Source organism: Acanthopagrus latus, unplaced genomic scaffold (genome assembly GCF_904848185.1).
Source record: "Acanthopagrus latus isolate v.2019 unplaced genomic scaffold, fAcaLat1.1, whole genome shotgun sequence".
In the NCBI taxonomy this organism is placed as follows: Eukaryota; Metazoa; Chordata; class Actinopteri; order Spariformes; family Sparidae; genus Acanthopagrus; species Acanthopagrus latus.
In genome coordinates, this window is record NW_023504081.1 from 133,589 (window position 1) to 193,953 (window position 60,365).

Sequence of the window (60,365 nt, forward strand, 5' to 3'; positions counted from 1 at the left end):
TGTCGTCAATATTAAACTACAATGTTGAAGATAATAAAAATAAAGAAAAAAACACTGAAGGAGAAGGTGTGTCCAGACTTTTGACTGGTACTGTGTGTTCAGCTGGAATGAACGTAAAATGTCTAGAATATTCATCTATTCCCTTGAAACATATTCCATCTGAACACATCAGCAATATAATAAGGGCTGTTTATCAAAAGTTTTATCCAGTGGAGGTATCGCTGCAGCTTGTACAAGACGTTACTGTTACTCTGAAATCAAGTACTCTGTGTGTGCGGTGACGAGCTTAAGGGTGTGAATGGGTGGTAGCAGATAGCTGATTGACACCAGTCAATCAGCTATCTAAACCACATGGAGGGCCCTGAGGTGACACAGAGTCGGAGCACAGTGGCACAGATCTGAGGTGGAGGCCTCAGTAGAGTTCTGTCTTCCAGGCTGTTTGTGGTGCAGAATCACTGGGCCTCCTACTCCACCTGTGTCTGCCTCTTGCTCAACATGTGGCAGCTGAGGTTCTGGTTTGGGCTTAGGCAGCTGTGCGATGTGAATCACGAGGCCGATGTGCAGATAAAACTCTCTTCGAACAGCCCGGCGCTCAGGGATCAGGTGGAACTGCATGATCTCACACGGCAGAGGGTAGCATCTGGACACGTCAGCCTTGACCTGAGAGTAGAGGTGGGATGAGACAGTCGCCTTGTTTATAGAGAGACAGCAAGCTCAATTTGTGGCAGCGGCACCTAGTTGCAGCATCTCTGGTGGCACCGCCAGATGCCGCAGCTAGGTGCCGCCAGCAGTCACGGCAGATGACGCTGTTTGCCTGGAGGTGCCACTGCTTGTGCCGCTTCCTGTGACATTTGCTGCGGCATCTAGGAGTACCAGGAGGGATGTCGCGGCAGATGCTGCTGTTGGGGGGGAGATGTCAAGTTTATTTTTATTTTTTTTCATTAATTTCATTAATTGACTAAAACTATAGGCTACTTTGCAACTTATTTTGTTGTCTGTGTACTTTCTTGTATGATTATCACAGCCTTTACCAGTAGTGGGGTACAGCTGCCAGAGATGCCTGATGACGCTGTTTGGGAAGGCTGCTATTGAGATGCCCAGGTTTAGTTTATGAATGTTAACAACTGTCAAAGTTGAATGAGACTAGCCACAGGTACTATGGTGTACATTTAAGAACATCCTCAGGATCTGGCTTCAGCGTCAGACCTCAGATGAAAAGGTATAAGTTCTCAGGAAAAGTTCTGTCACACTCGCACCAAACACATGGAAAATAGTCATCGGACCAAAAGGCCTGAGAAAAAAACTTGTAACACTGAACACATCAGTAACTAAGTTGTTACACTGAACAACATCAGGAATAAATTGTCAGACTGAACGGTATCAGTACAAAAGTCGTCACACTGAACAGTATCGGGAAAATCAGTTTCATACAGAGGTCGTGTAGTACGGTGGCCGGTAAGGGCAAACGTGCAGCAACGGCCAAACGTTGCAAATAGGCCTACATACATAAACGATGCAGAGCCAACGACACGCAAAACACATGCAACAACAAAATGCTGCATCGAGTTATCAAAACGGAAGTGTCAACACAACGTAAGGATTAATCTTTTTGAGCTGTTATTGTTATATTATTTTAAAAGATTATAACCAGATATTTAAACCACGTAGCTTTTTATGTCGCCTCTCTAAAAGTTTTACTCCACTCTCGTCAGGTACAATGTTCAGACTGTAACGCCCGCCAATGTAATAATGTCCACAAATGTAATACATTTTCCACAGACGGAATAGTCGCTCCCTACTACAAAACATGCTAATTCCCACAAATGTAATAACTGTTACATTTGCAGGGATTTATTATATTTGTTGGGAAGTGAAAATCTTTATTGTAATAACTTCCCACAAATGTAATAACACAATGATTGTGGTTGTTGTTTGTTTGTCAACACCTACTAATACTGACCGTGGATGCAAAATCCAGCTGCTGACTCTCTGCTCCACTCACATAATGGACCCCCCCCCCCCCCCTTTTTAAAAAAAATTTATATAAGGACTTTGTTAAATTAAAAAAATGCAATACTGCTGTTACACGACTTTTCCAAAAGTGTCTGTATTTTAATTTTGAACAGTTTTTTATATAGAATATATAAATTAGACAAAAGACAAAGAAAATATATATTTGATCTATTTTGGCCATAAGCGGTCTTATTGACCGCACATCATTTTGCAGGGTCTCATTTACAACGAGACTCCGCATTTATTGTGCTTCTTTGTGAATTTACGTGCAAGTTAATTAATCTATAGTTGTATCATAAAGCCTGGTTGGCACCATGCGCAAACATAAACGGGAGTTCTCCCTCCGTGAAAAAGCAGCGGAGCTGTTCGGTGCTGAAGTGACGCGACTCTGACTGTGTACCAGGTAAAGCTGAGGAAGAATGTCTGCATCCTGAGCACCTGCACAGGTGTGGACACCTTTAGTGGGGCCGTGTAATGCCCGCCAGTGTAATAATGTCCGCAAACGTAATAAACCGCAAAGGTAATAAAAATCTGCAGCATTTAATGTAATAAACCCACAAATGCAATACATTTTCCACAAACGGAATAGCCGCTGCCTACTAGAAACGTAACACGCGATTTCCCACAAATGTAACAACTATTACGTTTGCAGGGATTTATTACGTTTGCAGGGACGTAAACATCTTTATTGTGATAACTTCCCACAGATGTAGGCTAATAAGACAATGAATAACTTTGCTGCCAAAATATGTGTCTTGAAGAGGCATCAGATCCAGAGACATAGGCTATCCTACTGCTCACAATGTCAGTACATCGAAACAACTTGGAACCCACCTTCTGTGTTTTTGTGGACTCAAACTGTTTGATACAGGATAATCTCTCTGGATCTGGAGACAGAAATATATGAAGCTTTCAATCACTGGTTTGCTACTCAACAGATTAAGACTTTTAACCTATATTTTATTTCATTTTATGAATCTAGTTCTATAATGTACATGGATTTAATTTGACTGTGAAAGACCCACTTATTTTTGGTAATGTTTCTGTATGCATGTCAACCAGCATCCATCTTGCTGATGTTGGTGTGTTCTCTGATATTGTTTATTTTCAGAGAGGATTGTATATTGCACAAAATCTTCATGACATATCTGTTATTCCCATTCTTTTGATTGAATTTTCATGATTCATGTTCTGTATGATTTTATTTTGTTTAATGCATAAGTGCTTTGTGTTGCCCTGTTGTGCCACATAGGTCTACATCAATTTTCAGTTGTGTTACAATAAATCATCTAAATACAGTCTGGACATAAGACTGCATTTAAAATCATTTGTATATCATGAATGTGAAGTGGTTTCAGACTTAAGATGGCAAGTACTTACAGACATGTCAACAGATGGCTGATGGTCTGTGAGGTAGAAAAAAATCAAATATTTTGATGACACACATTTTAAATTTACAGAATAAATATGTAAACGGTTGCCATGTTTGGGTTTTTCCTGTAACTTCGGGTATTTGAATTATCATCAGTGACTAAAACATAGGCTACATTGTTTTGTGTTGTTTGAAAGGTGATGTTTTTTTTCTTCTTACTTTGTCCATTACAACCTATCATAAGTGTGCAGAGGCAATACTTATGATAGGGTTTATGACACTTTATGATACAAGGGGACTGTGGAAATTGGTCATTCTAAAGGTCACATTTTGATAGTCTGTTTTAAATTAGGCAATAATTACTCATAACCACATTGGAATAGTGCTACAGAGGAAAATATGCAGATTTTTCTTTAACCTGGTATATTTTGTTATTGCTTGAGATTGAGAGAGATGTGGCAGGAAAGTTGATAAAAGGAAAGGTAGCCTATTAAATCAGCCCACTCAATCTTTGTCAGAGATGTTTTCAAATTATGGGAAATAGTTACCACATCACAATGTAGGTTAAATAACATAACCCACTTTTGGATTGAAGCTGCAATGCTTAAAGTTACTTTTCACACCTGGCAGCCCGACAGGGCATCAAATCAGAGAGATGACCGCCCGCTTATCTGTCACATCAACTTACAACACTTGGTGTCTCACTAGTCCTGTGGATTTTGTAAGCCCAAAGACATCCTGACGACCGGAGAAACATTGGTAGGTATCAAATTTATTCAAATGTATGCCTTGATTTTATTTATATATTTTGTGTTTTGTTTTGTTTTTTCCAATTGAATCGACAGTTAGGCTACAACTTACAACTAAGCCTCCAGCATAGCCCCAGGTATACTTAGGCTGTTACAGGCCTATTACAGTGTTGACTCAGGTTTTCAAATGGAAGACAGTCATTTTCATTTATAACAACTCTTGAATACAAACAGCTGTATATAACCTAAGTATCAGTATGTTATGTTTACTATGACAAAGCTGAACAGCGGGCTAATAGGGACTGTCAATATGCAACAAGGACGCCATTACTACTCAATGTCCTACTGTTCCTGCAGAGTTTCTAAAAAAATATAGCCGTGTTAGAATTTAACAAAAGTACAGCAGTTTGTCCAGAGAAATGTAATGGAAAAGTTAAACCCCTTTTCTTGTTTTTCACTAATCCTAATGTTTAAAATTCAAATTGAACATACACTGACAAGCATTTGATATACATAATGAATAATGCATTTGCTGTAGCCTATTTATAATTCGTCATTTGAAAAATATCACTTGTACAAATGACAAGTGACAGGCTATTCATTCATTTATTGCCATTTCTTGTTGACCATTCACTTTAATATATCCACAGACTTAAGTTGCTGCTCCGTCTGTTTTCTGCCCCTCACAATTAGCCGACTGAAAATGGAAGGTGAGAAACAAATAGTAGCTATTTCATTCTGATGCAGAATAAACCAGCATTTTACAAGAAGGCTATACATGAAAGAACATAGTGCTATTTGATACAGTGAGTAAATATTCCAGCTGATTTATCAGCAATATAAACTTTAAATGGTAATTGTAACGTTGTAAAGCTGAAGTGATGGGGGAGGGGTGGGTTAGTAACCGACACTGTTACTGTTCTTCACAGGTTCACATGAGACGTTCTCTGACGTTCCCTCATTGTTGGGCTGCGCTGAAAAGGAACTGGCAAATAAGGAACACCTCCTGAAAAAGCATCTGAAAGATGCAGTTGATTTTGTTTTAAACAATGAAGGTATGGAATATAGATGAGGTATTGAAGGGCAGATTGTGTAATTAATTTGTTTTAATTTGCAGAAAGTAAAGCATTTTACCAATGTCTTGAATTTGTTTTTCAGAGAAATGTGTGGTGGCCTGTGGTGGAATGTCTATCTCCTGCAGGTATTGAATCACAGAAGAGAAAAGGTAATACATGGCCCTAATTATTAGCGTTTCAATTTTGCTTTTTGTTTTTTGATTCTCAAGAACGGTCAAAAAAGGTCTTGAATGTTAAGTAAGAATAGTGTTGTGCTTTCACCTGCAATGTCATAAATTGCAGTTCCCATTGTGTGGCAAACATGAACTCTAGAGAGTCGTGTCAGTCCAGCCCATAACCCACACCTACAGAGCCACCCATATGCCATCTGTGCAGGGCAAAGGTACTGTATTTTGAGTATGGCTGTAACTCTTATCAGTGTTTTACTGTAACAGCTGTTTTTGCTTTTGCAGAGAAGGGAAGCACCACTACCAAATAAAAGCAGAGAACATGACAGATGAGTCAACAGAGGAACACTTTGTGAAGTCCAAGCCTGGACATTTTGCATGTCCACACTGTACAGCTGTTTAAGTGCCCAGAAAAACCTCAAGCGTCACATTAGAGTTGTTCATGACATTGACTGCACACCCATGGTGTGGAATTTATGTCTCCCCCAAATACGACCATAGTCCCCTGGTCCCCATTCATGTTATAAAATCCACAAGTTTACAAAAAATAGACTGTGAAGTACCAAACTGCAGAAAATGTATGCAAATAGCATGGTCCTCTTGAAACCCAGGAAAGGAGTGCTGACATCTTGAAAGGACATCTAAGGCAAAACCATACATCAAGTCTGCAGTCCTCACAAGTACGTCACTACAGGACATGCTGAGCAGAGGGCTGTTGTCCTCTGAGTGGGGTGACAAATGTGCAGAACTGAACACTGCTGCAATAAAGTGTGGAGTTGACAGTGTTTTCCCGGTGGAAAATGGTGAACACTCCCAACATTGGCACTTTTTTCAGTATCCACCAATGAAACCGACAACTGGTGTCAGTTTGGGCGGACCAGGGTCACATTTGATTCAGTGGCCGGGCAGTGGAACTGTCTATGTCAAGGAACCGGAAGATCTCATCGTTGCATCCATCGTATGATGGGAATGTGGTGGATTTTCCAGGAGTCCCCAGGCACCCTAGCAGCCACCTCTGACATCCAAGTGGATGACACTGATGACTTGGAAAGTCACATGCTGGAAAGCAGCATCACCTGTGACACACACAACATAAATGCACAAAAAATCTGTGTAATGACAGATTTCCTAACAGCACAAAAGTGCATCCCATGCCTGCAGGACCTACCGGTGAAGCTGAGGACTCAGGAGGAACAACCACCACCATGTTTTGTACCCTCTGAGAACACCTGCCCCTACTGTCCAGGGCCCACCCCTCCAGCACTTAATCCCTCTAAAGTAGTGACCACCCAACCTATGGTGTATGGGATGAATTATGTAAAAAAAGGTAAGTCAATGAAAAAGTAACTCTATAGTTTAGCATGTTTAACTTCATCATTATATTATATTCATATCTGTCATCAATTGAAGGTTTTTGTTTTTGTAATACCGTTTCACTGATTTCTTACAATTCTTTCAACCAAAAGGTGTCTCTGTTTCTATAAAAGCGTGCCGAGTATGTTCAAACGTTGTGAGGTTCCAAGAATATTCATCTGAATTCCACAACTTTAACAATCGTGTGTTCCTAACACTGCCACTGTGTGAGCTTCTGCTGTCAGGTTTGGTGGTAAGGCAGACATAAAAACCTTTGTATAATAAAGTTTAAGAAAAATGAAGTGATTAGTTATGTGTGTAGATATATATATATATATATATATATATATATATATATATATATATATATATATATATATATATATATATATATATATATATATATATATATACACACACACACACACACACACACACACACGTCTTTTCTTGCCAAATCAAGCAATTTAGAGCGCTGGGAGCTTGTTTGACGGAGTTAGAGCAGATTCATCTGTATTCAAGCCAAAAATGGCTAATATTTGAAACACTGTCATTGGGATTGATGTCATCCACAACATTACCATTTTCATTTGCATTACTTTCATCACATGCTACCCACTTTTTTGCTCAAAATGTATGAATTTGACCTAAACAAAGTGTGGAAACATGGTTTCACTTGTTTCATCATTCATTTCAGTCAGACGTCTTTTCTTGCCAAATCAAGCGATTTAGAGCGCTGGGAGCTTGTTTTAGGCAGTTAGAGCAGATGAAGCTGTATTCAAGCCAAAAATGGCTAATATTTGAAACACTGTCTTTGGGATTGATGTCATCCACAACATTACCATTTTCATTTGCATTACTTTCATCACATGCTACCCACTTTTTTGTGTTAGCAATTCAGTCATTATTAGGCAACATTTTTGCCATAACCCATATTTCCTGTTTTTCCTTTTCCTCATATGGCAAAAACGCAACAAACTGTTATGCATGTTTTTTTACTTCACAACAGACTTCAAACAATTCCTCAACAGCACCCTGTACCTTTGTTTTATCATGCTTTAGCATCAAACCTTGTATTGATGTTCTTATGATGGCTGCTTGGTTTAACTTAGCTTTTCTGCCAGACTGCAACCTGTCTAATTCATTAGCGAGCGCCTTTGCAGTGAGTTTAACCACTCGATTCTGAGTTTGTGTTTCAACACCGCCAGCCACACTACTGGACTTATTCACCGTTTGCACATTAATCCCAGCAGTTTTACTTAAGTCCGACATAGTCCCCCCTTCGATGACTAATGCACTGGGTTTATGCCCGGCTGTGTGTGCACACAATTTGAATGGCCATTTACCAGTGTAGCGCTACACATACCTCCGTGCGTTGGTCCGGTGGTCCGGTGGTCCGATGGTCCGATGGTCTGGTGGTCCCATGGTCCCATGGTCCGGTGGTCCCATGGTCTGGTGGTCCCATGGTCCGGTGGTCCGATGGTCTGGTGGTCCCATGGTCCCATGGTCCGGTGGTCCCATGGTCTGGTGGTCCCATGGTCCGGTGGTCCCATGGTCTGGTGGTCCGGTGGTCCGGTGGTCCGGTGGTCCCATGGTCCGGTGGTCCCATGGTCCGGTGGTCCCGTGGTCTGGTGGTCCGGTGGTCCGGTGGTCCGGTGGTCGGGTGGTCCCATGGTCCGGTGGTCCGGTGGTCCAGTGGTCCCGTGGTCCCGTGGTCCGGTGGTCCCATGGTCCGGTGGTCCGGTGGTCCAGTGGTCCAGTGGTCCCATGGTCCGGTGGTCCCATGGTCCGGTGGTCCAGTGGTCCAGTGGTCCAGTGGTCCAGTGGTCCCATGGTCCGGTGGTCCCGTGGTCTGGTGGTCCCATGGTCCGGTGGTCCCATGGTCTGGTGGTCCGGTGGTCCCATGGTCCGGTGGTCCCATGGTCTGGTGGTCCGGTGGTCCCATGGTCTGGTGGTCCGGTGGTCCGGTGGTCCCATGGTCCAGTGGTCCAGTGGTCCCGTGGTCTGGTGGTCCCATGGTCCGGTGGTCCCATGGTCTGGTGGTCCGGTGGTCCCATGGTCCAGTGGTCCGGTGGTCCCATGGTCCGGTGGTCCCATGGTCCGGTGGTCCCATGGTCCGGTGGTCCGGTGGTCCCATGGTCTGGTGGTCCGGTGGTCCCATGGTCCACAGCCAGGTTTCTCGATGTCCACGTCCAGACGCTCTCCAAACTCCAAACCGCTTCCAGCTGCTCCACTCACGCTCTCCGTTCCGTACCAAACGTGCCGGAGTGTCCCACGAAGTTCCAGTTGGTGCTGGCTTTCGACTAATATCAAAGGAGCTCAGTCTGATACTAGAGCTACTGAGGTTTCTAACTCCGGATTAACCTGGTTGACACGCCTCGCCTTGGCCAACGCTCTCATACCGCATTGAATCAATGTCCACGCTGGTCCTTGAGTTGCGACACGGCGGGTTTATTACTGTGCATTGTCCATAAACAAAGAAGAACAAACAAACAAACAAACAAAACAGCGTCATGAAGAGCGCCTCCGCGACACAGCAGTCGAAGACCATTTTCCCTTCGGGGTCAAAACCTGACAAAGAGAGTGAACAATGCCACCTGTATGCACCTGAGATTCCCTTCTGACAGCACAGCGACCCCACACACACACTGAGTGAATTACACCAGAACCCTCAGAGCACAACCAAACACATTCAGCTCCTATATGCATTACACTCTCAAAGCTCAGGGCTCCTGATGGTTCCCAGGGTGAAGAAGAAGTCAGCTGGCTGCAGGACTTTTTCCTACCGGGCTCCTTTCCTCTGGAATAACCTCCCAGCTGACATCAGACAATCTGGCTCTACTGACACCTTTAAATCTAAACTCAAAACTCACTTCTTTGATTTAGCCTCTAATTAGCCCTTGAGCTCCACTGTAAGCTTCTTCAGTGGCTAGATGTCAGTCTCACTGAGTTCCTATAGCACTAGATTTACAGTGTGCTGCAGATGAGAAACAATCTGTTTATTCTGATCAATGTCGCTTTTTTCTAACCTTAGTTTGTTTTCTGTTCTCACAAGCTGCCAGCTGTGTCACTCTCTGCACTCTCTATAGCTTCCTGCTCCCCCTCCTCTTCTTCTCTCTCCTCCTTCTCTTTCTCCACCTCCTCTCTTTCATTCAGCCTCCCTTCTGATGGACCTCGGCCCCCTGGGACCATCTACCATTTCCGGGCTCCGGCTGCCTTGAAATACTGACAGATCTGGATCGTCACACCCTGGGCTCTGCTGGATCACTGCTCTCGTCTGCTTCACTACCTCCTCATATCTATATTTCTGTAACTCTTGATGCTTCTCTCTGTCTATTACTAATCATCCTGTGTGTCCTGCCCTCCTCCAGGTCACCATGGTGGACAGGAGGTGGTGTGGCTCGGACACCACGTGGTGATGCTTCGTCCAGCTCAGTCGTCTCCTGGATCCACTCACTTTACATATAAGTTGTATCAGACTTTCTGTTAATGTAAGTTGTAAACTGTGATTTGTTGCACTTTTTTGTGCACGCGACATCTATTGCATGTCTGTCCATCCTGGAAGAGGGATCCCTCCTCTGTGGCTCTTCCTGAGTTTGGACTGTGCATTAGATTGTTGTCGGGGACAACTAATACAAAGGTGGACACAGTGATTTCAGAAATCAAAACAGTCTTTGGGGAAGGTAACATCTACCTCTATAAAGCCTGAATAAGGTACAGTTTGACCATTGGCAGCCTCTACTTCCAGCAGCTCTGTCAGGGGGTGAATGTTCAAGTTGGAGAGGTTGTTCTTAAAGAATGACTGCGATACTGTGGTTACTTGTGATCCTGCATCAAGAAGGCAATTGCATGTCTGTCCATCAATGAGTACGCGAGCGGTGTACTTGGCTCTCATCAGACCTTTGGGTATTTGCACAAAGGTGGATTTGGTGCGAGAAAATCTTTTCTTGGGTTTGTGCTCAGTATCAGGGGTGGGACTGTTACTGTGTTTAGCTCTCATTTGTCCCGCATTGAAGGCTGAATCCAGTTTAAAGGCTGAGTATGAACTGAACTGTTTTGACTGTCCCACAGGGACTGTTTCTCTTTAAGCTGCTTTCTCTTCGCAGCTGTTAGAGTTGGGTTTCGATCATTAGGACATGAGGGTACAGTATGGCCATCTTCCCCACACTGAAAGCAGTAGCATGGCTTTGGTCTGCTGCTGGGTCTTTGGTCTGCAGTGGGATGAGGTTCAGCTGTGTCGTGTTTAGTTGGACGCTCTGTGTTCATTTTAGTCACACTGGCCTTTGTTTTAGGATGATGTTGTGCCTTTATGCTTGTGAGCTGCTCAGAAGCTCAGTAACCTGTCTTTTTAATTCAACAACAACATTGTCTTGAGAAGGCACAACTGACTCTGCTGTCTTTGTCTTCAGGTGGGTGAGTTGATTTTCAGGCTGCTCTCATTCAGCTTTGGTACTAAAAACTACCAGAAGTACAGCAGGATCTTTTCCTATGCGTTCCTATGTTTGCCACAGAGCCGTAGTCACGTGACCGGTGCGCTGTATGCTGGTTATTAGAGCATCAGAATGTCCTCTACATTGCATTCATTATGACTTGGAAAAACGATCACTAAAGCTGGGTTAAGGTAAAGATTTATAAGCAATTAAATTAATTACATTTTTTGCCAAAAGAAATACTAGCTTCATTACAGCCCAATTTAATTAGTTGATAGTTAACATAACACATTCATGAGATAGTGTTGATATTGTAAGCCTCAGTATGACGATATTATAATGTCAGCGTGTACGAAATAAATGAGTTTAATTTTCAAGATTTCTCCGTCGATCATTATTGATTATTATTATTAGGTTTGCGGTGCTGCGTCACAGGGGGGAAACATTACCTCTATTTTAATGTCTTATCCATTTTTATTATGTGTTACATTAACAGTAATCATCACTATTTATTAAGCTCAACAAACAAAGTGAAACACAGATGTGAGTGGAAATTGGTTTGGTTAGTTTCATGGTTGTTTCGTCCAAAAGTCACAAGGTGGCGCTGTTGAGTTGATGATGCGTGGATCTACGCTGCCGGCTGAAAACACGTCATCCATCTTAGAGGTGAGCACACCTTCATCTTTTGACATTAAGTACAGTTCAAACTAAACTCTGACATTAACCAGTCTTGACTAGTCTGGACTGGTTCTGCCTGCAACAGTAGTACGAAACCAACGTTAGCAGCACAGCGCTGACTGTTAGCTAAGAGCTAAAGCTAACAGCACAGACAAGCTTACCTTTAACTAGCATTAGCAATGAAGCTAAATAAAGTTAGCACATGGTTAAAGTTTGCCTTTGTATGCTCAGTTGTCGCTCTCAGCAAGTTAGGTTTAACCATCAACTATAATATTTACTGTAGGCAAATGATATTTTATCATAACATTACAAGAATCTCCTACATTTTCTATGATATCTTATTGTGTTTTTATTTATCGTAGCTGTTTCTCACACATTTGTAGAACATAAAACATCCAGGATATCAAAAAGTCAGTAATGTTGCCAACTGCTAATGTCAGGAATAATTTGATATTTTTGGTGAAATACAATATCTATAGGAACCTGACATGTCTCACTATGAGGCCGATATGATCCTACTCAATATTTGCAATCAGTGTTTATTATTGCGTATTTTTCTGTCTGTCTCTCTTTAAATCATATTAATTGAAACAGTAGATTCGTTTTTTCTTGAGAGTAATAAACTGACCCTGTATGCATGGTCTAGTGATGAAGGCTAATGTTGTTTGTTTTCCATTTCAGCAGAATGCCAGGATCCACAATGAAAACTTGCATATCTTGCAAGCAACACGTCTGTCTTTGTGGGGCACAGCAGCCCATGAAAAAAAAAATCATCAAGGCAAAGAACAAGGCTACGAAGGAATGGGGAGAGGAGCTGAAGAAAGGGGGCAATATTGCCAAACTTTTTGATGCTGCACGGATTCTGGTAAGCTGTAGTTCTTCTGGTTCAGTATTGATGCACCAACCAACTTGCACACGAATGATACCAGCTCGACATCACAGCCAGTCAATTTAATGTATCGAGAAATTTGACAGTATGAACACCATATAGAATTTGAGGAAAACATATGGTAAATAGGAAGTAACTTGTTACTTGTGAACGCCCCAATTCTCCAGATTTGCACCAAACTAAACATGTCTTTGAACAACAATAGCTGTGAGGTCTGTGAAGTTTTGAGTCATTTGGCTTCATTTGGCTACTCTTACAAAATCTGGATTTCTCAAGAACACATATTTTCTTGCACCTCGTAAGTTATTCATTTGATTCCCAGCAAAGTGTTATGCAGTGTCTGTTTTGGCACTTATGAATAGGCAGTAATGCAAAAAATGTTGTTGAATGACTCAGTATCTGTTGATTATTCTCTTTTGCCCCACTGCACACTAGACCCTGCACCTGCACCCTCTCCCTCCTCCTCACTTGGACTTCCACGACCCTCTGCTTCATCCCAGCCCCCCATGACCAAGCCTCTACCCCTAAGCTGTGCTCGACACGAAAGCAAACAGGTAAGACTTCATGAGAAACACCTGCAAGAGACAAGATACTTTATGGACTGGAATGTGTGCCCAGTAGTTTCTTTTCCAATATGGATGTTGCACCCTGATGATAGAACAAAGAATAATCCATTTTGCCAGGTTTCATACAAGATTCATGGAAGTTTGAGTTCGTAATAAAGAGGGCATTATAATTATTTTGGATCTTGTTTTTGTGAATATTTTCGCCATAACAACTTGAGATACTTGGTCACCTACAAAATGCTACCACTTCTTGTTTTTTAAGTTTCTGTCACCTTTACATGATACAGTAAAGTGTCTTAACTGTTTTATTTATTGTTTATTTTCTCTATCCCCACCATACACTAGACCCTGTGCCTGCACCCAGTATTGTGTCCCAGACCCCTCCTGAACCAACTCCCCTGCCCTCTGCTTCGCCCCATCCCCCTAAGCTGTGCTCTGCACTCAAGCAAATAGGTAAGACTTCCAGGTCTGAGCCTTCCTCTGCCCTCTGCATAATTCTCCAAATACTAAAACAGATGGCAAGATGCTGAGGAGGGATTGCACTGGACATCCACAGTAGCGGGCTTGGTGCTGTGTGATGTGGGAGGAAAGAAGACACTGACCAGACAGTGTGACCCACTGATCAGTGCTCACTGTAGGCAAACAGAGCAGGTAGTCAGAACTGACCAGCAATGAACAGCTGCTGTCAGTCTGCACTGGAAACACGAGAGTCTGCTGGAGCTTTACCAGAGTCTCGAGTTCACATCAAGAGGCTGTGTGTCTCTACTACAATCACAAAACTTAATTCACAGTGCTATTTTCACACACATTTTGCCTTTAACAAATACTGCTCCTCCTGCTATTTGGATCTTGCACTAGTCCATGTTATAATTTTGTTTTGTTCTGATGAATTGGTCAGCTATATTTGAAAGTATAGTTTGCCACTGACTAGGGGAAACAAATTCAGTAGATCAAAAACTGCAGCAAAAGTGATCATTTGACTTCTGAATTAAACCATTTTACACCAATTGATGTAAAGTAGCCTTGGGAGAGTTAAATAGTATAACCTTGAATAAACATTTAATAACCTCCTTTTATAGGCTGTGTCCTAGGCATCTTCTTTATTTGCCCCTCACCTCCCCAGGTCGTAGTAACAGACCCAATCCAGTCAACCTAGCAGGTAATATTGCATCTGTATTACGTATATTTAACCCTTTTTTCTGATATCCATCACTTTTTCACTCAAGTTAAGCCAAATGTAGATATGGTATTTTGCCTTGATGTGATCAATTGCAGTCCCAATATGTCTGTCCTTTTGACCAGTTAATGATATGCTGGCAACATTATCCATTATTGATAAGGTTTGTTATTATACGTGTCCTGACTATTACAGTTTGTTGTAGTGCAGATACAAGCTGAGAGAGGTCATCTGGAAAGACTGTTGTGACAAACACAAATCATCACAGTGGTACCTCACCCCCCCATGTCTTTGCCACAGTGAAATGAAATTCATATTCATGACAATCTGACAATATTCCAGAATCGTGTCACAAAGGACTCGAAATGCAAGTTGTTTTTGTTTTTAATTGAATACTGTACATTTTTGTCTAGCAGTACAGGGAGGAGCAACATGTATCATGAATACAGTATGTGTTACAGTAAATATGGGAAAACATTGAACTGGGTACATCTGTGGACTCCATGCTTACAGTGCAACAACCACTGTGCTGAAAGAATAGAGAATGGCAGAATATTTTGTACTAAAATGTCAAGACATGGAGCTGAATCAAGACTGCAAGATACCCATATAAACTGGTTTGACTTAACCTGAAAAAAGTTACACTTTAATGTTTAATTCAGCTGATTGATGTTCACATTCCTGAACCAGACTGGAAATACATGGAATGCAGTCTATAATGTCAGCTGTTAGGATTGTTATAATACCTGTTAAAAGTGCTTATGAATGTTTTGTCTGATGCATTTTGGCTATTGGCTATTTTTCAGGGAATGCTGGAGGTCAAAGTGAAGTGGGTGCCATGCCCTCAGTGGTATGTATGTAGCTTCATCATACACATCATTTTGTGCTTGCCTGTTCGATGCAGGGTAGCTGTGAAAGTATACAGGGTCCAAGTATAGTTCAGTTACAGTTCAGTGCAACATTCATAAACACCAGACCTATAATGACATTCCTCTGACAATCTGATGCATGGATGGTTAAATGCACTGCATTTACTGCATGTCGCTCTTTTTTAGTCTTTGTAATTACTCAAAGCAGCATTCACCCATTTACTCATATTATCATACACTGGTGGCAGAGGATACCATGCAAGGTGCCACTAGACTGATGACCATCCACATACACACAGACACAATTTAGGGTGTCCTGCCCAAGATACTTCAACATGCAGCCTGCAGGGGTCTGGGATCATTCCCTCAACCTTCTTATTAGCTCTAACTCACACTCCTGTGTCCCAACACATCTTCACACACACACACACACACACATAGACATCAGCCTGTAAGAGAGGCTCTTGGAGCTATTTATTTGTCCTTACCATGACATTCAGTCCCGCAGGCACCCCTGACCTACTGGCAAGACAACCACATTGAATAATACTGATTTTAGTGGTTTTGCTTTCTTTGCTTGATTACCAGTTCATTCTCTGATTACTGAGTGAAAGCGGGACATCCAAATAACCCAATGAATGCCACTCATGTTTCTGTGCATATGTCAATACATGGAAGTCATTTATGATCTCTTGACACTGAATCAACTCGTACTAAAAAGAATTCTCCTGTTTTCCATCGTTTCTTTCTTGTAGCCACCTGAGATGGGCCGATTGGTGGGTGACACAAGATGACCTCACTTAGATGTCAAAGACTTTCCTTTAATGTGTTCTTCATTTTGTAATGTTCTGGTTTGTTCTTGCCATTAAAGTTGTGCTGCTGCAGGCTCATCTCTCTGCTTGAGTTCTTACCCTAGTATGTCTTAAGTGAAGAACATGGTTTAAAAAAATGAAGCTGACACATCACTTAGTTTCCTAATGAACAAGTTTGCCTTATTTCAGAAATCGGATGATTTAATGAGCATTTGTGTCTAAGCCCATCCTGGTTGGTAGGAGGGGACGAGAAGCAGGGGCTGAACTCACTCGATTGTATGCAGGAGTGTGATTGACTGTTTCCTGGCGAAAGGCAGGTCGGAGGAACCATCAACACTGATCAGACCTCACCAACACAGCCACAGCAACATTCACACAACCAGACAAGACGAAAGTCAAACCCAGTCGTAATACAAAAAGAAGGTTCGTATTAGTGGACGTGATGATTATCTGCAATTCAGTTCTCTAAGAGTGAAAGGAGTCCCTCATCCTTCATTGATTTGTGCTATGTCCTGTTAAGATTCAGTCATTTTTGAACAAGCTTCAACTCTCATATCAAGTTCATCTGTAGACCTACAGGAGATGTCTAAAGCTGACAGTGTGCACACAGGATACTAGGTACAATAATACCAACGCAATCCTGACCATAGAGGACCATTAAGTAGGATTGGGAAATGGACTAAATGTACTCAAAACGGCAGTCAATGTCAAGTCAATGTGCTTTTATAACTTCAAAGTTATGATATTTTATTGGGGCACAAGGTCAAATTAGGAGATATGTGTACAAAAGTGTGTACTGAGAGATATAGGTACCACAATCTAGAATAATCTTGATCATCTCAGATCATCCTGTCAGTCGGGGGATGGGAATACAGTGGCTCTAAACGTCCATACTGACTTAATGGGAAAACATTCATATAAAAAATGAGTTTGTTAATGGGGGAAAAATGGGTTTAAAATGATTCGGCAACGTGTGAATTCAGAACTTTCGGGGCTCATGACTTGGATCCATTTTTGTTGCTGTGGAGTGATAATGTGGTTTAAAGTTGGTTTAAATATGATGTGGCTTCCTAACGAGACGATGCACCGTACAGCTCAATCTATCAGATCGATTAATAACAAACGTGTGTTAGCTAAACGTTCCAGCTAGTGAACATACCCCAAGAGCGGCGGACAGCAGCATTGAATAGTATGAATATGGCGCTGACGGTACACAGCAATGACACAACAGAAATTAATAGAGCCTGTGTCCCCATTTTTCATGTAGCCTGTGAGCTTCTTTTTCCTTTTTAACATGCAAATAAACTCAAACTTTAGATGTTTTTAAATTAAACAACAATATTTCTATCTTTCTAAATTAAGTGTCCTCAGTGCAGGAATGATGAGGCATGAATGGCTATTAATATTAGTTATTTATTTTTTATGTGAACCATGAAGAGACAATGAATAAACATTGAAAAAAGAGGTGGACAAAGTAGACAAGTCCATTTAATTGAGTCAGTGCATAGATACATACTACATACTGTACATCTGGTCAAACTTTGTGTTCCAAGTGCTTGTTTTTAAGTCTTCAAGCATTCTTTAATGTGTTGTTGCCACAATGCATTTGCACAAACTAATGACTCAGACAATCCAGTGAATGCACTGACTTCCCTGTAGAACCTATAGAATAAAACTGAGGACTTTGTAGCACATGCTACAAAGTTTGTGTGCTGTAAACAGAGCAAACATTTCAAACAATGTGAATCTTTCTTCATTTCAGAAACCTCAGCTGTGAAGAGATAAAGCCACACAGACATGCTTTGGTGAGGAATCTTCATCCAAGTTTGAATCAAACTTTTCAAATAAATAAATAACTAAAGAAATAAATGCAAGCACTTTAAACTTGACTGCTAGTGTAGGCATAGTTGACATGATTGGTAATTCTCTTGTGACAAACAGTTTATTGCCTATTCTTAGAAAAGAAAAGAAAATTCATCCACTGATTTCAAAACAGGCTCAAAGTACCATGAACCTTCATAGACAAGTCATGGGGTCAAAAGTACACTCAGGGTCTACAGTAAGTATTCAAGTGAATATACAGAGTTATGGTCCATCCCTGACTGGGATATACAGGGTGCTGGGATTGAACCAGCAAACCAAAACAAATAAACAATAAACATTCGACAAGATCACAGGCAGTGGCGCTACAGCATTACGCAGAATATCAAATATTTGCTGTAAATACTGGAATGTGATTTTTTGGAGTGATTTGATCTCAAGATGCATTAAAGACACATTAGGTGTATTCACAGCTGTCTGTACTTAGACCTGCCCACTAATAATAGTAATAATAATAACAATAATAGTAATAATAATAGTAATAATAAGTGCCAGACTCAGTTTCAATGGGCATGTCATTAGGAGTGTGTTGTCCTCTGGATTCTATTCCCCAACAGCACTGTCCAGTCCCTTTTTTATTTGGGAGAAAAAGAGAAGATAAACAGGAATTAGTTAAACACAAACCTGGAGCACTGCATTTGTCACAGAATAATCAAACAATGTCAATATCAATATCATGGCCTTAATTACCTGCATGTCCATGTCCTCCTCATCTGAGTAGCTCTCCACATCATTTGCTAGATCTTGCTCCTCAAACTGCTCTTCTCCCTCTTCAGGGTCCAGTGCAGACCCATCAAGTCCTGCTCTTACCACGTGCAAGTATTTATTTCTCACAGTGAAAAGGTGAGACTGCAGCTGAGACCTTCTTCTGTTGAACTCTGCCTGAAGACCTCGAAGTCCTTCTTCAGAGACGCTGCAGTGGCTACCTTCATAGTAATTAACAAAATATTCAAAAAGTCTAAATTACATTGATATTTTTCTTCTTTGAAATACATGCAAGTTTCCTGTATGTTACACACATACATAGATCACATGATATCTTCCAGTGAGATGCATGTGAGATCTGTTTGAGTCCTGAAAACGGCATTAAAAAAATCAGCAAAACAGACAACTTAAATCTTTCTATGGAAGAAAAAAACAGCTTTGGGTAGATGAGTGTGTTCTGTTGATGTTTTTATTGTAACGGGTAATGGCTTACCCTCAGTGCTGACGGATAGACCTCTCAATGTCTGCTCCCTTCTCTTGAGGAACTCCCACTGTTGTTACTTCTGCAGCAAGGATCATCACCTCCTCCTCAGGTCTTCTTATGTGCATTGCCTTATCAAAAATATTTTTTTGGCAAGGAACTCCACACCATCTGGAAATGTAAAAAAAGAAGAAAAGAAAAATGAGGCCAGAACAAAAAGACTAATAAGCTGCCTCAATCCCAGAGAAGTCTCCTCAGTTCTTGATCTCACTTGTAGCCGAGAATCATTACTGGCTGCAGGGGGTTCTTTACAGCACAGAGCAATGTTGAGTTATGCAAGAACATTGTACTGATTGATTTCTGTCATCAGAGAAGGCCCTTCAGAGACTGCTCTCTTTTACACGGACACCCTGATTAAAGTATATATAAAAAAAAACCACAGAAGAACACTGAAGTTACAGCGTACTGCAAATCAACAGATTATACAAGGAAATCAACATAACAGACAACACCAACTCAAAGAAAGAACATGCTCATAAATGACATTGCCATGGTCCATAACATTGACCGAACATGTTGCTTTGTGCAGAAACAGCAAAAATGCTTGTTTCAATTGTAATGCGGAAATGTTACATATTGTACGGAGTCTGATTAATGATACCTACCATGTTCAGCCCAGTCCCGGACATCTCTGACCCACTGTTCCACAGTCCCATCATTTGCAGACATCTCTCCCTTGAGGGTCTCTAGGCTCTGCCTCTCCCTCTCAGGATTCTGCTGTGTCTGTAGGAAAAGGAGGGATGGGGGAAATTAAACTTTAAAGAGTGACATTTGTCACTCATATAGCAATGTGGCTGCTTTTCTGAAAGAAGATGGTTACCTTACGAAATCTTGTGCACAAGGTTTTCCACATGTTCTCCATCTTTCTCTTATTCCAGTCCATAATCTGGACAGTTAGCATGTCTGTGCGTGCTGTTACAGACAAAAAAAGACAAAAATGATGCATGCCTAGCAGCTCCACTTAACAACAATGCCGTTAAAAGGCTCCACTAGTGTAACTGCTGTCAAGTCATGCTATCTATATGATTATTCTGCAAATAAAATATCAAATATGAAATATCGAAGCCTACAACCAACCTCCTTTGCCCATGAACTTTGTGAGTATGGCGGTCCTGGACAGGGAGGAATGAACCATTTCCACCTCCTCTCCCAGGTTATCTGACATTTCAGGAATATACAGTGCAGTCTATTAATCTGAGTTCAGGGAAACATGCATTGTTGTTTTGGCTCTGTAATCAAGCAGATTGGATTTGACAAGGAGAAATTACTGGCATCGAAACACAAGGGATGAGTAAAAAATACCTCACACTCGATGCCATGTGCTTTGGCATGGAGCACAGACAACAGAGCCTTCACGGTGGTGAGGTGACTGTACTCTGGGCAGGCTTCAGCAATTCTCTGGATGTAAGGCCAGTACTTGCATATTACGTCCATGCAGAAGAAGGCTGGTGGACTGGCTGTGATTGCCTTCTGCAGGAACATCACATACACAACGATCTCACCCCTGTGGGATTGCTTAACAGCATTGCATTAATTAAGCGTCACTTGATGAGCATTTGAAATAAATGGAACTGTAGTGAAAATACAAAGTGTTTTTATACTTGCCTGTACATATTCAGGGCCCGAAGGATAATGCCACGACGGCACACTGCTACTTTAGACCCTGGGGAAGAATTAAAAATTAAATTAATTTAATTTAACAATAATTCGGCCTTTTCTTCAATTCTGTATGCGTTATTAAATGTTATTACTGCTACTTTTCTCCCTATGAAAAAGCAAATCATTTTGTTTGGAAAACCTCCAGTGTGGACGCAGCCCAAAACAGTTAATAACATCATATTAAGTCTTAATTGCACAAGTCTAGCAGCTCGTCCAACTATGCATGCTGGTTAACTGTTGCAACTGCCATTTCCCTTGATGAGGACACAGGCATTTGGTCCCTGGACCATGGCTGCCCACTGCTTCTAAACAGGAAGGATGGGTTAATGTGAATTTCCCCCATTGTGGGACAATAAAGGAAGTCTTATCTTAAAATGTTTCCCATTAGCTATTTTCCTATCATTATAGATAAGATAAGATATTCCTTTATTAGTCCAACAACGGGGAAATTCACAGGGGCCAGAGTGTAAGCAAAGGGTGGAAAACAACGCACTACCACAAAATGTAAGACTGTGAAAAGGGAAAGCTCTAGATAACATACTTGCTCATCAAGGCTGGAACAAGCCCTCTTGCTTGTTGTCTCCTTTGCTGCGTTCAGCTGAGACCTGCCACAAACACCTTTACCTGGCAACTACAAAAAGGACAAAGTGAGAATGGTCACATTAATGTTTCATTTATTTAACAGCTTTGGGTGTAATTCTGCAGCATCAAACTGCAGAATGCAAGTAATTGTAAATAATAGTCAATGGTAGCTCTTACCTAAAATAAAATTTGACTTAAGGTATACAAAGTGTAATGAGAATATATTTCATTAAAAATAAATAAAACGTGCTCTTACATGCTTGGCCCTCTTTTGGAGGTCGTCCGCAAATACTGCAACCTCGTTATCCTTGCAGATGAGCACACCGTCAAAATAACCCCCTTCCTCAGAGCTAAAGATCAGACATGGAAATATAAATTGCAAGGATGATGCCAATCATTTCATGTTAGCATTGCTGAAGAATGAACATGTGCTCACTGGTGTAACAAATGAGAGCTGAGACATGGACATGCCTAGACCATGAAACATGAAATATACACTGACTGTCCACCCTTTTTGAAGCAGTAGTGCTTCCTGTTTCCATCCACAGACACAGCCAACATCTGAGGGGACAGGTTGTGCAGGCGAATGGTTGCTCTGAGCACAACTTGTCCACTTCGTAGGAGCTGATGACCCGCTCCATGAAGCTCTGGAAAAATGTGTCTGAGCAAACTTTACCAGTCTGTTGAAAGAATCATCAAAGACAAATTTACACTAACATGCAGAATTAAAAGGAGGGAATGGTAAATGTTGTGTACTGTAGGCCAGCCCACCCGGAGAGCCGGCCGAGAATCGAACCCGAGCCCGCTGCAGAATCTCGGTACATGGGACGCGCGCGGTACCAGATGAGCTAAGCGGTGACCTTAGAATGTCTTTTCAAAAAAAAGTATATTTGTATTATTCATTGACTGCCAATGATGTGTTTTGTTCGAGGGAAGCGATAAATCCACACGGTGCACCTGATGAAATGGACCCGAGCTGATGCCCAGAAGCCCCGGACGGCCCCCGCTTGGTCCTGCTGGTCACAGGTAGAGAGAGATGGCAGCGTGCCCGGATGTGCCCGCCATACCTGGAGTCGTGGTCGGGAGTGTTTTACTGCTGGTGCTGAGCAGTAATCCTGTGTGGGGTGAGTCAGTAACCATCCCACTCGTCCTCAGCGCTCTCCCACACAAATCAGACAACTTTCTGACCACACCTTCATGCAACACGCACACACTCAATCCTGCAACGATAAGAATAAAAAAAAAACAAAAGAAAACAAAACCCACAGAGGATGTATGTTGTCAGCATGATGTCAGAGCTCTGGCTTGAGACATGATTTATAAGGGTGTTCCAACAAGGGTACCTCACGATTCCATTCCATTACAATTATGGGAGCTTCGATTCTTCGATTACAACAAATGTCGATTCCATTTGATTATTGGAGTCACGATTCGTCAGTTGTTGCTATTTTTAATGCTCTTTTCTATCCAAGATTGATTTTGTCATCATCTGTAGCTACATTTGTAAATAAAGAGCCTATCAGTTAACTCAAAAAGCTGCCATAGGGAACAAAAGTGCATTCTTCAAAATTAAATAATTCAACTAATTCAGTCAAATTGCATTCTTCTGAACAAAAGTGCATAATTCAACTGAATTCATGGATTAAAGCAAAAAAAAAAAAAAAAGATCTTTTGACTGAAATGTTTTTTCGAGCTGTAGCCAAGTCATTGTCTCAATTTGTAATTTGTGAAACATGTTATAGGGCACGTTACTTGACACGCTAAAGAAATAAGATTGACAGCCTCCCCCCACACCATGTTCCCTGCAGACATCAAGTTTCAATATTTGACCAACAGTGTTTTCAGGAGCATGATCTGAACAGCTGTTCTATTCACACTTAAAATGTTTTTGGCTTTTCAATGTAATTTTCAATCTATGAAATCAAACTGTGCCTTTTTGTGCCAAGCTTTTACTCTTTCATATAATCAACCATCTACAGAAGCTATTTCTCTACTTCTTCTTCTTCTTTTCATCATCGTTATCGTTAATTATTACTAATAATAATATTGTTTAAAGTGAGCCTCTTATCCTTTAACAGAAAAATACATCATACAAACAGCATGTTTTGCAGCCTTGTCAGTCTGATGGCGAGTTATCACCTTTCTGTCGTCACTGACATCCTGTTAATAATCAAAGAAGCTCTGAGGCTTTACATCTGTTCTATATGTTATAATACAAGGTTTCAGCATCGAGCTACAATCAGGCTACATTCATGATTTTGTACAGTCAACCAAACCAAAAACTTCTTACTGATCCATAGCGTTCCATAAATCCAACATAACGGTAAAGACGCCCATGCTGGTCAAACAACTGACAAACCATTGTTGGAGCAAAATAGATTTGTTTTTATACAGGATGTATATCTATTGTTCCAGATAAAGAACCTATGGGGAGTAAAATTATGTTTGTAAATTAACACCATGCTAGCAACATTTGTTTATGGAATGAGGAAAGTTTGACGGGAAGTTTGTCAGCATTATAAGTGCAGAGCAACAAGAACTGGAGTCAACCAACTGAAGAGAAAACATAGTGGGGAATAAAGTTCCATGAGGTGGTTGGATGAGCTAACGCTTAATCCAATTAATTTTGAAGGTGTAATTTAGGGAGGTGACGTCCAAGAGATTAAGGCCACCTTTACTGTATTCATTCATTAACAAAGATTTTTTAAGATAGTGAGTCCGGTTTTTCCAAACAAAGTCAATAAAATCTTGTCTGTTGATTTACACATACGGCTCTCAACTCATAGTGATAAGGCAGCATATTAACCTTGATATACTCTCGGCTTTTGAAAGGAGTATTTGACCTCTTAAAGATAAGTCATGTGAAAGCCACTGATTGAATCTTTTTTTGGTTTTATCAATTATTGGCATGAACTTATTATAACATCTTTGAGATTCATTTTTATCAATAATGATACCTAAATATGTAACAGAGTTCTTTATTGGGATACTGGAGATTGACTCAACACAACAGTCTTTTATAGCTAATAGTTCACATTTTTTGAGATTTAAACGGAGACCAGACACATTAGAAAATTGTTCTAAAACATCTATAGCTAAAGATAGTTGAGAGCTGTCTTTTAAAAACAGAGTCGTGTCATCTGCCAGTTGACTAATTAAAACATTTATATCAGCGATAAAGATACCTTGCAGTTTACTACACTTGATATGATCACATAAGAGTTGGGCAGCTAGCAAAAGTAGATATGGAGATGTTGGGCAACCTTGCCAAACACCGCGTTTAACAGTAAACCTGCGAGATTAACCAAATTTGAATTTAGATAAGATAAGATAAGGACTTTATTAATCCCGAAGGAAATTGCTGTGCCAGGGTTGCAGTACAAGGAAACAGTATAAATCAAATCAAATAGAAATAAAAAATATAATATAAAAAATACAATGAAATAAAAGTAAATTGCAACTATAAAAAAAAGATACATGAGCTATTGACATGTAATAGCAGATAAGGTGCGAATCAGCAGCTTAAAGTGTTTGTGGACATGCAGGGATATTATCATTGTCCTATATGGAGAAGGGGGAAGAGTTAAAAAGTTTGATGGCCACAGGGAGAAAGGATCTCCTGTGGCGTTCTGTGGAGCATCTCGGTGCTCTCAGCTCTTCAATTTGATTGAGCAACTGGCATTATTGTAAAGAGTTTTGATGGCATGACAGAAAAAGTCACCAAATCCAAATGTTCTTCATGAGTGGAAGATAAAACTGTGCTCCACAGCATCAAAGTCTTTAAAAAAGTCTAAAAAAATTTTTTAAAAAAAGCATAAAACTGTTATCAGAGATAAGGTGTGAATAATCGAGCATGTCTAAGACAAGTCTGATGTTGTCTGTAATGTGTCTGTTGGGCATAAAAACTGACTGCGTTTCATCAATTACTTTGTTATTCTTCTAGCAAGAATTAAGGCTAGGATTTCTTAGTAGTTGTTAAGAAGACAGATAGGACGCCAGTTGTCAATGTAGAGAGGGTCTTTGTGTGGTTTAGGAATTAAGTTAATCAAACCTTGGGTCATACTTGCAGGTGGGGTACTGGAGAATAAACTTTCATTAAATACTTGCAAAAGAAAAGGTGACAACTGTTGGGAAAATAGTTTATAAAAGTCAGAGGATAAACCATCTGAACCAGGGGATTTGTTATTTTTTAGAAGATTGATACAGTCACTGATTTCTTTTTGAGATAATGGGAGATCACAGTATTCAGTATCTGACTCCACTAAATGAGAAGTATGTTGTAATGAATTCATAAAGTGTCATTTTCAGAATATTCTGATGTATGTAATTTTTTGTAGAAAGTGGAGCAAAATTCGGATATGATAATAATTCGATCATTAATGGTGATGGTCATCATTAATGATGATTAATGGTGTTTGTTTTTGCACGATATTTCTCCAGATTGAAGAGGTATGTGGAGTTTTGTTCTCCTTTTTCAACCCATTGTTTCTGTGATCTTATATAAGCTCCTTCTGCCCTTCTCCTATAGATTCCATCAAGTTTTTCCTGTAAATTAAACCATTTTATTTTGTCTTCTTCAGTTAGGGTGTCTGGTAGAGGTTGAGAGAGTAATGAGATATCAGAGATGATATTTTGTTCCTCAAGTTTCCTGATTTTAGCTAGATAGCTCCCAAACATTCTCAGATATTTCCCTGATTCATATTTAAATAGAGTTATTTATCTTAGACTTATTAAAGTAAAAACTTATGAACTGAGAAATTTTAGTCTTAACTTCTTCATATTTAAGAAGAGTATTATTCAGTTTCCAATATATCGCTTTGCTGTTTTTAACAGAGGGAAAAAGATAAATTGAGATATGGATAGATTTATGATCACTAAATGAACAGGGAGTAATGTTTATTGTGACATCTTGTTTATTAATATTTTTGGAAATTAACCATTGCATTATTATTGCATCTGGGAACTTAACTCTCCATATATCCAACAGGAGTGCAAAACATCCGGCGCTCGACACACGAGAGGAAATATATTTTTTTTACTAAGGATAATGACAAAAATAAAATAAAAATCTCGCATCTCGGGGAGTGACGTCACGTCTGCGACAAGTCACGTTTTCAGCATGAGGACAACTCAGGTGTAACACCATGCAGCAACACAAACACAAGCAACAATGGAGGGAGGAGAGAGATGTGCCTTTTCTAGCTGGAAATACAGTCATTATTTTGAGTTTGTCAGCTAAAGATGAGAATATTAAGGTTGTTGTACACTCTGTGCTGGCGACAAAGTACTATCACGCTTCAAATTAGTTTAAAGGAGTAATCAGTAATCAGATTACTTTTTCAAGGTAACTGAGGCAACACTGTGTGCGGGGCTAAAGCCCCGGATGTTCTGCACTACTAGCAACACCCCTGGTTTAGGCCCTTACTCATATGTATGTACTCTTTATATTATGGGTCAAGGCATTATCTGCATGAATGATTATCAGATCCAATTATCAGCTTTTTATTTTTATTATCAGTGTTTCTTCTGATTGCTGATAAAATGAATTAATGCTGTTACTACAGTGTTCCTGACCTTTCTGCTCTCTGCTCAGGGAATTCTACCACTATTGCACCGAACACCCACACTAACGCCACTAATGACGCTAATGTAAGTAAAAAAAGAAGTTTTATCATGGCCAGTAAATACCATCCAGCCGTATCTAGTGCCACTAAATCGGTCATTGTTCTGTTTTGGTTTTTTTTTTGTCCATTTGCAGGGAGTCAACATTGCGGCTATCGTCGCCCCCACCGTCATCTTTGGTGTTGTGGCCGTCGTCGCGGCCGTCCTCGTGAAGAAGAAGAGGCAGACTGAAGGGACGTATAGACCCAGTGCCGAGGAGCAGTCCGATGCCAGCAGCATGGTGGCACCAGATGTGCTGAAGCTACTAAAGGAGGAAAGACTCATTTGAGAACTCCTGAAACAGTTCCTGAGAGCACCAGGATCGATGGATCCAAAGGATTTTAAAAACAAGTGAACATTACAAGGAGGTTTTCGACGTTTCCTCTGCACAAATGAAACAAGAGCTTCAGTATAAATTTTTTTTTTTTTTTTACCACTAATAGTTTTAGTTTAGAGATGTTTTCCATTCAGTTGCCTTAAAATACAACTCACCTGTACTTGATTTAAATTGAGACAGATGTTTTATTTTATTATTCTAATAATGGCTGGTCACCACACTGCAAAAACTCTTGATTTTTACAAAGACTGGTGTTGAAAAATTAAGTTCTACTGAGAGATCACATTGAGCACAAGCAAGTGATTGTTTACACTTTTCTACTGTTCCTCGAGTAATCAAACTTCATGTCCCTGTTCTGATTCATGTGTTCTTCAAATTACTTGATGTTACAATTCAATCCCAGTGAAAATATAAATACAAGAATCACTAGGAAACACTAAAGCCAAATAATAATTTAGTTTGTTCGTATTCTCAGAGTTTCCAGAATGAATATAACTCATCAAAATGTGTTCAGCCAGTGGTGGATGTTGGTGGAAGGTCTCCACATTCTGAGCTTCATCCTGAATTCATACAGGCGGGATTTATAAAAAGAAAAACAACAAAACATAGTTTTCTCATCCCGACCACACGCTGGATCGCCAGCTGCTGACTCAGAGTTCCAGATAAAGAAGATATTGCGAGACATCTCACTGATAAGATGACACGTCTCCTCTCCAAAGAGCTCAGAAAAAAGGTGGAGCTTCATCTCAGATTGTGTTTTTTTTGCTGGAAGTCTGTGTGAAACTACTCAGAATAATGTCCTCTCCCACCTCAGTTATTCCCAGCTGTGCAATGTTTCATTTACTTTACAGTAAGTTTCCTGTGTGTCTTTTCACTGGGAGGGAAATCATGGTATGTATTGCTTTTATATTTAATACTCCCCAATATTGATCCCCAATCCATGCTTCAGTGTGGATATTTGATATTGGTGCACGTTTTATTATTGCTCTTAATGTGAAAAGAACAATTTTATATTCTGGTGCTCTAGTTTTCTGTCTTCTTTTCACCTTGATTCATCATCTTCTCCCTTTTTTTGATGAATTATCCTTTAGGTTAGAGGTTTATGGGCTACTTACAATTCAGTGTAAGTAGAAAACAGACAACTCCCCCACTCAACACAACCCTTTCTGTTTTCCCCAGAGTAGCAACGATCAACAACGCAGGACAAAACATGAGCTCATTTGTTCATGTGGTCCATAATGGAGATGTGAAAGCAGCTGAGACCATTTGCCCTCCAGGTGTGTAAATAAAGCTTATAGGGAACCAACCTAAACGCTGTTATTATAGGGGGATTACACTATGCAATCGTTTCACTTCGTAATGATACAATAATAGACGAAGCTGTAGAGCAGAAACATGAACCCACAGATCATGTTGTGACCTCCAGGTTGAGATCTTCTTGCAGGACGGACATTAAACTGCAGCAAAAGTAAATCAATAACAACTCGGACGCAGTAGAAACGACCTTTTATTCAGATTTTTTTTATCATCCTACAATGTCAAGGCTTCACAGTTGAAATCACTTCTGCAGGGGCGATGGCAGGACAGATGAAAGGACGCAAATAATTCAGTGCATTCATACATACAAAAAACATTTTAACCAAAAACGTCACTAGTATCAGTTAACATAGGCATCTAACACTCGTGCAACACAGATCTAGAACGGAACTTTCAATTCAAAATGGAGAGGGATTCAAAATACTCATCATACTCAATCTTGACACAAGGGGGCGCTGGAGGGCATTCTGGAGCGGCAGGGCTGACCTGAGAAGGCAGAAGGGATGAAGCCCTGGTTGGAGTGATCTCTGCCATCCCACCTGCAAGGAAACAGGTTTAAACAGAGATGTGACAGCTGAACTTTACCGAGGGTATTTTAGCTCAGGAGCAGGGCCACATCTCAAACACACCTTATCCTCTAATGTGTCTATGTATGCCTACCAGACCTGCATTCCTGTTCGTTCCCTTTTTTCTGTTCCCCACCTTGACTCCCCTCTTATCTCTCTCCTCTCTCATTAGTCCCCATAAGCTCATAAGTGCTTAATGGTGTGCCATGATATCTATTGCAATAGATGCAATGCACAAATATGCAACAAGTGAGTAATGAGTTTTAAATTCCCTATATTGGTACTTTGTACGTATTTGGCATTCATGCAACTGTCTGGTGGGGGGAATTATGTGAGTGTGACACATCAAAGTCCCTGATTGATGGCCGGTGTGAAGGAGGATAACGGGGAAAATGGATCGCTTTGCTGTACGGAGCAGCTCACCTCATTTTTAATTTTGTGACCTGTCTGGTTTAAATCTGAGTTGCTGCTTTTACGTCATTTTACAAAGTTTCAAATGAATTCTTGAACCATTTTAATAATACCTATTTCATAGTTGATGTGGTTGTGCCAAATTTGATTAGGACTTTAGTAGATAAAATTATGGGTTTAAGTGTGATTAGATTACACGTCGTTATCATCATTAATCTTTCGTTTAAAGTTCAATAAACACTTATAAATGGGCGTCCTGGTGTCTGAGTGATTCAGCCACCTGCTATGCAATTCGTAGTTTCCAGCTTTGTCTTCTACTCTGGACATCTATATCATGTCTTCCCTCTTGCTTCCCAAGATGTTTACATTGAAGCGATATAGCCCTTTATTCCATTAACAAATGCACACGAAGGGCAAACAGAGACACTAACACAGTCCAACCTACAGCCCTGGTTTGGTAGAAGCTTCTCTCTCATTCACAACTGAAAAATTAAAATGAGGTCAAGTATGAGGTCCAATGCAAGTAAATGAAGTGCACATTATAATATTAAGTAGATAATAAGAGCACAGGAGGACAAGTTCCCATATGTTTTCACTAAACTAGGGGATGCAATGATTGTAGTTTACTGTCCACGTTTACCCAATAAATAAAAAGGCCAAATGCTAACGCCAAAATAAACACTTGTATTTCCTTGTTGGTTGTGGTCTTTACTCTAGAGCTGACTGCAGAGCAGGAAGAGTTTATGGGGTCATTAAGGAGAAGAGAAGAAGAACTGAATAAAGATTTTTTGGTGATTAAGCACTTCCAAGATTTGGACGGGTTTGAAACTGTTACATTAAAATCATCAGTATAAAAAGATAAACAACCAGAATATATCTCTACGTTTTCTACTATACCTTTAGAAACCCAATAACACATTCAGCATGATAAATCAATTCATTTTGAAATTCTGGGTTAATTTCGGATGAACTCTTAGTATTTTATTCCCAGCTGCAGGAAGGAAGCTTCTGACTGGCTCATTTTTTCCATTTTGAGCACACAAACTGAGTTGGATTGATAGTTGACAACTACAATTATCATAAAAATCCTGTGTTTCTACGAGGAATATCGAGATACTACCTGAAAGAAAACTTTGACTCCACACTCAACATGACTGTAACCCCAGGGCCATTGTGCGTCCATGTAACCAGATTCTCCATTTTCATACTGGTGTTATATTACAAAGTCACAGACAAATAAGACCCAGAATTACTGCCTCATGGTTGTGTCTGCCCAGTTGCAGTGCCTGAGCTTTTGCATTGAACAATGAGGAGAACATGTGTTATAGAACATTATGAAGACACACTGAAGTTGACCTTTGACCTTTTGTTCATGAAATGACATCACTCCATCATTTTATCCTTTTAGACAATTCTGTACAATTTAGTTGTAATTATTGTATGAATTCATGAGACATGGCAAAAAATGTGTTTTGGAGGTCACAGTGACCTTTAACCACCAAATTCTGATCAGTTCATCCTTGAGTTTAAGTGGTCGTTGGTGTCAAACTTGTTGTAATTGTCAAAGCATTTCTGAGATGTCGTGTCCACAAATCAATAACATATTAATAACTAATTTATGGATCTTCATGTTTTGGTTTCCTTTTTTTTTTAGCATTTTGCAACCATGTTCTCGCCTCAACATGTAAGAAGCTGCACTGGTGCATTTTTTGGTCCAAAAATAAATAAATCAAATGTCATCCTGTGACTCACCATGATGGCCTGCAGACTGCAGCAGGACCTGCCCTCTGCTCTGGGACTGGAAGTAGGCGTGACCTCTAGTCAAGTTGGTGACCATGCCAGTGGAGTTTCCTCCTGGTCCAAAGGTCAGGTAAGGTGTAGGGTTAGAATCTGGGGGAGTGTGGGTGGGGTAAGGGGGGGGGGGGGAGGTATGCCATGTAGGGCAGAGATGCTTGAGGTTGATGCTGGGGCTGGCTGCTGGGGTAGGAGGGCTGCAGCTTATAGGGGAGGTTGTTGTTCTGCTGGCTTGAAGTCAGATCGCCGAGCTTCTCCCCAAAGTCAAAGAAAGACCTGAGGACAATACAAAGAAGAATTTAGTCTCAGGCGCACACATCCATTAATACAGAGTGTCACTAGAGCGAGATCCATAAGGTCATAAACTCTTAAACTCCTCCGATAAATCCATATCTGTCTGATCCATCTGTATTTTTATCACTCTTCCAAGACAAGGAGAAAAGGAGTCATACAAGGAGACGTTAGGTGAAGGCTGTGCAGTGACAGGACTGTCAAAGATGACTGACAACATTTTTATCTGGAAAAGGGGGTCCAGAAGGAAATCTGTGGTATTTTTTTACAATGATTACTTTATAAATCACTCATATCAGCTCCCTGTCTGGGTCAGGGTCAGGGTCAGTTCACCCAAAGATGTACGGGCTGTTCACACATATCTAATCAAGAGCAGGGACAGTAATAGGCTGCTCCTTATTATGATTTGGACCTGTAGTGTTGCAGCCCACCATGCCCAGCTGAGCTCCTGAGATGTGAAAGACGCTCAGGGGACAGCTGAAAAAAGTTCTAGTTGATGCAAATATCCTCCGACTCACTGCAAGCAACAACCAGATGAGAGCCAATCACACACCGAGTTGTCTACTGCTCTGCTCCACGAATAGAGGGAGGATTGTTTCAAGTGACTGGACTGCAATCTTGTCAGCTCAGGTGCCACTGTATTAAAACAGTTTCAAGTTTCATGTATACTGCACAGAGATTTATGATACTATATAAAAAAAAATACAAAAGAGCTATTCTGTTCTCAGGACACAAACTGTCTGAGAAAAGAAAATCTTCCTTGAGTGTACTATATGGTGGCTATGTTAGACACAAACAATCTATATGTGTGCAAGACTGTCTTCAAAAACATTGAAATACCAACACAGAAATTCAGAATATTTACGCTGTACATATCTACCTGTATCAACTGTGCTTACTCGCTCTGTCTTCACTCCAACCCTTGTTATTTTTATGACACAGTATTGTGTTAATTTTTCTCTGCAGTATCAATATTTTTGAAGATATCGTACTGAAGTAAGCCATTCCAGTATCTTGAAAAAAATGGTTTGATAAGTTTGGGTCTACAGTCTTGCTAGCAACTCTGAGAGGCTGTACTTGTGCATAGTCATCACAGTGATGTTTACCAGATTAGTTTAGCATGCTTGCATGAGGTTGATGGAGATGTCATTAGTGCTCCATGTGTACCAATATTTAACCTTAAACATCATTGTTATGAGAGAAGTGAAGTCTGCAGGGTTCATACACATTTTTCAAGGTCAAACTCAAGCACTTTTCAAGCACTTTTAATGGTAATTTTCAATTTTGTCCAACACCCTATCGCTGGGATAAAATACATATCTACAGGAATATATTTACTCATGTTTATTTTTTTTCACTTTTTCTCACAATTATGTACATTGTATTATGCTGTAAACATCTAGAATTATGTTTCATATTAGCAAAAAGTTTCCAAAAAAAGGGAAGCCACTTGGCATTCTTCAGGCACACTTGCACCGAGACAAAGAGAGACCTGAGAGCACCCTGTCATTTCCTTTTTTGACATACCTTTTTATGTTTCAAAATGCATTGTTGGGAGTAACGTAGGGCTGGTCAATGAAACAATAACAATATCTATCACAATAAACATGTGATCAATATCAACAGAAAATATGTTCAATAGAACGATCGATAATTTCACTGAACACCATTAGAAACAGATGATCTGCGAGTGGCAAAATACAGTGCGAGGCCCAGCTGACGGACGAGAGGTTTATGCACGCAACTCTGTTTAATTTTGATCAAAACAAAACTTCAGACACAGACCGAAGAACCTTCACATCCCTACGCATTAGTGCAACAGTTGCGTAGGGATACGGAGGTTCTACGGTTGAGAAAATGTAGAGCCAAAAGAAAGGGCGGTCTGACAGCGGTGTTAATTTTCTCTATTCAACTTACACTTGCAATAATAGAGATTTTAGGTGAGCCTTGTTTGAGGTGGTTAAAATTCGCTTTGCGTCTGGACTCCGTTCACTGCAGTACAAAGCTGAGCGTCTGGGCTGGAGCGGCTCTCTGCTTCTCCAAACTGAGGCTGCGCTGATCGCTGATTACGGTAGCGAACAGACCGACTATAGAGATGTACTTTATATGACCCCACTAACTCCAACTATCCCTTTAACACATTGTCAAGCAGCAATGTCAGCTTCTACACTATTTTGTCTCATGTCTTAGATTCTGAAATCTTGAAAATGATTTTTTTTTTAATCTCACCTGTACTCAGCATTTACAGGGTTATTTCTAAAAAATGTTCTTATTTCAAATGGGTAAAAACAGATCAACAATTATCGATATCGACTGATATGAAACACTTACATCGTGATACATTTTTCAGCCATATCGCCCAGCCCTACAGCAACGCGTTACAAAAGTAATGCAATTACCGTAATGCATTACTTTTTCTGTAACGCACTGATGTGTGTGATTCCAAAAAAAAAAAAAAAAGGTAAATATTTTACTCGGTACGAATCCCAGTAATGCGCATTATAATGCATTTTAAACCCTAAATTAAGTGGTGTGTTGTTTTTATACAAATCTTCCAACACCGCGAGATTAGGAGGGGAGAAAAAATCTGAGCAAATGTTTACTTCCTGTTAGTGCGAGAGAACTATTGATTGAGGAGAAGATGATATTCGCGAGATGGACACGCTCATTATTTTCAGTTGGTCAGAGACAAGGATGTGAAGAACATTATAGTTAAGTGCACTTTGTGTGAGAAACCACAAGATCTCTCTACCTCACCAAATGGCAATTTTTAAGTAATTCAACAAAACATCTAGAGCGAAGCCACACTAACATTAAGCTAGTAACCAAAAGATGGCAAGCTGAGGATGAGAGCGGAAAAAAAACTAAGCGGAAAAAACTAACATTCTCCCATTCTGTGATGCTTGAACTTTGAGAAGCGAGGAGACTGGCTGCAGTATGTCATCGAGGATATGCTGCCACTTTCAACAGTGGATTCTCCATCTTTTAGAAAAATTGTGAGCAAGATCCCAGTCCAGGCTAGCAATGACAAGGTAAGCTATCATTGCCTCAACGGGTTAGTACTGCTGGGCTACTGACTGTAATATAAAGCCACCAGAACAGCGACATAAGGTCAATCTGCTTCACATCAGTCTGTATCAGATATCTGTAAAGCGTCTTGGCTTGCCATCTAATCGTACTTTATTAGAAGTAAGTAATGAAAAGTGGAGAAAAGTGAACATTCCCTTTTCACACTTAAAGCTCTTACAGATGTCAGTGCCTGGTGTGACCTTACACAGACAAACTGAACAGTCAGTTTCTGACTCTGGCACTTTAGCTCTGGTGTTACCCAGTGTGAGTGACTCCTCTGCTGACAGCCTGTCGGCAGCAGGAGAGATGCTCTGTGCTGTTTAGAAGTTTATTAATACTGAACGTGTCATCAGTCCAAATTGCATCAAATTCGACCTTCTCCTCAGCAATCCTTCTCTATTGCCACCAGGCTGCATGTGTGACGACCAACAGGCCATAGACTGCATACACAGACAGTCAGGCGCTAATTTAACAAGGTCACGTAATGTGATTAATGGGGCGTTAATTATTCGTCAGCATTCTTCAGGTGGATGGGAGCCAAGATGGTGGATGGACATGGGTGGCGAGCACAGGACAAAGACAAAGACGAAGTTAAGGAAACAAACGTGTTGCTGAAGGAGATGGAATTGTTAAGTACGAAGATGGATAATATTGAAAAACAGTTCAGTAGCAAGACCAAGAGCCGCGACTGGATTCACTTGAAGAAAAAAATCAGACAACTAGCTTCAAAGCCTCTGATAAATTGGACCCCGATGTGTCGATTGTGATACTGGGTCTGGCCTACGATGAAGGGGAGGATTTGAATGGAAAAAGTAAGAGAGCTACTGAAGAGTGGTTTGGAGTGTGAAGCTGCGCCAGAAATTGCTGCAGTGCTGAGAATGCGAGCGAGAGGACCCGGTCCAGGTGTGGTGAAAGTTGCCTTCGCCAATGTCAAGGACAAGGTGGCGGTGCTTAGGTGTAAACAGAGGCTGAAGAGCAATACCCAGTTCAAAAAAGTTTATCTGAGATCCGCTAAGTCTCCCACAGATCGGATTCTCGAGTTCAACTTTAAAACGCTTCTCCAGGAGATACCAGCTGGAAAAGATTTTTACATGGCGGGGAGGGGCCGCCTGATGACATGGACCTATGCCGAGGTTACAGCGGCTGCTGCCGTCCGAGCAGGGTCCCCGGCAGCAGGTGGAGGAGGCTGAAGAGGAGCTGCCCGGTCCCTCGTTTGTCCCTGGTTCACTGGAATATTAATGGCTGGACTAATTTGAACTGTACACTCAGGATTTCATTACTGCAGTCTCTAAACCCTGATAATATTTCATTAAATGAAACACATTTACGACGGGATGTTAAGATTGACTTTGAAGGTTAGTCCTGGTTTGGTCACAACAGGATGCTGCATAAAAGAGCTAGAAAAGCATCAGGAGTACTTGGTATTTTAGTTAAGAACTATTTGCTGGATTATTTTAGAATACAAGTAGTGGACAAGTCTATGGACGACATAATTGGAGTACGTTTGGAGCATTGGGAGCTGCAGTATAGTTTAGTTATCTTTCCCTGCTATCTACCGCCAGAGGACAGGACTCAGTTACTTTTTTAACTCATCTGCTGGCCCAGGTTTACTCCTTCGAAGCTGATGTCATTTATTTATGTGGAGACTTCAACAGTCGCATTTCAAATAAAGATGACTGTAGGGGGGATATTGATAATGTCCCACCTCAAGTGGCCATAGACCAAAGCATGAACAGTCACGGGGAATCACTCCTTGAATTTCTCAGGGATTGTAAATGCTGTGTCCTAAATGGCAGAACAAATCCTGATACTGACAACTTATCAAGAAAATCTTTATCTGGCCAGGGAGGAATACATTTCAAAGTGGGTAGGAATAAACCATATTGGAATGCAGAACTCAAAAAACTTCTGAATGACAAGAGACAGGCTGAGAGGGAATTTTTGAAATGTAAAGATCCAGCTATTAGAAAGCAACTTAAAGATCGCTACAAGCAAACTCGGTCAAACTTTGATAAGAGAGTCAGATTTTATAAAAGACAGTTTAGAGGAGGACAAGCATTACAGCTAGACCGACTGCAAAGTAACAATCCACAACAATTTTGGAAAGAAATTCATAAATTAGGTCCTAAAAAAACTAAAGAAAATTCAAAATGGATGATGGTGTTGGTATGGATATGCCAGGCTATAGCGTAAATACATTTTTGAATCGGGATATTACTATAGAAGAATTTCAAAATGCTTTGGACAAAGTAAAACTGAAGGAAACACCGGGCATAGAAGGCATCCCAAATGAAGCCCTGAAATCTCCATATCTCCTTCAAGTCCTCTTTTGCCTGTTTCAGACACGTTTTGAGTATGGTATAATTCCATCACCATGGTATAAATCTATCATAAAACCTATCCCAAAGTCAGTAAAGAATGATCCCAGAATACCTCTTAATTACAGAGGCATCAGTCTCCTAAATACAGTTTATAAGGGATATTCTAATATACTGAATTATAGGCTTATTCGATATTTGGAAATGAAACTGTTGATGAGCAGAATGGGTTTAGAAAGCACTGTGCCTGTGTTGACCATATTCATTCCATGTCAACTATTATTAGAGCTACAATCGCCTTTCTCATGCTTTGTTGATGTCCAAAAGGCACTCGATTGGATTAATAGAGATTCACTTGTCTTCAAACTGATGGAAGAAGGGGTGGATGGTAGATTCTACAAAGCTATTCAGAGTCTGTATGGTAACCCAGTTGCTTGTGTTGAGATCAATGATATGTATACTGATTGGTTTGAAGCCCCTTTTGGTGTGAAACAAGGTGATATTCTTTCTCCAACACTTTTTGTATTGTTTGTAAATGATTTAGCTCTACAGATTAAGAAAAATAATCTGGGTGTATGTTTGGATGACACATGCTTAGGTATTCTATTATACACAGATGATATTAATTTACTGGCAGAATCTGAGTCTGATTTACAAAATATGCTAAATTTGGTTAGTTCCTGGTGTCATAAATGGAGATTGGTGATAAATCAGAGATACACAGATAATGCATTTTACAAATAAAGGCATGGAAAGAAGTAAACAGAAATTCTATTTTGATTCAGTTCCCTTGGAAGATGTTAGCTCATACAAATATTTAGGTTTCCTTCTGGATGATTTTATGACGTTTGAAACTGGTTTTAGGCGCCTTGCTGATTCAGCTAGGAGAGCTTTGGGATCAGTTATCAATAAAATTAAAGTTTGTAATGATTTGGGTTACTTATACTCAACTGTATAATGCATGCTTCTCTCCCATACTGAACGATGCTGCAGGAGTGTGGGGATTTAAAGAATCCAAAGTTAGAGATACTATACAGAATAGAGCTATAAGATTTTTTTTGGGTCTCCATAAATTTGCGCCGATTCCAGCAATAGAAGGAGATATGGGCTGGATTCCAGGATGTGTACAACGAAAATGTGAAATGATTCGACTGTGGAGTCAACTAAACAAAATGGCAGAGGATAGAATAAATTAAAAAAGCATTTATATGGAGTAAATTACATAGTTCCCCCTTGTCAAAAGAAATGTACTCTATTTTTGAGGAGGTGGATATGGTGTATACTTACAGGAATAACTGATGCTGTAACGTTAACGTCATTAAAAATAAGCTTCTATCGAAATTTGAAGAGAAATGGTTTGAAAATGTCCTATTAAAACCAATATTAAGGACATATATGCAGATTAAATCTAACTTTGGACCTGAATTATATGTTACAGCACATTTACAGAGAAGTCAAAGATCTTTAGTTGCACAGTTGACATCTGGTAAACTTTCTCTGGTCATTAAGGTTGGTCGATTTAAATATATTCCTGAGGAGAATATAATATGTGAAATGTGCGACCTAGATAAAGTAGAGAGTGAGTCTCAATTCCTTTTATATTGTACATAGTATGATGATTTGAGAGAGGTATCGTTTCATGAAATCTACGGACAAAATCCCAAAATATTTTGGTGCTCTGATGAGCAGAAGCTGGGGTGGTTGTTTAATTTCAATGTGTTTAAAACTGCTAGCTTTATTTCTCAAGCCTGGAAAAGAAGACAGGTACATTTGTTTACTTAATTTTTGATGTGCTGATGTTGTTGTGCTGATCCAGTTGTGCTCTGGATCTGGTTTGGTTCTTTTTTTTTTCTTGTGTCCTATAAGCCCATGTGGGCTGAGCATACATGTATGCATGACACAATAATAAAAGTAATCCATTCATTCATTCATTCAGTTAACACTTTAACTTTGACAACCCTACATTTTATATCATTTAGTCTGTAAAAACGCTGATTTATCAAACGCTAGCGGTTAACATGAACAAAGTGTTAACGTGCAGCATTGGCCTTAGTTGCTCAAAGTCTAAACTTACATTTCATGTGACTGGAGAGCGCAGACTCTCCCATTGCACAAATCTGCAAATCTTTTTTGCATCACTCCACTCTTTGATTCGGTCCTCGTCTTAACCATAGTTTGTAGTCATCATTCTCCAGCCATGCAGCGCTCGTTAAAACTACAGCCTCTCGACATTTTGTCATCTCCTGCTGTCTCTCTTCGAAGGGGGCGGTGTGGAGTCACACACAGACCGGCAGGTCGCAGAGAGGAGCAGAGAGGCTCAGCGGAGCCCAGGAGAAAACGTCTCCACATACGGTTCTCTTACTGATTTTATTTCTCCTTGTAATAAACAAACTATCCAGTCTGATCACAATTTTGTGAAAGACATCGAATTATAATGTCAAGCACTTTCAAGCACTTAAACTAAAATCCCAGCACTTTTCAGACCTTGAAAAAACAACATTGTAATTCAAGCACCTTCACGGAATTCAAGCACCCGTACGAACCCTGAGTCTGAGGATGATAAACTTTGTGCCAATCTTTGTAAGCAGAAACTCTGACTGTCAGGGGATCGCCAAAATCAACAGGGTTCATCCTCGTTCATGGCAAAGCAGACTGACCAAACAACACTGCCATCCACAGAGACATGCCACTTGCTATACAAAACAAACATTTTCTCAATTACCTCATAATGGCCAACGCTGCAGGTAGTCATTGGGTTATTACTACTTGCACTGTTTGAGACAGAATGTCCCAGATACTCTACAGAACACTGTCAACCAATCTGAAAGGAACTATTATTCATGCTCAGAGTCGTACCAGTGAAAATATGTTGTGTTGTAATTCAAGTGAACTGACCCTCTAACTTTAATAGCAGGACCAGATTGAAAATGTGTTAATATTCATTGTTTGTCTTTGTGTGGTCTTCGGGGGACTTATAGTGCTGTGATTCATAAATGTCATCTAACAAACAAACATCATTTTGTAGAAAGCAACTGAGATGTCTCACAGCATGATTTCAGAGATATTTCAAAGCGCCAGCTGAAACTGACTCCCTCTATTACAGGCACTGTCTGAGGCATCATTATATCGGTATTTTGCAGGATCCCTACTCATGTCTGCAGCCTGCCAACCCACTGTCCTCCTATCATCTCTTGTACTGGTTGTCCCTGTTCAAATCATCTTCTAGTATTCATGTCACTGCTGGCTGTGAGCTGAGCTGACCTGGTGCCTGTCTGCAGAGACTGGGAGTCACGATGGGCCAAGGAGGAGCCAGCCTCCACAGCATCCAGGAACAGAGGTGGGGTGTGGGCCAGGGTGTGAACGAAGGGTGGAATCAGGTTGGCAGGGTTGTAGGTCGTTGTGAAAAGGGGGGCACTGGCTCGGTGCAGCGGGGGAGGGCTGTGCATGGGGTGTGGGTGGTACTCTGCCAACTCCCTCTGAGATGAAAGCTGCTGCTGGCCCCCATCTCTCATCCTGGATTGGTCTTGGAGATTATACATAGAGATTAAACACTGAGATTAAAGCGATACTGTAGTTTGGTTTCTGGTGAATTTTACTCTTCTTAACATGCAGTGTGAAGAGTTCACTGAGCTCTGAGATTAAACTTGGCTGAACTCAAACCATGGATATCAGACCCAAGAACAGCAAAATAAAGTAGCTTTGTAGGTATTTTTAAATGGTATTTTAGAAGAATTCAATAAAAATGTTGATGACTCATCCTGCACTTTTGGGACATATACTAATTTTGCGTCCAATATGCTTTCTTCATTTTTATCACAGGACAATGGATTTATAAAAGGAACCATGGCCCAGAAGAGCGGAGCGTTTTGATGGAGCAGGACACCCTGATTGCACAACTTTACCTGTACCAGTAGCTTTGTTGCTAAAGTAACCACTAACTGCTGCTAAATGAAGCTGCCCTTAGCTAGTTAGTCTCACAGCTTTTTTGACTGAGCCTTGGTATGCTCAGAGTCAACCCTGGAAACAAAACCACCTTGGTGTTCCCTGTCGTTGAGCTGGCCTCAGTCTTCTTTCAGGATGTACTGATCTGTTCTGGTCTGGCTGTGTTTACTGGCAGCTGCCACAGTGAAGAGCGCAACATATCTTCAGCACTACTGGCTACTTGAAACGCTAATCAATATCCATAACAAGTCCCTTCCTAACTGTCTGTTTGTACAGGATAGACCGTATTATGCTGAAGGAAATAGCGCTCTACAAGCTCTTCAACGGGAGCATTAAAGAAGAAAAATACACTAACAAGTACTAACTGTAAATAAGGAGGTTGTATGAAGCCAGTTATTTCAGTATTCAAAATACAATTCAGACTAAGATTCAACAAACCACTACTTTTGTTTTATTGTGAAAAAACAGATGAAAATACTAAGGGGGTGTTGGTGCCATCAGTGGGACCTCTCAGTTAGACATTCAGACCAAAACAAGCCTTGCATTTAGCATGTCTATAGCTGAACTATGAGACGGGATTTTACAGCTTCTGAAACACAAATAAAAAGAACATCTAACCAGTTTCCTATCTTTGCCAGAGAACCCTGCAGTTGTTCTGCTGATGCCCTCTGCATCAGTATCCCCACATATCGTGGTCTCACTGAACTGAACAAGAACAAGGCAGCTGTGTTACTTTCATCTTAACACAACGTCAGGCTGTGTGCACACAACAAATGTAATCTAACATGTGAATGTGTTAAAGATTATTAATGCTAGACCTCTGAGCAAAGACTATTAAACTCTCAGCTGTGGAGAAAGTGTCATTTGAATGCTGCTCAATCACAAAAACCTTCATTAATTCAGCTAATGTAGCTCATTTCACCATTTATCACAACCTCTAGTTTCACACAATTGATTATTATATCATTGTATTGAGCACAATGATCAAATGCATCCGGAGCAGTACATTTTGAGAAAATGTGTTGATAAATGAGGATTTAGATGCCTGGGCTGCTGAGGCTGGCCTGCAGGTTGCTGTGGGAGGGCACAGTCTGGTTGGACAGGGTGGGGAAAGAAGGTGCTGTGGAGGTGAGTTGGGGCACCTTGGTGGCAAAGTTACCAGAAAAAGAGGGAGCTCCCTTACTGAAAAAGAGAGAAAACATAACTAATAATACACCGTATGACAGCAAAAAACTCCATAAACACAGAGATGACACTGTGATACCTGTTAGGTGCCTGTGTGGGTATGGTGGAGTTAACTGGTTGATGTGTGGGGCTGCTGTTATATCCAGCTCTACTCTGTCTGTATTCAACCTCCCAGATACTCTACAGAACACAGTCAACCAATCTGAAAGGAACTATTATTCATGTTCAGAGTCGTACCAGTGAAAATATGTTGTGTTGTAATTCAAGTGAACTGACCCTCTAACTTTAATAGCAGGACCAGATTGAAAATGTGTTAATATTCATTGTTTGTCTTTGTGTGGTCTTCGGGGGACTTATAGTGCTGTGATTCATAAATGTCATCTAACAAACAAACATCACTTTGTAGAAAGCAACTGAGATGTCTTACAGCATGATTTCAGAGATATTTCAAAGCGCCAGCTGAAACTGACTCCCTCTATTACAGGCACTGTCTGAGGCATCATTATATCGGTATTTTGCAGGATCCCTACTCATGTCTGCAGCCTGCCAACCCACTGTCCTCCTATCATCTCTTGTACTGGTTGTCCCTGTTCAAATCATCTTCTAGTATTCATGTCACTGCTGGCTGTGAGCTGAGCTGACCTGGTGCCTGTCTGCAGAGACTGGGAGTCACAATGGGCAAACGAGGAGCCAGCCTCCACAGCATCCAGGAACAGAGGTGGGGTGTGGGCCAGGGTGTGAACGAAGGGTGGAATCAGGTTGGCAGGGTTGTAGGTCGTTGTGAAAAGGGGGGCACTGGCTCGGTGCAGTGGGGGAGGGCTGTGCATGGGGTGTGGGTGGTACTCTGCCAACTCCCTCTGAGATGAAAGCTGCTGCTGGCCCCCATCTCTCATCCTGGATTGGCCTTGGAGATTATACATAGAGATTAAACACTGAGATTAAAGCGATACTGTAGTTTGGTTTCTGGTGAATTTTACTCTTCTTAACATGCAGTGTGAAGGGTTCACTGAGCACTGAGATCAAACTTGGCTGAACTCAAAGCATGGATATCAGACCCAAGAACAGCAAAATAAAGTAGCTTTGTAGGTATTTTTAAATGGTATTTTAGAAGAATTCAATAAAAATGTTGATGACTCATCCTGCACTTTTGGGACATATACTAATTTTGCTTCCAACATGCTTTCTTCATTTTTATCACAGGACAATGGATTTATAAAAGGAACCATGACTCAGAAGAGCGGAGCGTTTTGATGGAGCAGGACACCCTGATTACACAACTTTACCTGTACCAGTAGCTTTGTTGCTAAAGTAACCACTAACTGCTGCTAAATGAAGCTGCCCTTAGCTAGTTAGTCTCACAGCTTTTTTGACTGAGCCTTGGTATGCTCAGAGTCAACCCTGGAAACAAAACCACCTTGGTGTTCCCTGTCGTTGAGCTGGCCTCAGTCTTCTTTCAGGATGTACTGATCTGTTCTGGTCTGGCTGTGTTTACTGGCAGCTGCCACAGTGAAGAGCGCAACATATCTTCAGCACTACTGGCTACTTGAAACGCTAATCAATATCCATAACAAGTCCCTTCCTAACTGTCTGTTTATACAGGATAGACCGTATTATGCTGAAGGAAATAGCGCTCTACAAGCTCTTCAATGGGAGCGTTAAAGAAGAAAAATACACTAACAAGTACTAACTGTAAATAAGGAGGTTGTATGAAGCCAATTATTTCAGTATTCAAAATACAATTCAGACTAAGATTCAACAAACCACTACTTTTGTTTTATTGTGAAAAAAACAGATGAAAATACTAAGGGGGTGTTGGTGCCATCAGTGGGACCTCTCAGTTAGACATTCAGACCAAAACAAGCCTTGCATTTAGCATGTCTATAGCTGAACTATGAGACGGGATTTTACAGCTTCTGAAACACAAATAAAAAGAACATTTAACCAGTTTCCTATCTTTGCCAGAGAACCCTGCAGTTGTTCTGCTGATGCCCTCTGCATCAGTATCCCCACATATCGTGGTCTCACTGAACTGAACAAGAACAAGGCAGCTGCGTTACTTTCATCTTAACACAACGTCAGGCTGTGTGCACACAACAATTGTAATCTAACATCTGAATGTGTTAAAGATTATTAATGCTAGACCTCTGAGCAAAGACTATTAAACTCTCAGCTGTGGAGAAAGTGTCATTTGAATGCTGCTCAATCACAAAAACCTTCATTAATTCAGCTAATGTAGCTCATTTCACCATTTATCACCACCTCTAGTTTCACACAATTGATTATTATATCATTGTATTGAGCACAATGATCAAATGCATCCGGAGCAGTACATTTTGAGAAAATGTGTTAATAAATGAGGATTTAGATACCTGGGCTGCTGAGGCTGGCCTGCAGGTTGCTGTGGGAGGGCACAGTCTGGTTGGACAGGGTGGGGAAAGAAGGTGCTCTGGAGGTGAGTTGGGGCACCTTGGTGGCAAAGTTACCAGAAAAAGAGGGAGCTCCCTTACTGAAAAAGAGAGAAAACATAACTAATAATACACCGTATGACAGCAAAAAACTCCATAAACACAGAGATGACACTGTGATACCTGTTAGGTGCCTGTGTGGGTATGGTGGAGTTAACTGGTTGATGTGTGGGGCTGCTGTTATATCCAGCTCTACTCTGTCTGTGTTCAACCTCTGCTGTGATGGAGCTCTGCTCTTTCCTCAATTTTGTCCTGCAGTTCTGAAACCAAATCTGGCACATAAAAATATGCAATATTGGAGAGAATGTGAGGACGGTTGTGAGAAAATGGAAGGAGACAGAGAGAGAAAGTGGTCCAAGACCAAGCCCAAGACAGAGGGGTAAGACTTAACTCCCTGTTTGCCAAGCACTTAATCTGTTCTTAGAGTTACATCATCAAATAAGCAATAGAACGGATCAATAAGGGACATCTCTCAGAGGATCAAAACAGGAAAATAAGTGTCAAACCCTCATTTTTTCAGGTGTGACACCAAGTGCTGCAGCGATCAGCCTCTTCTTCTGTAGATCAGGATACTGGTCCTCCAGGAACAAGGCCTCTAAATACACTAACTGATCTGCAGGCATATGCAAATGTACACAAACACACACACACCAAATGGAGGTCAACTATTTGCTTAGTCAAACCTGAACACACCTGGATAAACTGACACTTAAGTTACCAGCACTGAAGGGTATTCGTTTTCTCTTCTTCTTTGCAGGTGGTGGTGGGCAGCTGTCCACAGTCTCTGACCCCGGCACCTGAGAGAAGCTCACGCTGTGGTCTCCACCCGTAGTGCTGTAGAGGATGGAGCGCTGGATGGAGTAGACCTGGGTTATCTCCATCTGCAATTTACCAGACAAACATTGCCTCAGTACTCTTCATCTCAGTCAAATATTGCCTGATTAAAAATGATAATTATTTGCACTGTGAAGTGTGAATAATCACATTTCTTTAAAGCTGAACTCAAGTTTGGAGGGTGGAAAAAAGATGAGGTGTAAACTAAAAGCCAGCAGGGATCTTTGTCTGCCAAAACACAACTGAAGTGCAGCAAAAAGGGCACAACTGAATGTTTCAGCCCACAGAAGGCAAAGTAACAAAGTGAAAAGTAGCAACAAAATAAAAGCTGGTTCAGAACTTCCAAAACCAAGTAATTCATTTACAGTTTTGTCTATGCTCCTCTCATGTTATCTACACTCAAGGGTGCAGATAATGATCGTTTCATCTTTAAATGATCTGAAATTATTTTCTTGATTGACCAATTCATTGTTTGGACTATACTATACTATACTATACTATACTATACTATACTATACTATACATGAGTTACAATTAATGTCCTGGTAATATATGAATTAACTGACAGCATTTTCTGTATGAATTGGCTGTATCCACAACCCGACTCACAGGACCAGCAAAACAGGCATGTTTGTACGGTTTATGTTTGCTTTTCTGCGTGCTGTATTTCTCCAATGAGTGCAGCTGAAGCCTGAAATCAGGAAAATGTACATTTCTTGCTGTTCATAATATGACTTTAAGATTAACTGCAGCTGTGGGTGGTGAACGGAGCCTACTTACAAAATAAAGATTACTGGCAAATTTCATGGTGTAGGTACAGTGAATTATACTGGCAAATAATAATGAATTATTATAATACATTCCCCCTCACATATTTACAGATGTAATGATTTGACACAGTTTGTCATGATCAAATTCTGCAGGTGTGTATTCCAATGATTCAATGAAAGTCTTTCGCCCACTTATATAACACCAGATCACACAATGATCCAGAGATTTAAATCTGGAGGCTGTTTTCACAACCACATCATTAACATTGCAGCAGACTGTAGGTGTTAATCATACCATACACATCACACTGTAATTATATGGGACAAATGAGTAACATGGAGATCTTAACTAGAAGATGCATAAATGTCTGCCATGCTGCTCTGCAATCAAACATTATTCAAAACCACAGGCGTTTATTTTCAAGTTTATGCAATTTAACTTTCTAAATATCTCTAAGCTGTCAGGCTGAATTTGGGTCTAAGCTGAAATGAACCAATTTGAACACAACTCAATATATTGTATTGATATCAATAACACTACATTCATGCCTTCCCTCTATAACAGATGCAAAATTGTACTCATCAGTGTCTGAAAATTTCAGCTAAAGCTGAGTTTGTTGCTGGAGCTGCAGCAGACTGACGTTGCGTTTTTTATAACCTTAAAGCCACGTAAAGGGAAACTCCACCAAATTTACACATCAAAGTCTGTTTACAGGTCTTTGGGAGTACTATCGCGTAAGTGAAAAGGTTGTATATAAAACCTTTCATGACTCCAGATGGAGTCTCATAAAATTGAATAAATTGCATCAGTTGGATCTGGAGCTGGATTTAGAGTTTGAAGAGTGAGCTTACTTAGCTTTGTAGCCTCCTCCTCTCTCTGCTTGAGGCCAGTGGCACACGGCTACATTAGCCACTATTTGTATTAAACACACCTGACTCTCAGACTGAACTATTCACCACCTTTTGTATTGTGGGCAGGGTAGACCCCACATTCTGACAGACTTTCAGCCCCCCTTGCTCAGATCTTTCAGCTTGGCCTTCATTTTGTTCTCAACTACACAAATGCAACGACAGTGCAGGTTTTGTAGTTGTGACTCTATCGCAGTGAAACAATATGTACGCAGACAGACCAAAAACAACAGCTACGCTACAGTTGACAGGTTGAATGATTGAAAATGTGATAGTTATCTGCAAATAAAGCAAAACTCTCGCCAAAATGCAACCTAGGCTTTTTTTGTGACTGTATATGAGTGAAACCTTTGTGTAAAAGCATAATTACCATGAAGGAGGCACCTTTGAGATTTACCGTCTTTACATTTTCGGGCAAGCTCATTTTCAATGGGAGTTTAAGGGGCATTTTTACGCTAGCATCAAAATCATTATTCACTAAGAAGGCTCGACACAACATGAAACTTTGTTCGTAGTATCACCAGGGTCTCTACACATGAACACCAGCATTGAGAACACTGTTTGTGTATGCAGAGTTTACTAAAAAGAAGGCTTTTGAACAACTCACGTTAGCAGCTGTATCTTTGACGCACCGTCGTCATGGCAGACAGAAAGGGTCGATCCCCGAGCGCGACCTAACAGGAAGGCTTGAGGAGCGGTCCACCATTACTCTCCTTCCTGTTAGGTCGCACTCAGGGATCACCTTAGGTTGCTTTTTGGTGAGAGTTTCAGTATAAATGAAATAAATGTGGATCCAGGTCACACAGTGGGGAGCTAATAGCACCGTTCCTACTTCCTACCTCCCTAGTTCTGGCACCCTTGCTTGGACCATGCCAAATTTCAAACTCTGTAAAATTTTATGACTGCATATTTTACAGTTGTGCTTTATGCTTACAAAATATGTCAACAGGCAGGCAGACATAAGAACCACAAAGTACTCATTCTAAGAGCACAGTAATGCTCAGAGCTGTTCATCACTCCAATCTGAGGCTCCGACAGAGCCGAGCTGTCCTCTAAGCTCACTGCTGTCACCTCATGTTTACTGCCAGCTTGTGTTTCTTTGTCCTCCTCATCCTTATTTTCACTTCCTGTCTCGCCTCCCGCCTCTTCATCCTCCCTTTGATTAAACACTTCCCCCTCTCCATCCCTCCTCCTCTTCCTCGTGATCCCTCGGCTGTTCTTTGTTTCCAAGTCTTCCAGTTCTTCATCACACAGAAGGCTTGGACAGTCTGTAACAGAGTGAAGAGAGAAGAATTTTTACTCTTATATACGATATGTAAAGCCTGGACCTATGTTTTTTTTTTTAATTAATGCAGATACATACAGATACGTCCTTAAACCCACACAAACATATTCCAAATAATAATAATAGTACTATAAAGAAAGAAAAACAATCAAAAACAAAACAAACTTATAGACGCTGTGCAAATGTAGGCAATTCTGAGCAGCAACCAGGAGAATAGGAAGACAAGACAGTTGACAACAACGTTCATTTGTGATCACTTGAGGCTTGAACTCACAACTTCTGGAACCAAAGACTGTCATCTATCACTCTGAGCTAATTGGCAAGTGGCAACACAACAGTGGCTTCACAAATTGAGTAAGCAATTCACTGTTGTGCAGGCAGATTTGAATCCACTGTAAAACAATTCAGTTACCAAGACAAAAATCTGAAAATACACAATTGCAGCATGGAGATGTTGGTAATTTGTTTTTAAAAATGACTGATTTGCTCCATAAGTGAATAACTGATGTTTAGCTATGTCATTATTGCATTGACTCCAGTTGTTCACATGAAATTTTAAATGCTGTGAAAAATTCAGTTTTTGAGGCTCAATTTTTGATAAATCACAGGAGGAGAGAGGAAACAGGTTTAACAAGTTTTAGTTTTGAAAAAGAAAACTGAGTGATGTACTTCATAATATTAATAGCTTTGAATGTACAAAAGTTTCTTCAATATTGAGGCTACAGTTTGATAAAAGTTCTGAAGCTGTGGTTGATTTGTTATGAATTTTCAATGTTTTGAACTTTAGAGGCTTGCTGTAGTGCCACCATCAGGACTATTGTCTTGGGTTTACAGCTGAGGTAATCTGGCATGAGACTGAACCTTTATGCAAAATTTAGTTAGCTTTCACCCACGGTCCGGTCCAAGCTATTTGTTTTTATTGAGCGTAGAGGCTTGCTGTGATGCCACCATCAGGACAACAGTCTTGTGTTTCATGTTGAGGACATCTGACATTTTGATCTGTCATCATCATCATCATCCTAGCTGGGTCTCGAACCCACAACCCCTGACACCAAGAACCAGCTCCTAACTTCGCAGTGCTGTTTACAGTCAAACGTTTTGATGCACTGTAGGCTTAATTTTTGATAAATAAAAAATCTGAGAAACAAGTTTTGTGGAGGACGGTCTGAAGATGCTCTCAAAAATTGTAGGAGGAGAGGTTTTATAAGTTTTACAGGTTTCGAAAAAATAACTAACCCCCCCCCCCCCCCCCCCCATTGACATGTTCTTGGAATTAAGTAAATCTGGCATGGAGCCGGACATTTCTGTAAAGTCTGGTGAGTTTTCGCCCTTGGGAAGTATGACTTCCTCAGAAGAAACAAAGAAGAAAGAAAGAATTCCTAAGAATACAATAGTGTCCGGGCAGCTTAGCTGAAATTCACTGCCTCCATTGCCTTGGTGACCCACTTCCTCTCTGATGGAGTTTTAGCACAGATCCAGTTGTTGATGATCACCTTTTTTGTGATCATGCATAAAGAGAGGAACACTTTCTTGGCCTTTGGTGGAACTTTATTCAAATTATGTAGATCTCCTAATATACATGACTCTGGTGTTAGTGGAATAGTTATGTTGATGTGGTTCATAGCATGTCTTGTTACGGCAAACAAAATTTATTTTATTTTATGGCAATCCCAGAGTAAATGAAACAAAGTTCCATCAGTTTTGCCACATTTTGGACATTTACTGTCTTCTTGTAAATAGTTTTGACGGTGTGTGGTATAATCTGTTGAGTATTTAGAATTGTCTTAGTTTATTTTTTATACATGGAAAAGGTTGTCTTGCATTTTTCTCTCTCTGTTCAAGGACAGCTCTTCCTCTCGTTTATGCAGATCTCTGGCCCATTTTTTTGCACAAGCATCAAATTCATTGCCAATGCTATCATTCAGAGTTGAATACCATAATTTAACTGCATTTTAATTGGTAGGTTATGACTGTAAAGCACATTTTCAAATGTGTGTACGCAAATTCTCAGCTTTTCTATCAACACACATTTTTCAATAGATCATTTTCCATTGGAGCCCAAATTTCAACATAAGCCCCATCCTTATTTTCCACACTAAAAGCTACTTTCTCTAAATTTACTGCCTCCATTGCTTCGATGGAGTTTTACTCACTCACGCTGCTGGTTTGTAGAGTAAGCAGATTGTATTTAGTAAACTGGAGACAGTGTTTCCCCTAGGTTTTTGTAGCAGCGGTGCTCTGAGTGGGTAACCTAGCAACAGTAGGGGGGTCCGGGGGCATGCCCCCCCCCCCCCCGGGAGAACATTTTGAAAAATAACCCTTTAAATGGTGACTACTGGTGAGATTTTTGAAAAAAAAAAAAATCATTTTCAGAATTTCAGAACCAGAATCAGAAGACATGAAACTAAATAGTGCAGAAGCTGCTGTTTGAAAATATGTTAACCTCTTGAGTAGGGGTGTGACGAGATCTCGTGCCACGAGATCTCGCGAGATTAAACTCGACGATATTTCTCGTCGCGTTAAAAATCTGTCTCGCGAGATTTGTGAGCTATGCAAACCTCTACCCCTGTACCTCTACCAGAGAAGCTGGCTCTGCTTCTACCAGAGAATTTTGACTGGCTGTGCTTCTACTTGTGACCTGTGGGGGAAGTAATGCGTATTTGCTACGTCTAGCCTGCCAGAACCTAAAGAAGGAGAAGGAAAAGAAGAAGAGGAGGAGAAGGAGGGGAAACAGCAAGCAGCCAGAATGACGTCGGAAAATACCGGTATGACCATTGAAGATGCCCCCGCCACTTTTAAATCGTCTGTTTGGCAGCATTTTGGGTACCCGGCGGAAATGATAAATGGCAGTAGAGTGACTGATAAAACACAGACAATATGCAAACATTGTATGAAAATAATGCCGTACACCGCGGGTAATACGAGCACGATGCGGAGTCATATGCAGCACCACCACAGCTCGGTACTCAAATCAGCTTCTGCACCTGTGAAGAAAACACTAACAGGCCAGACGACGCTGACAAATGCATTCGGACCTCAACTTCCACAGTCAAGCGCCAGAGCCACAACAATAACAAGAGACATAGGTGTTTTTATCGCAGCAGATATGAGGTAAGACAAAACGCCCGAAGTATTGATACACTTGACAGCTGCGATGTCAGAGATGCTGAAGACCTTGTGAAGCTGCTGCATCCTTTGAAGACAGCCACCACAGTGTTGTGTGAGGAGAGGAGTCTGTATGTGACATCTGTGTGTGTGTGTCTCTTAGCTGCTTATCAAAATTAACACCAGTGTTTCTTCTGTTTAAAGACCACAGCTGAGGAGAGGGAAGAAGGGGCAGCAGGTGGAGCTCACTGTCCCACACATGGTAGAGAGGAGGCTGTGAGAGATGATGAGCCCGAAGTGACAGAACCTACTCCCAAAAAGACAGCACTTGAGGACCTGTTAGGAAACTCTTTCTCTACTGAGCCAGAGATGTCCAACAGTTCAAAACAGGCTGAGAGGGAAGTTGAAAACTACAGAAAAGAGGCCTCTATCCCTCTCAGTGGCTGCCCTCTTAAGTGGTGGCAACAACACTGCTCCCAATATCCTTTGCTGTCTCACCTTGCCAAAGCGTGCCTTTCTGTCCCTGCTACCTCCGTTCCAAGTGAGCGCATCTTTTCAACAGCAGGAGACATAGTCAATGCGCAAAGATCCCAACTGCTGCCAGACAATGTGGACATGCTAATATTCTTAAAAAAGAACATGGCTGTGTAGTTGCAGCATGTTGTTATACTTGTTCAGGCTTTGTTTGCACTCTGTATTGACAGTTAATGATTTGGTTTTGCACATAATATTGTTTGCACTTTGAAAAGAAAAGGAGGAAATATTCAATTTTATTATTTTTTTATTATTGTTTTAACTTTTATAAATTTTAGTTCTAGTTTCAATTTGTGAAAGAATAAGTTTATTAACAGTTAAAAGAACATGACTGTGTAGTTGCAGCATGTTGTTACCTTTAATACTTGGTGCATGCAAGTTATAATAAAACATTTCAAAATGCTTGTGCAACTCAGTAAAATAAAAGTCTGTTGGTCCAGTCATATATTTTGTCATTGTGGTTTTCCTAAAATCTCGTCTCGTCTCGATCTCGTGAACCCAATCTCGCGTCTCGTCTCGTCTCGTGAGCTGAGTGTATCGTCACACCCCTAATTATTATTATTATTATTATTATTATTATTATTATTATTATTATTATTTTGCTCATAAGACACTATCTGTAGTGGAACAAGAAATGTCTGATGTATAACAAGTGGTGCACTTGTCTGTCATACACCAAAGGAAAAACCAATAAAAACTTGAATTACAATAATAATAATAATAATAATTTACCAGTGCCATTACTACTATTATTTCAAGCTGTATTTCAAGCCAGCTGTCTGAATCTGACCGCACTGAGACCCCAAGACCAGGAGAGAGATTTACTGATACTGTAGCGGAATTACAAGGTCCAAAAGACTGAAACCATCCGGTACCAAGTGAAGGAAAAGAAGGACAGGTGTTATTTTACAGGTGTCTTTCCTGCTTGTTTGTCAGTTGAAATGCTGTTAGTTTTCCATCCCCTTTGTAATAGGGTCGTTGTAAGCCTTTGGTTTATTGTGTCACAGTTTATGTTAGTTAAAGTTTACATCAGTGTTAAAGTGCATATATATATATACTTTGGCGTGATATTTTTGACTTAAAACAAATAAAATCTTGAATATATCCATGCAGTTTCTGTGTAAGTGTATGAACACTGACTGTGAAATTGTGATGCAAGAAGGCTGTGGTTACGATCGTGCTTAGGGCATCAAATTACTCAGGGCCAGCGCTACGTTTCACTTTATTATAAAGCATGGTTAATAAGTTGGTTGCAAAGAAGCTAAGCTTACTGACTCCATCATGAACGGTCATACTAAAATAAAGGAAGAGGAAGATAGTGAAATTAAAACAAGTAGTGTCCAGGTTGAAGCAGCCTAAAACACAGATAGAAACCCACTTAGTTTCCAGTGAATATACCCCCTTAAAAAAGAAGGTGGCAAGGTCAAGTCATATCTGCCCCATTCTCCTCTCATGCAAGAGGGGTGGCAATACTTGTACACTCATCTGTTCCACTGAGGGTCATTAATATCATACAGGATACTGCAGGCAGATTTGTTATCGTCCAGGGTTCTTTATTACAGTTTTTCTCGATTGTTTACACACATTTTCTGAAAGCATGCCTCACACTCTCAGAACTCTACACACAAATCAAAAATCACACACACAATTGGCAAAACCCCTCAATTCTCCTGCAAAATGAAACTTTACATTCAAAACAATGTTATTTCTTCTCAAAATGGTATTTTGTTTTCAAATGGCACACACAAATCATCAAATGAATAGACATTTAGAAGAACCAGTTGAACACTGATGTCCATTCATTGTAGTGTTTTACATTGAGCACAACACTTCTTCTTTGATCATAATGACTTAGGCCTTTCTTTTGTTCAGTGTTACAGCTCATACATGACTGTGTTGTAAAATATTTGAGAATATTGTTTTTATACTCAGGACACACAAATACGCTGTAACAAATATATTTTATCCACCTTGTGTTGGTAATCTTTCAGTTCTGCAATACAAATAGTAAAATACTGTAAATACTGTGTAGGAATACAAAGTAGGAATACATTTCCCAAATACTTGAAACATACTGTATTTTTACGGTCAACAGAACAGTCCACAGGCAATACTGTACTACTGTACTCATTGAGTACTGTATTGATATGCAGTACTGCAATTTTCTAGTGAGAGTAGATTTCTTACCTATTCTCATTACTCTCACTCCTCTGGCTCTGACTCTGCCTCTGTTTCCAATGTTGGCATCCATTGCTCCAAAGCAGAAGAGCCTTTTATGTTGGCCTTTTATGCTAAAGCTCTGATTGCTAATTGTAAAACTGTGTGACAGGTGTTTGACCATGTGAGGAGTCAGTGTGCATAGTAGGGCAATTGACTTTAGAATTTTGAATGACAGTGTCCTCCTTGTGAAAACAAGAGATTTTCTCCATGAAAGTTATGCCAAATGCAGAGAATTGTGTAGTGTTTTGAAAAAAGTGTGTTTTAGAACTGCAATTTAAGTGTAAAGCAGGAATTGTGCTTGTAGTTTAGCAGAATTGGTTCAGGGGGTCAGTGCATGAGTTACATGTTGTGGTCAATGTGTCTCAAGTACCAGTTTTTGTGTGTAAACAATCGAGAAAAACTGTAAATCAAGACATTAATTTAGTATGTCTATATGGTCCTAACAGCGATGATATACAGTTTTATAATAGCTTGTTTTTAACTTTATCAATGCTACATGGTCACATTTGTATGGCAGGAGACTTTAACTGCACGCTGAATCCTACAATCCTACAAGTCATCAGGTGTGGACACCTCACATATGCAGAGTAGGAAGACAATACAACACTTTATGGGTGAGTTAAATCTCTGTGATATCTGGAGAGCCATAACATTTACTCCCGCATCGACTACTTCCTCATTTCTAAGCCTATGACAGCCAATGTGAACGACTCTGTATACAAAGGAATCGTCATTTCAGATCATGCGCTACTACTAATCAATTACACTGTAAAGGCAGCCACCAAGGGCCCAACCATATGGCGATTAAGCCCTCGATGGCTACATGATAATGAGTTCTTAAAATTTGTTGGAGCCCATATTGATGTTTACTCTAAATGAACACTACCCAAACATCTGCATCTACGAGGTGGGAGGCATTTAAGGCCTATACACGAGGGCAAATGATCAGTTATACGAGCAGTATCTCTAACAAAACTGACAGAGTTAGAAAAGGATACTAAAGAACTCGAGACAGAAATCAACCATAACGTTACAAAAGAGATTAGACATTGAGATTGGCCATTCTAAGAGCACAATATAAGGAATTATCAACAAATAAAGCACTATATAGCATAACGAAAGTGAAACAGACGTTCTGTGACCAGGGAGAGAAGCCAGGGAAACTTCTGGCCTGGCGTTTAAAATCAATACAGAATGAAAGATCAGTTTTGGAAATTAAGTCAGAGGAAGGGAAAACAATTACTAATCCACAAGAAATTAACAGTACTTTTCAGACATTCTATTCTAAATTGTATACATCAGAAACTCCAGCCACATCTCATACGATCCACAGCTTCCTGGATCAGATAGAAATACCAGTCCTGACAGAAAGCACAAAAAATGAGCTCAACTCCCCAACTGTAGCATGTGAACTATCAGAGGCCATAGACAGTATGACAGGAGGGAAAGCACCAGGGCCTGACGGTATACCTATTGAAATCTATCAAAGCTTTAAGGGCACGATGTTGGTTCCTTTATTAAACATGTGTGAAGAATGTCTTGAAAAGAGGGAGCTACCACCATCATTACAGAATGCACTTATAACCTTAATATCAAAACCAGAACAGCCCTCCACAAAGTGTGAATCCTACCGTCCCTTTTCTTTGATTAACAATCATGTGAAAATAATAGCAAAAGTTTTAGCCAGGAGGTTAGAGAGACACTTATCAACTGCTGTTGCTCTGGAGCAAAATGGCTTTATTGAAGAAAGACAGGGATCTCATAATATCCATAGGCTGATGAATATTATATATGCCAAGAAAGAAACACCTGACATGGTTGTGATAGGACTTGATGTGGAAAAGGCCTTCGATAGAGTTGAGCATGAATACCTATCTGAAGTGCTTAACCATTTTGGAATAGGCGGTTACTTTCCTTAATTGGATAAAAATGTTATATCATGACTCAACAGCTTCAGTAATGACCAACTATACGGTATCACAACAGTTCTCTCTTTCGCGATCAGAAGCAACAGTGAGATAGCTGGTATCAAAATTGATAATACTGAGAATAAAATAGGACTATTTGCTGATGATGTAGTTCTATTTCTGACAGACTTGAAACAATCTATCCCTACTTTATTAACTGTAATTGGAACATATGGCAGCTTCTCTGTTTATAAGGTTTATGCATCTAAGTCTACAATTCTTTTCTGAAAATGTCTGAGAGACTGAATCCAACATTAAGCACTCCTTTTAGGAATATTAAGGACAGCTTTCCATATCTTGGAGTTAAAATCACAGCTACAATAGAATCCATGATACCAACTAACTATAACCCTGTGAGTCAGCAGTGGAATCTCTTAATAGATGGAAATCTATTAATGTCTTGAAGATGAATATTCTTCCAAGCTTCCTGTACCTGTTTCAAACAATCCCACTTGCTCCCCCTTATAAGCTCTTTGTTACAATGAAAAAAATGTTCTGTAATTACATTTGGAGCAGTAGGTGCTCAAGACTGTGCATGACCCTGTTACACTTACCGTATAACAGAGGTAGGTTAAAGCTCCCTTTCCTCCAGGGATATTACTGGGCTGCCCAACGAAGAGCAGCCTCATATTGGTTTGAACATCAGTCACCACTGCAGTGGATAAGGATGCAGGAAATTACAACTTCAAAAATCCCCTTACACCTCTACCTTTATTCTGTAAATGTAGCCATTTTGAAGAAGCACACTGCAAACCACTTTGTTAGAAACACAAGTAAAGTATCTTGGGGAAAATGCTCCCCTGTCCCAATTCTCACCTATTTGGGACAATAGAAACTTCACGCCAGGCACTAATGACCTTGGTTTTAAGTTCTGGGCACACAGATGGATCAGTAACATTTTAGATCTGTATGAGAATGATAATCTTTTAAGTTTCAATGAGATCAAGCAAACGCTTAGCATTGACTCTGAACATTTCTTCAAGTGTCTTCAGATAAGAAGCTTCATAACAAAGACACAGAACTCTATAATTCTTCCCTGTCAGAATTCTTCAGAAAAAACAGTTCAAAGTTCAAAGTTTTATCAGATCATCATGGCTGCAGGAAAAGAATCTTCAGAGGATAAAAGATTAGCATGTTGCTCAGACCTTGATGAGGAAATCACTGTAGAAGAGTGGCAGGACATATGTTTTCAATGCCAAGCACAAACAATAAATACAAGGTTTAAACTCCTCCAGTACAAATGGCTGATGAGAACACACTTCACTCCAGAATTATTGCATCGTATTTACCCTTCTACCCCAGATACTGTGTCAAATCCAGCTTTCCATAAAGGTAGCATGTTTCACTGTCTCTGGGAATGCACCCACATCCAAGAATTTTGGAAAGAGATTATTATAATTATATCCATCTTTATTAAGGAACAACTTCCATTTTGTCCTAAACTTTGTATTTTTGGATGCTTCCCAGCAAGCTGTACATTTAGCAATAGCAGTAGGAAGAATTTGTCTTCTTGAAGCTAAACATAAAATTGCACTGTGATGGAAGTGTGCTCACAGACCAAGCAAGCGAGTCTGGGTTGAGGGGCTGCTGCAGTGCCTTGCCCTACAGTGACTTACATGTGTTATCAAAGGGAAATATAACACTTACGATTTGGGGCTCATTTCTGGAATTTCTGGAAGGGGCCGATTTCATTACAGCTTTGTAGTCTACTGCTTTTGTTCTTATTAATATATTTTTTTATACTCTTAATTTCATTTAGTCTTTTTCCTTATTAAAATCAATATTATTATGAAATACGGGAGCATTCTGTTTGTGGGGTACAATCTGTGTCCATCTGTGCATGCACACAATTGTCACTCCTTTATGTTATTCTTCTCTTTTCCTTATATGCCATGATGAGAAACAGTCAGTTACTGAACCAGCAAAATATGCCACTAGTATCTGCATTTTTGTACTTATTGATGTGCCTTGTTCTGTTTTGTGTTTTTGTACTGTAATCAAAAGACAATAAAAGCACTGGTCAAAAAGAACAAGTTTCTCATCCCACTCAATCCTCGCCATGGGCTAGTTAGCTTCATTATCAGTGGTTCTGTAGAATATATTCTCTACCTGGACTGCAAGCTCAGAGAGCTGTTGGTGGTGTTCAGGCTGCACCACTAGAGAAGGAGTTTGTGATGGCTGAGCGGTGGGGAAGCATAGATGTCTTTGGCACAATGTCAAAACTTTTCTTCATTTTGTTGACCTTCTTTGAACTTCATGTAAGTATTTACATTTAAATGCTACTTTATACTTCTACTCCACCCGCCTTCAGAGAGAAATATTGTACTTTTCACTCCTTTATCTTTACTTCAAATGAAACTTTAACATTTTACATAACATTTGATATGCTTAGAAATTACTACCGATTATTTGATTAAAGTGGTTGATCTTAATCTTTGCAATGTAAAACCCTGTCTGTCTATGAGTCGTTAGCAGCTCCATTTAAGAAGGTTTTCCTCTCATATTTTTTCACAAGCTTGCCATTAAATAACAGTTCAAGGTTCAAAGAGGTACAAGAATGAATAATCAATTTTAAAAAAGCAAAGATTAAAGAGCAGATTTTCTTCTCCCCTCTCCCACTAATCTTCTCATGACCCACCAAATAAAGGGAGAGAGAGAGAGAGAGAGAGAGAGAGAGAGAGAGAGAGAGAGAGAGAGAGTAGCAAAGCAAATTCTCCCAGATGCAAGATGAAGGAAATAACAAACAATGACAATATCAAGATTCAAGATTCAAGAAGACTTTATTTATCCCGAGGGAAATTGTCTTGCAACAGTAGTAAAACAAAGTGAGAAAGGAATACAAAAGTAATAAATAATGGTAAAGTAATAAATAAACTAGTTACTAAGTACACAGAATGCAATCCAACAGTGAGCAGCATTAAACTGAAAAGAAAGTACACAATAAGATTGAATAAAGTGACAAGTGGTATAAAGTGAAAAAAAATAGTAAATTTAGCAGCAGCATGAAATAGCAGCAATTTACTAAGTCCAGTGCAGGAGATTTACAAGGTCCAGTGCACACTCAATAAGTGATGGAAGTGATAGGGAATGATATTGATTTGATTTGGCTCAGGTGACAGTGTCTCCACTGTCCCTCCCGCGACCAGAGGTGGACGCATTAAACAGTCTGATGGCCTGAGGGAGAAAAGACTTCCTCAGGCGCTCCGTGTTACATCGGGGTGGGATGAGTCTGCTGCTGAAGGTGCTGCTGTGTGAGTTTAGCACCTGGTGGAGAGGGTGAATGTTGTTGTCCAGGATACTATGCAGTTTGTACAGCATCCTCCTCTCAGACACCACCACCAAAGAGTCCAGTTGGACCCCCAGGACGGAGCCAGCCTTCCTGATGATCCTACTGATCTTGTTGGCGTCTGCTGTCCTCAGCCTGCTGCCCCAGCACACAACCCCAAAAAAGATGGCACTGGCTACCGACTGGTAGAACATCCTCAGCATGATGTTGCAGACATTGAAGGACCTGAGTCTCCTCAGGAAATAGAGTCGGCTCTGGCCCTTCTTGTACACAGCCTCTGTGTTCTTGGCCCAGTCCAGTTTGTTATCCAGGTGGACTCCAAGGTATTTGTAATCCTGGACCACCTCAACAGTCACACCTTTGATGGAGACAGGTGTGTGTGCGGCTTTCCTCCTGCGGAAGTCCACCACCAGCTCCTTTATCTTAGTAGTGTTAAGATGCAGATGGTTATTCTCACACCAATCGACGAAGGAGTCCACAACGCCCCTGTACTCCTCCTCCTTCTCCTCACTGATACAGCCAACAATTGCAGAGTCGTCCAAGAACTTCTGCAGGTGGCAGGTCTCAGAGCGGAACTGAA

At 40.4% G+C, this 60,365-nt stretch overlaps 3 protein-coding genes and 3 long non-coding RNA genes across 15 annotated transcripts; 3 read left to right on the top strand and 3 right to left on the bottom strand.

Moving 5' to 3' along the window:
• The first annotated feature begins 11,308 nt into the window (after positions 1 to 11,308).
• On the top strand, positions 11,309 to 16,229 carry LOC119016307. Of its 9 annotated transcripts, none has more exons than XR_005073989.1 (8): positions 11,309 to 11,351; positions 11,752 to 11,826; positions 12,520 to 12,703; positions 13,163 to 13,281; positions 13,639 to 13,746; positions 14,373 to 14,452; positions 15,277 to 15,320; positions 16,095 to 16,229. It is a non-coding gene; the product is annotated as an uncharacterized LOC119016307 (long non-coding RNA). The 9 variants fall into 9 exon arrangements; XR_005073992.1 differs by having other exon boundaries at positions 11,337 to 11,351; positions 12,523 to 12,703; XR_005073991.1 differs by lacking the exon at positions 11,309 to 11,351 and having other exon boundaries at positions 11,665 to 11,826; positions 12,523 to 12,703.
• Positions 16,230 to 17,544: 1,315 nt separating this feature from the next.
• On the bottom strand, positions 17,545 to 20,782 carry LOC119016301. The gene is made up of 7 exons (XR_005073985.1): positions 20,581 to 20,782; positions 20,356 to 20,436; positions 20,099 to 20,190; positions 19,884 to 20,001; positions 19,231 to 19,389; positions 18,723 to 18,958; positions 17,545 to 18,602 (listed from the first exon to the last, which is right to left on the bottom strand). It is a non-coding gene; the product is annotated as an uncharacterized LOC119016301 (long non-coding RNA).
• Positions 20,783 to 20,879: 97 nt separating this feature from the next.
• On the bottom strand, positions 20,880 to 22,212 carry LOC119016302. 2 transcript variants are annotated; one of them, XR_005073987.1, is made up of 4 exons: positions 21,956 to 22,212; positions 21,776 to 21,869; positions 21,479 to 21,568; positions 20,880 to 20,941 (listed from the first exon to the last, which is right to left on the bottom strand). It is a non-coding gene; the product is annotated as an uncharacterized LOC119016302 (long non-coding RNA). The 2 variants fall into 2 exon arrangements; XR_005073986.1 differs by having other exon boundaries at positions 22,022 to 22,206.
• Positions 22,213 to 22,236: 24 nt separating this feature from the next.
• Positions 22,237 to 28,543, top strand: LOC119016300 (protein crumbs homolog 3-like). The gene is made up of 4 exons (XM_037092065.1): positions 22,237 to 22,337; positions 22,456 to 22,643; positions 27,113 to 27,168; positions 27,278 to 28,543. The coding sequence occupies exons 2-4, from the start codon at positions 22,556 to 22,558 to the stop codon at positions 27,467 to 27,469; spliced, it is 336 nt and encodes a 111-aa protein (XP_036947960.1). The 5' UTR covers positions 22,237 to 22,337; positions 22,456 to 22,555; the 3' UTR covers positions 27,470 to 28,543.
• A 463-nt stretch (positions 28,544 to 29,006) lies between these two features.
• On the bottom strand, positions 29,007 to 48,935 carry LOC119016303 (homeobox protein ESX1-like). Its single transcript, XM_037092067.1, has 11 exons — positions 48,839 to 48,935; positions 48,460 to 48,656; positions 45,594 to 45,756; positions 45,382 to 45,488; positions 44,999 to 45,147; positions 44,780 to 44,916; positions 43,053 to 43,314; positions 42,271 to 42,407; positions 40,545 to 40,806; positions 31,564 to 31,881; positions 29,007 to 29,373 (listed from the first exon to the last, which is right to left on the bottom strand). The coding sequence occupies exons 1-10, from the start codon at positions 48,918 to 48,920 to the stop codon at positions 31,695 to 31,697; spliced, it is 1,683 nt and encodes a 560-aa protein (XP_036947962.1). The 5' UTR covers positions 48,921 to 48,935; the 3' UTR covers positions 29,007 to 29,373; positions 31,564 to 31,694.
• Positions 48,936 to 51,419: 2,484 nt separating this feature from the next.
• Positions 51,420 to 52,755, top strand: LOC119016304. The gene is made up of 3 exons (XM_037092068.1): positions 51,420 to 51,479; positions 51,599 to 51,784; positions 51,983 to 52,755. The coding sequence occupies exons 1-3, from the start codon at positions 51,420 to 51,422 to the stop codon at positions 52,427 to 52,429; spliced, it is 693 nt and encodes a 230-aa protein (XP_036947963.1). The 3' UTR covers positions 52,430 to 52,755.
• Positions 52,756 to 60,365: the final 7,610 nt, after the last annotated feature.

Coding starts and splice junctions, on each gene's coding strand:
- LOC119016300 (XM_037092065.1), top strand. CDS start 22,556: ATGGCAGCGTGCCCGGATGTGCCCGCCATACCTGGAGTCGTGGTCGGG. Junction 22,644..27,112: donor GAGCAGTAATCCTGTGTGGG/GTGAGTCAGTAA, acceptor CTCTCTGCTCAG/GGAATTCTACCACTATTGCA. Junction 27,169..27,277: donor ACGCCACTAATGACGCTAAT/GTAAGTAAAAAA, acceptor GTCCATTTGCAG/GGAGTCAACATTGCGGCTAT.
- LOC119016304 (XM_037092068.1), top strand. CDS start 51,420: ATGACGTCGGAAAATACCGGTATGACCATTGAAGATGCCCCCGCCACT. Junction 51,480..51,598: donor CCGCCACTTTTAAATCGTCT/GTTTGGCAGCAT, acceptor GGGTAATACGAG/CACGATGCGGAGTCATATGC. Junction 51,785..51,982: donor TTTATCGCAGCAGATATGAG/GTAAGACAAAAC, acceptor TTCTGTTTAAAG/ACCACAGCTGAGGAGAGGGA.
- LOC119016303 (XM_037092067.1), bottom strand. CDS start 48,920: ATGAACGTTGTTGTCAACTGTCTTGTCTTCCTATTCTCCTGGTTGCTG. Junction 45,148..45,381: donor TCACACCTGAAAAAATGAGG/GTTTGACACTTA, acceptor TTTATGTGCCAG/ATTTGGTTTCAGAACTGCAG. Junction 31,882..40,544: donor TCTCTGCAGACAGGCACCAG/GTCAGCTCAGCT, acceptor TATTGTCCTCAG/GTCTTTCTTTGACTTTGGGG.